Below are 71601 nucleotides of genomic sequence, written 5' to 3'. Positions count from 1 at the left end.
AATGGGCATCTCGACCTCGACACGGGAGGTAAATCCGTCGATCAAAAGGTATACCGGTCAATGATAGGTTCATTACTCTATTTATGTGCATCTCGACCGGACATTATGCTTTCCGTTTGCATGTGTGCAAGATTCCAATCCGACCCTAAGGAATCTCACCTTATGGCCGTAAAACGAATCTTGAGATATTTGGCTTATACTCCTAAGTTTGGGCTTTGGTACCCTCGGGGATCCACATTTGATTTGATTGGTTATTCGGATGCCGATTGGGCAGGGTGTAAAATCAATAGAAAGAGCACATCGGGGACTTACCAGTTCTTGGGAAGATCCTTGGTGTCTTGGGCTTCAAAGAAGCAAAATTCGGTTGCTCTTTCCACCGCCAAAGCCGAGTACATTGCCGCAGACCATTGTTGCGCGCAATTGCTTTGGATGAGGCAAACCCTGCGGGACTATGGTTACAAATTAACCAAAGTCCCTTTGCTATGTGATAATGAGAGTGCCATCAAGATGGCGGATAATCCCATCGAGCATAGCCGCACTAAACACATAGCCATTCGATATCATTTTCTTAGGGATCACCAACAAAAGGGAGATATCGAGATTTCTTACATTAACACTAAAGATCAATTAGCCGATATCTTTACCAAGCCTCTTGATGAACAAACTTTTAACAAACTTAGGCATGAGCTCAATATTCTTGATTCGCGCAATTTCTTTTGCTAAATTGCACACATAGCTCATTTGTATACCTTTGATCATGTCTCTTTCATATGCTATGACTAATGTGTTTTTTAAGTCTATTTCAAACCAAGTCATAGGTGTATTGAAAGGGAATTGGAGTCTTCGGCGAAGATAAAGGCTTCCACTCCGTAACTCATCCTTCGCCGTCGCTCCACGCACCTCTCCATCTTTTTGGGGAGAGTTCAAAGCAAAAGGACTTTGTCTTTGGTACAATCTTCACTCATTTATTTATGACCAAAGGGGAAGAAAGTGCTTCAAGGGCTCTAATGACTCCGTTTTTGGCGATTCATACCAAACGGGGGAGAAAATATTTGCCCAAAGCAAAAGGACCACACCACCACCTAATTTTAAATTTGGAGATTTTCAATTGGTAAATTTCAAATTGGTATCTTATTGTGTTCAAAAGGGGGAGAAGTAGTATTTCAAAAATGATATATCAAAACCCTCTTGAGCACTAAGAGGAGAATCTCATTTAGGGGAAGTTTTGTTTAGTCAAAGGAAAAGCATTTGAAACAGGGGGAGAAAATTTCAAATCTTGAAAATGCTTCGTAAAATCTTATTCATTTACCTTAGACTATTTGCAAAAGAACTTTGAAAAGGATTTACAAAAGAATTTGCAAAAACAAAATCAGTGGTGCAAGTGTGGTCCAAAATGTTAAAAATGAAGAAACAATCCATGCATATCTTGTAAGTATTTATATTGGCTCAATTCCAAGCAACATTTGCACTTACATTATGCAAACTAGTTCAATTATGCGCTTCCATATTTGCTTTGGTTTGTGTTGGCATCAATCACCAAAAAGGGGGAGATTGAAAGGGAATTAGGCTTACACCTAGTTCCTAAATAATTTTGGTGGTTGAATTGCCCAACACAAATAATTGGACTAACTAGTTTGCCCAAGTTTATAAGTTCTACAGGTACCAAAGGTTCACCATAAGTCAATAAAAGATCAAGAGAAAGGGTTCAAACAAAGGAGCATAGGGACAACCGAAGGCACCCTGGTCAGGCGCACCGGACTGTCCGGTGTGCCACCGGACAGTGTCCGGTGCACCAGAGGATTCCAACTCAAACTCATCACCTTCGGGAAAATACAGAGGCGCTCCGCTATAATTCACCGGACTGTCCGGTGTACACCGGACAGTGTCCGGTGCTCCAAGAGGACGCGGCTCTGGAACTTGGCAGCCTCGGGAATTCGTAACCGCTGCTCCGCTATAATTCACCGGACATGTCCGGTGTACACCGGACTGTCCGGTGTGACATCAAAGCAACGGCTACTTCGCGCCAACGGTTGCCTGCAACAGCAATTAATGCGCGCCAGTACGCGCAGACGTCAGGCACGCCCATACTGGCGCACCGGACACTCTACAGTACATGTCTGGTGCGCCACCGGACATCCAGGCGGGCCCAGAAGACAGAGCTCCAACGGTCAGAACCCAACGGCTTTGGTGACGTGGCTGGCGCACCGGACATGTCCGGTGTGCACCGGACTGTCCGGTGCATCATGCGACAGACAGCCCCACCAAACGGCTAGTTTGGTGGTTGGGGCTATAAATACCCCCAACCACCCACCATTCATTGCATCCAAGATTTTCACTTCTCAACCACTTACAAGAGCTAGGCATTCAATTCTAGACACACCAAAAAGATCAAATCCTCTCCAATTCCACACAAGGCTTTAGTGATTAGCGAGAGAGATTTGCCGTGTTCTTTTGAGCTCTTGCGCTTGGATTGCTTCTTTTCTTTCTCACTTGTTCTTGTGATCAAAACTCCATTGTAATCAAGGCAAGAGGCACCAATTGTGTGGTGGCCCTTGCGGGGAAGTTTTGTTCCCGGTTTTGATTTAAGAAGAGAAGCTCACTCGGTCCAAGGGACCGTTTGAGAGAGAGAAAGGGTTGAAAGAGACCCGGTCTTTGTGACCACCTCAACGGGGAGTAGGTTTGCGAGAACCGAACCTCGGTAAAACAAATCCGCGTGTCACACTCTTTATTCGCTTGCGATTTGTTTTATACCCTCTCGCGGACTCGTTTATATTTCTAACGCTAACCCGGCTTGTAGTTGTGATTATTTTTGAGAATTTCAGTTTCGCCCTATTCACCCCCCTCTAGGCGACTATCAGAGGCCGTAGGAAGTTAGCTACCCATGCTAACTTCCTAGATGCGGTCGTAGGTAGTTAGCGGCTCGCTTGACCGCACACACGGGTCAGCATGTGAAAGCTAACTTCCCACATTTTTTATAAAATACAATAGAAAGTTATGTTTATTTCCTAGAGCTACCAGTTGCCTCTCGGAAGTTATTTATTTCCTACGGTTTGTTATAAAAGCTGTAGAAAGTTAAAAAACCGTAGGAAGTGTATGTTTTTGGTGTAGTGATCCTTTGGGCTTGAAAATGGGCATACTAAAACATCTATGGATCAAAGTGAAAAAGTTATGTTTCTAGCACTTAGTCAATTATTTTAGGTACTAATCATGTTTGTCTAAGTACTAGGGACCATATGAAGACAATCCAAAAGGACTAAAAGAAAGTTGGCATGAAAAGGAAGAACTCGGGCTGGTCTGGGTAGCACGGGACCATCCGGTGCCACCCACCGTATAGTCCGGTGTGCACCGGACAATCCGGTGACCGTCCGGCCATACTGGCCACTCTTGGTCTTGGTCAGGCTTCCTTGGCTAAAAATCACAAGACAGTCCAAGTGGAGTGCCAGACAGTATGATGCGAAGACAGCCAACGGCTATCTGCCACATCAACCGCAGCCAACGGTCAGTTGGTGCACCGGACAGTCCGATGCCCTCCACCGGACAGTCTGGTGCCCACCTGAAACGGAAAGGACCAATCAAGGATCTGTTGACCGTTGCACTTTGCAGCGTCTGGTGTGCCACCGGACAGTCTGGTGCACTCACATACAGGGAAGGTTGGGAGCCTCCAAATGAAGCTTCACGGCTCCTAGGTCACTTGGGGCTATAAAAGGACCCCCTAGGCGCATGGAGTAGTCACCCTAGCATATTTTGAGCACACTACAACTCCGAACCTCTGCGACCATGTTGTTGATTAGTTAGAGATTTGAGTGTGTGCTTGAGCTGAGACTCTGTTATTTTGTTTCGTGCGCTCTCTCTTTTGCTTGTGTGTGTGTTGCTGCTGCGTTGTACTCTTGTGTGTTTTCTACTCGCCACCTTACTCTGGATTTGATTGTAATCATTTGTGTAAGGCGTGAGAGACTCCAATTTGTGGAGATTCCTCACAACGGGATATTGATATAAGGAAGACTATGGCACTCAAGTTTGATCTTTGTATCACTTGAGAGGGGTTGAGTGCAACCCTTAACCAAAGGAAGTCACCAAAACGTGGAGTAGGCATTGGTCGAACCACGATAAAAATCGTTGTGTCTCTTGTCCATTTTACTTCTTGCGATTACTGTCTTCTTGAGTTCTCTACTCACTTGCAATATTGCTCATAAGTTTACTACTCGTCTTAGAGGAGCAATAAAGTAAAAATTCCTCCCTTCTTTTTTCTCATCCTAACCTAGTTTTAGTTCTCACTAACACATATTATTAACCAAGTTTGTGTTGTTTAGAGTTAATTTCGCAGGATCACATATTCGCCCTCTTTAGGTGCTCTCAGTTAGCGATTGCCATCTCTTAGGCTGGAACTAGTATGGTAGTGGATATTATACTTTTTGTACTCGACGAATTATTGGTGTTTGACGGGATAATGCAATAATGGAGGTTGATTTAATCTTTTTTTCTTTTACGAACAAAAGCTATACAAAAAATTATGTTATATGTGTCTCGATACATCGTTCAAGGATTAAAAGAAGTATTTTACGTCAAAAACTCACGTTCTTTAGGCTAAACTAGTAAGATTTCCCTACGGTTTTTATTTATTAGACTTTATTTTAATAATACATAAAAATATATGTTTTTAAAGAAATACAAGGGGATTTTTTAAAATTGTTGTAGTATAGAACTAGTAAGATGTCCCTACGGTTTTTATTTATTACACACATAGACTTTGTTTTAATAATACACAAAAAAAATATATGTATTCTCTTGGTTAAATGTGCGTAAATGAGAGTCAATAAATAAGGTTTGAATTCTACTTATGTGTAATTTTACCTTATTTTTGCGCGTGACGCTGGTGCATGCATGCATGCCCGTTTGCAAATTGAGGTACAATTTAAATACTTTAAAAAATCTCTCCAACCGAGGTGCTGCTTTATGCATGCATTGCATCCCCACGACGCGCGCGATGCACCTGGTGTTGTGGACACGGACGGTCGGACGACGACTCGATCATCAGATGCTGGAGCACACACATGACACATCGCACGGCATCACACAGACTCGTGAACTTGTTAGCTACAGCTAGGAACGGAGAGAAAAGGAGAGGGGAGGAAGAAGACAGCATAGGGGAGCAATCGACTGGAATTGTATTATCTGTTTGTTTACATTCCGTTCACAGATCACACTTTACAATACATAAACCCTTCACTGCAGCAGCAAGGCACACACACGCGACAGCCGACCCCACACAGCAGAGACCGAGACACACACGCGACAGCTACGCCGACTCCGGAGTCCGGACCACTCACGGCAGTTGGTGCGTCGAACCCTTGCACCCGCCTCCCGACGCTGTGGCAAGTCAGGCGATGGTTCGTGTATCAGCTTCTGGCTGCACCTTCTCCAGTGAATCATCTGGTGTTGGCTTCTCTAGTGATTGATCACGAGCTGGCATAGTAACAGAACTCGTTTGCACGACGCTTTATTATACCAAAACAAAGACGTAAGTACGATCGGTCTCGACACGGACAGACGACCTGACACTGAGAATGAGCATCATCCTGACAGACTCGACAGTGTGCTAGCTCATTCACGACACTATCACTGTTACTGCTGGACCAAGAACAAACAAACCAAAACCACGTACATCAGTGGCTCAGTGGCACGCTAGCTGCTGGCTCTCTCCATGTCTGCGTGCATCATCATCCTCATTTCGACGCTGCTGCTGGGGGCCGGCCGGGTTCCGTCGAGGCACCTGCACACCGGCTCTCCCCTGATAAAAATGCAGAACGGGTGCTCGCATGGTGGTGCTGGTGCGCGCGGCGGCACTACGAGACTGTCATGCACTAGCTCGTCCTTGGCGCCGCGGCCGCTCTCCGTCGTCGTCCGGTCGGCGCGGGTGTAGGGGCAGAAGCAGATGTCGGACTCAGGGAAGCAGATTGGGTGCTCGCACCACCGGAGCTGCTTCTTGTCGTCCGCCGCCGCCGCCGAAGTAGTCACTCCTCTTTCGCCGTCGCTCGGAAGGCGGACGATGGCGCCGCCGGCCGGGGCGTCGGGTATGACGCGGACAGCGTCAGCGAAGGTGGCTTCAAGGGAGAGCACCAGTAGGACGACGATGACGCTAGACGCAATGCTTCTCTTCATGGAGGACATGGCGCGCGGGCGCGGCTAGCTAGACAAGAAGCTTCTTCGTATCGGTTGTGTTGTGTTGTGTGTGGTTGACTGGTTGTGATGTGCGCTCGGCAGACAAATAGCCTCTGCTACTTGTATTGGATATTTATAGCGCTTATTTCTGCATTATATTGTTCACAACCACTGCTGTTAGGGTGTGTTTCTTGAAGCGTACAAAGAGATACAAGAAAACGGCTATATTTTCTATAGTGTTTGGTTGAAAGCTATGCATGGCGATATCGAACCAATTTTTGGTGCGTGAAACACGATCCATGCATATATGGGGCCGGCCGGGCTGGCAATGAATATGATGGTCATAATAATAATTCGTGGACGCACCTGCTGGCATCCATTCATCACCGTCGTACGTGTAACATGAGACGAGGGGCGGCGAGCATGACTTTCATGTGTGCTCTCACGGGTGGTCGATCCGGACACACGACTACGTACACAATGCAAGCGGCAGCAATCAGACTCAGAGAGCTGCGAGCCTATCTACACAACCGTGTGTTCTGGAGAGTACTTAGACAATTACCATTTCCAATTGTAGGCGCATTTCCTAATCAAATACTGATGGTCTCCTACAAGCAAATTGTAGGCGCAACAATTATTTTTTATTTACTTTCTAGAGATGACGATTAGAGTTAGAAAGCTACAACTAGATCTAATCCTAAGAACAAGAAAGTAAATAAAATATAACTGTTGTTTAGTAATTTGATTGTTGTGCTCCAATTGTTCGTAGCCCCTTTATATCTAAAGAGGAGGTCTGGACCCTTTCCTAAACGAAAATCTAATAAAATCCCATAAAAAATCGAATGAGTCCCACGAGAAATTGGGACTCTAGCCTGAACTGTCCGGACTACCACGACGCGGACCGTTTGGGCTTCCCCGTCGGACTATCTAGGACTTCAATATTAGGTGTTCAACACTTGCCCCCATCCTACTGTTTGGTGGATTTTTGAGAGCCAAAAGCACCGAGCACGCCTCGTATACTTTGGAGACCAAGATATGCATATGTCAACACATCAACATATGAATATGTCAACATATACTACTCCAAAGCAAAACTCGAGATGTTAGAACATCGATTTTTCAAGCATCTTGCCAAACACTAGGATCATATTGTTTTAAGAAACGACCATTTAATGCTTTAGGTAACTTATCACCTTGCAAGGTCTCCATCATATTTGCATTACCAGAGATTACATGATGTGCAATTCTGTAAGTCCCTTCCCAACTTGGAGACCACTTACCAAACTTACGGTCCTTGGTATTTAATGGTAAAATTGTCTTCCATAGCAGATCTCCAACCTAAAATAACTTAGCCTTTATCTTCTTATTATAGGTCTTGTCAACCACAAGTTTGTCTTTCTCTTTCTCCTTCAAAGTTGTCAACCTTTCGTCGGTTACCTCATCAATATTATCCATCATTAGATAATGGTATACATCGATAGCTAAATCATTGTGCCTGGCAAACCTAATGACGTTTATTTAGACTTATCTCTCCACAAGCAAAATAACTTCCTAACCATGTACAAGCTCAAAAGGAGACACTTTAGTAGCACGATGCCCAAATATTATGTGAGCCCATAGAGCTTCAGACAAAACCTTATGCCCACACTTAGGATAATCAGTTACCTTCTTTTTTGATATGGCTAATCAATGTTTTATTACTTGACTCAGTCTGACCACTGTCCTGAGTGTAGTATGTAGATGACTTGAGTAACTTAATCTTATAAGATTTAGCATACTCATGTACCTCTTCGGACATAAAGGAAGTCATCTTATTTGTACTCAGAGTTTGTAGAATACTGAATCCATGATTAATATGCTCAATTATAAATTCAATTACCTTCTTGTGTCATATTTTTTTAAAGCAACAACTTCAATCCATTTGGTGAAGTAGTCTGTGGCGCCTAACCCAAACTGATGCCCCTTTGATGATGACGAATGAATTTCACCCACAAAATCTAGACATCATCCTATAAAGGGCCATGGCTTGATATTAGGATATAATTCAGTACAAGGTACCATTTGTAAATCCCCATACTTTTGACTCACTTGACACCCCTTGTAGTACTTAAAACAATCATAAATCATGTTAGGTCAATAAAACTTGGGCCTTCTCAAAAGCTACTTCATTTTTAGAGCCGATTTATGAGTACCACAAATGCCTTTGTGTACCTCATCCATGGCTAACATAGCATCATCAGGGCCCAAGCATGTAAGCATAATATCACTAGGAGTTTGGCGAAGAAGTTCATCATCAATGAGAACATATTTAAAAACCATCTATCAAATACTCCTATATGTTCTAATATTTGGATCATGCAAATACGTGATAAAAGGTATCCTCCAATTATCCCTATCAGCCATGTTGTGAATCAAATCACCTAAACCATCATTGCAATGGTTTTATCAACACATGTCGGCGTTTCGAGACCGGGGGGTCCCTGGGCCGACGAGTGAATGTCGCCGTGTGCCCCAGCCCAGATGGGTCGAGCGCGAGGGCGAGCGCGAAGGGGGGGAGAGCGAGGGGGCCGGAGACCGGCATGAGAGAGGTGGGAATCCCGCGGCCTTCGTGTTCGTCACGCGCCCAGGTCGGGTGCGCTTGCAGTAGGGGGTTACAAGCGTCCACGCGGGAGAGGGAGCGAGCGGCTTCAAGCGAGCGCCTGTCCCGTCCTCGTCCCCGCGGGGCCAACCCTCCCTAAGAGGGCCCTGGTCCTTCCTTTTATAGGCGTAAGGAGAGGATCCAGGTGTACAATGGGGGGTGTAGTAGAGTGCTACGTGTCTAGCGGAGGAGAGCTAGCGCCCTAAGTACATGCTGTTGTGGCAGCCGGAGAGATTTTGGCACCCAGCTGGTGTGATGTCGTGGCCGTCGGAGGAGCGATGGAGCCTGGCGGAGGGACAGCTGTCGGAGCGGTCGAGTCCTTGCTGACGTCCTCTTGCTTCCGTAAGGGGGCTGAGAGCCGCCGTCGTCACAGAGTATGCGAAAGGCCATCATTGCCTATCTGGCGGAGCGAGCCAGATGGGACGCCGGTCTTGTTCCCTGCGGCCCGAGTCAGCTCGGGGTAGGGTGATGATGGCGCCTCCTGTTGACGTGGCTGGCCTGCGCCCTAGGTTGGGCGATGTGGAAGCTCCTCCAAAGCCGAGGTCGAGTCTGTCTTCCGTGGCCGAGGTCGAGTCCGAGCCCCTGGGTCGGGCGAGGCGGAGTTCGTCGTCTCCTAGGGCTGAGCCCAAGTCCGAGCCCTAGGTCGGGCGGAGCGGAGTTCGCCGTCTTCCGGGGCTGAGCCCGAGTCCGAGCCTTGGGTCGGGCGGAGCGGAGTTCGTCGTCTTCTGGGCTGAGCCCGTGTCCGAGCCCTGGGTCGGGCGGAGCGGAGTTCGCCGTCTTCCGGGGCTGAGCCCGAGTCCGAGCCCTGGGTCGGGCGGAGCGGAGTTCGCCGTCTTCTGGGGCTGAGCCCGAGTCCGAGCCCTGGGTCGGGCGGAGCGGAGTTCGCCGTCTTCCGGGGCTGAGCCCGAGTCCGAGCCCTGGGTCGGGCGAAGCGGAGCTTCCTATGGTGCCTCCGGCAGGGCCTGACTGCCTGTCAGTCTCACTCTGTCAAGTGGCACCGCAGTCGGAGTGGCGCAGGCGGCGCTGTCCTTTTGTCAGGCCGGTCAGTGGAGCGGTGAAGTGACGGCGGTCACTTCGGCTCTGCCGGCCGGGGGGCGTGCGTCAGGATAAAGGTGTCAGGCCACCTTTGCATTAAATGCTCCTGCGATTTGGTCGGTCGATGCGGCGATTTAGTCAGGGTTGCTTCTTGGCGAAGGCAGGGCCTCGGGCGAGCCGGAAATATGTTCGCCGCTGGAGGGGGGCCTCGGGCGAGACGGAAATCCTCCGGGGTCGGCTGCCCTTGTCCGAGGCTAGGCTCGGGCGAGGCGTGATCGAGTCCTTCGAATGGACTGATCCCTGACTTAATCGCGCCCATCAGGCCTTTGCAGCTTTATGCTGATGGGGGTTACCAGCTGAGAATTAGGAGCCTTGAGGGTACCCCTAATTATGGTCCCCGACAGTAGCCCCCGAGCCTCGAAGGGAGTGTTAGCACTCGCTTGGAGGCTTTCGTCGCACTTTTTTGCAAGGGGACCAGCCTTTCTCGGTTGCGTTTTGTTCCGGTGGGTGTAGCCCCCGAGGCCTCGGAGGAGTGGTTTCACTCCTTCGAGGTCTTAATGCCTTGCGTAATGCTTCGGCTGGTCTGGTTGTTCCCTCATGCGAGCTGGCCGTAGCCCGGGTGTACGGTCGGGTCCCAAGTTCTCGGGCTGGTATGTTGACGCTGTCAACGGTTCGGCCGGAGCCGGGTTTGCGAGAGCAGCCCCCGAGCCTCTGCACAGGGCGAGAGGGCGATCAGGGACAGACTCGGCTTTTTTACATACGCCCCTGCGTCGCCTTTCCGCAAGGAGGAGGGGGGGAAAGCGCCATGTTGCCCTCGATGGGCGCCGAACATGGTGTCTCCGGTGAGCTGCAAGCGGGTAATCCGAGTGGACGTCCGTGCCCCGTTTGTTAGGGGTCGGCTAGGGGCCCGGAGGCACGCCCAAAAGTACCTGCGGGTGATCTGCCGGACCCGGTCCCCTGGCGACGGGGTCCGAGGGCTCGATGCCTCCCTCTGATGGGATTCCGTTACAAGATCGCTCCCGCTGGTCTCGGAAATGTCCTAGGGTACCTCGGGAGCGCAGCCCGAGCCTTGGTTATGTATCGAACGTACCCATGGTCATCCCTCGCTCGACGTCTGAGGCGGCTGTGAACCCTTCGGGGGCCAGCCTTCGAACCCCTGATCAGTAATGGGCGCGGAGCCCGAGTAGCCTGAGGCGGCCGTGGAACCCTTCCGAGGGGCCGGCCTTCGAACCTCTGACCAGTAGTGGGTGTAGGGCCCACGCGATCTGAGGCGGCTGTCGAACCCTTCCGGGGGGCCAGCCTTCGAACCTCTGATCAGTAGGGAGGCTCGGAGCCTGGTTCCTTCTCGGGGAAGGATCCTTTTCGGGGTATCCCCCTTTCTCGGTCCCTGTTGCAAGAGAGAGAAAGAGGAAAAAGGAAAAGGATACGAAATCGAACGACGTGGCGTACCTTTTTTGGCGCGGTTATTATGGCAAAGGCGAAGCGTCGCCTGCTTCTCCTGCCAGAGGCGCCGCCTGTCCCGCCGTGGAGTTAATGCGACGGGGCGAGTGGTTGGCGGGGCGGCCGTTGCGCATGCGCGAGCCGTTCGAGGAACGGAACACGGGCGCGTTGTCTTCACGCCGTGAGAGAGGGTTCTCTCGCTGCCCCCGGATGGGACGTGAGCTTGGCTGACGACGCGACTGCTGCTCCTGCCCGCCTGCCACCGCCATTACTGCCGGCCCATTTTTGGCCGCACTGACCGCCGCACCAGGCTGGCGCTGCTGGGTCGTGCGCTGGGTCGCCTCGAGTCGCGGTATTGGTTCCGCAGTTGAGGAGGCGCGGTGGTGCGCAAGTGGCGGTGCAGTTGCATGCACGAAGCATTCGGCGCGTCGGTTGCATGACGCGTGGGCCTGGGCCTCCATGCTGGGCGTGTTGGGAGTCGGAGAAGCGCGCCCACTTGGCGCGGTTGCATGCCGCCTGCATGGCTGCCCGCCCCTTTCGCCCTTTGGTCTGGGCCAAAGTGGAGGGTCACTTGTAACCGCTGGGCGGTTGTGCGCACCGCGCACGGCGGTTTGGCTTCTTCTGCTCTGAGCCGGTTTGCATGACGTGTGGGACCCAGCCCCCGCGCCGCAGGGGAGGACCTTGGAGTGTGTTGGAGAAGACTCAGCCCGCGACGGTTGGGGGCGCAAGTAGGGAGAGTCGCCTTTAAAAGGAGGGTGACCCCCTTTGGAAGGCAACCATGTCTTCGCGCTCCCTTATGCATAGTGTCTTTCCACCTTCCAAGCCCCCGGATGGGGGATACCCGCCGTCTTTCCGCCTCATCGTTGGAGGAACGCAACTCCGTGGGAGTTGGTACCTTTCAGCCATCGTTCGGCTTCAAGGATTTTCATCATGCAGCCCGACTGCACCCCTCCGCCGGCGGTCACCCAAGATGGTGACCTCCAGTTTGATGGTGGGGGAAAGCGAGTCGGGCTGCGGCCTCTGCCCCTCCCTCAGCCTCAAGGATTTTCATCACCAGGTCTGGGGAGGGGAGTGTGCCGAGTTGGGGTCGGCCCCTGCGTGGGCGGTGGCCCGCTCCTTCCCTCAGTGATCGGAGGGAAGGGCGGTCGTCGTCCGTGGCGCCGGCAGCTGCAGCGTGCCTGGCTCTCGGACGCGAGTGGCTTCGGAGCCGCTCGCGGCGCCGGCGTCTGCCACGGCAGCTGGAAGAGGTTCTTCCGCCGACGAGATAGCCAGGGCCGCCCACGGACCGACCTCCAACTCTACGGCCTTCTGCCCGTCCTTGCCTCACGAGTTTGGGCATGGGCGGGGGCTTCTTAGCAGCAGCATCCGCCCTGAGGTCAGCGCTGCCGCTGTTCGGCCCCCCGGAGCAGAAGTCGTCGTCATCGCCGCTGCTGGAGCGGGCGACGGCGCGCCGTTCGTCGGTCTTCTGTTGCTCCGCAGGCCCCCCCCATCGAGTGGGGTTGTTCGTACCTGCGGAGGTGGAACCGGAGTTCCATTTGTAATGGCACTTTGAATGCCAGTGTTTTTGTTCATTGTGGCTGTCGAGGCCTGAACATGTATGTAATTTTGGCACGGAGCCGTGTTTTTTCCTCATTTTCGAGCACTAAGACTCGCCTGTTGTTGTCTAAACTGCTTCACCAAGCGTGAGTCGCCCCGTGTAAAGGTGACGAGTGAGGTATCCGTATCCCGGAGGCATAGGAGTCCCTCGGCTCGGTCGGCCTTGTTGTCCGAGGCTTCTCTAGCTTAGTTAAAGGGACCCCTTGGCCGCTCTTCGATGAGCCGAGGCCAGGGGTAGCGGTATCAGCATGAACAGGGGCAGGGTTGGCTCGAAAAGGAAACCTGGTTGGCCGGAGCCTAGCCGGGTTGTCCGTTAGCGGGACCGATGCCGGAGTTGACCGGTCGAGGCCTCGGGTCGGGTTGACGTCCTTGGAGGACGGCTGGCCGAGGCCCCGGGGTGACCGGCCGAGCCGCCTGCTCGGGCCGAATTCCCGGAGAAGACCCTGGCAGCGATTGCCCGGGCGTGGCGATGACGTCGTCCTTTAGAGTGGAGATCCTCGGACCGCGTCGTCGTCCGAGGCCAGGTCGGACCTCACCGAAGGTGTCGTCGATGTCGAGGGTGCTGCTGCCCCCTTCCAGCGTCAAGACCCGAGCCTGCAGGATCGGATTGTCTTGTAGCGTGTGTCTCCTGCGGCCGCCGAGGCCAGAACACACCCTCGCTGTGTTGTAAAGCTGCGTCTCTTTTCCTCTTGTTACGAGTATCTGGACTTTTTTGTCGGTAGCAGGGATGTTTGTGCGAGCGAGAGTTGCTTCTCGCGGAAGGTGATGAGTGAGGTATCCGTATCCCGGAGGCGTAGGAGTTCCTCGGCTCGGTCGGCCTTGCCGCTTACGCGCACTCTTACCCGTCCATGGGGCTCTGTCACCGACTCAGTCAAGAAGGCTCGAAGGATCGCTTCGGCAGAAGAGCTTCCGAACGTGAAGACTTGTTCGGTCCGCGGAATCACTTATCCGAACGTGAGTTACTTATCGTAGAAGGTGATGAGTGAGGTATCCGTATCCTGGAGGCATAGGTGTCCCTCGGCTCGGTCAGCCTTGGCTGCTTACGTGTACTCCGTCGTTTTCAGGATCCACTTTTCGAAGTAGTCAAAAAGCACGAAAGACATTCTGGCAGAAGAGATCTTTCTTCGAGGAAAACTTCGACGCAGAGGGGGTTCCCCCCTTTTAGCCCCCGAGGGAGGGTCGGGCTTTGCCGAGGCGAGGCCGACCCTTCCTTGATGACTAAACTTTGCGTGGGTGCGAGGTATATGAGCAACTTGAAAACATCTTAAGGGTAGAAGCGACGTAGCTGTTGGATGTTCCAAGCGTTGCCGTAGACCTCGCCTTGACTGTTGGCCAGCTTGTACGTTCCGGGCTTCAGAACCTTGGCGATGACGAACGGTCCCTCCCAGGGGGGCGTGAGCTTGTGCCTCCCTCGGGCGTCTTGTCGCAGCCGAAGCACCAGGTCGCCCACCTGGAGGTCTCGGGACCGGACCCCTCGGGCATGGTAGCGTCGCAGGGACTGCTGGTACCGCGCCGAGTGTAGTAAGGCCTTGTCCCGAGCCTCCTCCAGCTGGTCCAGCGAGTCTTCTCGGCTAGCTTGGTTGCTTTGATCGCTGTAGGCCCTCGTCCTCGGGGAGCCGTATTCCAGGTCTGTGGGCAAGACGGCCTCGGCCCCGTAGACTAGGAAGAACGGCGTGAAGCCCGCGGCTCGGCTCGGCGTTGTCCTCAGGCTCCAGACCACCGAGGGGAGTTCCTTCATCCATCGCTTGTCGAACTTGTTGAGGTCGTTGTAGATCCGAGGCTTGAGCCCTTGTAGAATCATGCCGTTGGCACGCTCTACTGGCCCATTTGACATGGGATGAGCCACGGCGGCCCAGTCCACCCGGATGTGGTGATCCTCGCTGAAGTCCAAGAACTTTCTGCCGGTGAACTGGGTGCCGTTGTCAGTGATGATGGAGTTCGGGACTCCGAAGCGATGGATGATGTTGGTGAAGAACGCCACCGCCTGCTCGGACCTGATGCTGTTCAGAGGTCGGACCTCGATCCACTTGGAGAATTTGTCGATGGCGACCAGCAGGTGCGTGTAGCCCCCGGGTGCCTTCTGCAAGGGGCCGACGAGGTCCAGACCCCACACAGCGAAGGGCCAGGTGATGGGTATCGTCTGCAGAGCCTGAGCGGGCAGGTGGGTCTGCCTCGCATAGAATTGACACCCTTCGCAGGTGTGGACAATTCTAGTGGCGTCGGCCACCGCCGTCGGCCAGTAGAAGCCTTGTCGGAAAGCATTCCCGACAAGGGCTCGAGGCGCTGCGTGATGGCCGCAAGCCCCCGAGTGTATCTCTCGCAGGAGTTCCTGACCTTCGGCGACGGAGATGCATCGCTGGAGGATGCCTGAGGGGCTGCGGTGGTAGAGCTCCTTCTCATCGCCCAGCAAGACGAACGACTTGGCGCGCCGCGCCACCCGCCGAGCCTCGGCTCGGTCGAGGGGTAGCTCTCCTTGGTGGAGATATTGCAGGTACGGGGTCTGCCAGTCTCGATCAGGCGTGGCCCCGCTTCGCTCCTCCTCGATGCGCAGTGCCTCACCCTCGGGGGCCGAGGGTACCTTGGGCTGAACCGAGGGCGCCTCGGGCCAAGCTGAGGGTGCCTCGGGCTGGGCCGAGGGTACCTCGGACTGGGCCGAGGGCGCCTCAGGCTCGGGCGTGTCATCGATCTTGACGGAGGGTTGGTGCAGATCCCGGGAGAAGACGTCCGGGGGAACCGTTGTTCGCCCCGAGGCTATTTTAGCCAGCTCGTCCGCAGTCTCGTTGTAGCGCCGAGCGATGTGGTTAAGCTCGAGCCCGTAGAACTTGTCTTCCAAGCGCCGAACCTCATCGCAGTAGGACTCCATCTTCGGGTCGCGGCAGTGGGAGTTCTTCATGACTTGGTCGATGACGAGCTGCGAGTCACCGCGGGCGCCGAGGCGCCGGACCCCTAGCTCGATGGCGATCCGCAACCCGTTGACCAGAGCCTCATACTCAGCCACATTGTTGGACGCCGGAAAATGGAGGCGTAGCACGTAGCGTATGTGTTTCCCGAGGGGCGAGATGAAGAGTAGGCCTGCGCTGGCTCCCGTCTTCATCAACGACCCGTCGAAAAACATGGTCCAGAGCTCCGGTTGGATCGGAGCCGTCGGTAGATGGGTGTCGACCCATTCGGCCACGAAGTCCGCCAAGACCTGGGACTTGATGGCCTTCCGAGGGGCGAACGAGATTGTCTCGCCCATGATTTCCACCGCCCACTTTGCAATCCTACCCGAGGCCTCTCGGCACTGGATGATCTCCCCCAGGGGGAAGGATGACACCACAGTTACCGGATGAGACTCGAAGTAGTGTCGCAACTTCCGCCGTGTCAGGATCACTGCATACAGCAGCTTCTGAACTTGTGGGTAGCGGATCTTGGTTTCGGACAGTACCTCGCTGACGAAGTAAACTGGCCTCTGAACGGGCAATGCATGCCCCTCTTCTTGCCTCTCGACCACAATCGCGGCGCTAACCACCTGAGTGGTCGCGGCGACGTAGACCAAGAGGGCTTCTCCGGCAGCTGGAGGCACCAAGATAGGCGCCTTTGTGAGGAGCGCCTTCAGGTTTCCGAGAGCTTCTTCGGCCTCAGGGGTCCAAGTGAAGCACTTAGCCTTCCTTAAGAGGCGGTACAGGGGTAGACCTCTTTCGCCGAGGCGTGAGATGAAGCGGCTCAGAGCCGCGAGACATCCCATGACCCTCTGTACGCCTTTCAAGTCCTTGATGGGCCCCAGCCCTGGAGATGGCTGCGATCTTCTCCGGGTTGGCTTCGATGCCCCGCTCGGAGACGATGAACCCCAAGAGCATGCCTCGGGGCACCCCGAAGACACACTTCTCGGGATTGAGCTTGACGCCTTTCGCCTTGAGACATCGGAATGTCGCTTCAAGGTCGGAAAGGAGGTCGGAAGCTTTCCTCGTCTTGACTACGATGTCATCGACGTAGGCCTCGACCGTGCGGCCAATGTGTTGGCCGAACACATGGTTCATGCACCGCTGGTACATCGCGCCCGCATTCCTCAAGCCGAACGGCATGGTGACATAGCAGTACATGCCGAAGGGTGTGATGAAAGAAGTCGCGAGCTGGTCGGATTCTTTCATCCTGATTTGATGATACCCTGAGTAGGCATCGAGGAAAGACAGGGTTTCGCACCCAGCAGTGGAATCCACGATTTGATCGATGCGAGGCAGAGGGTAGGGAACCTTCGGACATGCTTTGTTGAGACCTGTGTAGTCTACACACATCCGCCATTTCCCCCCTTTCTTTCTCACAAGCACAGGGTTGGCAAGCCATTCGGGATGGAATACCTCTTTGATGAACCCTACCGCCATTAGCTTGTGGATCTCCTCGCCTATGGCTCTGCGCTTCTCCTCGTCGAATCGGCGCAGAGGCTGCTTGACGGGTCGGGCTCCGGCTCGAATGTCCAGCGAGTGCTCGGCGACATCCCTCGGTATGCCGGGCATGTCCGAGGGACTCCATGCGAAGACGTCGGCGTTCGCGCGGAGAAAGTCGACGAGCACTGCTTCCTATTTGGGATCGAGCCCGGAGCCGATCCGGATCTGCTTGGAGGCGTCGCCGATGGGGTCGAGGGGGGCGGCCTTAACCATCTCCACTGGCTCGAAGTTGCCGGCATGACGTTTCACGTCTGGCACCTCCTTAGAGAGGCTTCCCAGGTCGGCGATGAGGGCCTCGGACTCGGCGAGGGCCTCGGCGTACTCCGCGCACTCCATGTCGCATTCGAACGCGTGTTTGTACGTGGGGCCGACGGTGATGACCCCGTTGGGGCCCGGCATCTTGAGCTTCAGGTAGGTATAGTTGGGGACGGCCATGAACTTCGCGTAGCATGGCCTTCCCAGTACCGCGTGGTAGGTTCCTCGGAACCCGACCACCTCGAACGTCAGGGTCTCCCTTCGGAAGTTGGAGGGTGTTCCGAAGCAGACGGGAAGGTCGAGTCGTCCGAGGGGCTGGACGCGCTTCCCGGGAATGATCCCATGGAAGGGCGCAGCGCCTGCTCGGACGGAGGACAGATCGACACGCAGGAGCCCGAGGGTCTCGGCGTAGATGATGTTGAGGCCGCTGCCTCCGTCCATGAGGACCTTGGTGAGCCTGATGTCGCCGATGACGGGGTCGACGACGAGCGGGTATTTCCCCGGGCTCGGCACGTGGTCGGGGTGGTCGGCTTGGTCGAAGGTGATGGGCTTGTCGGACCAGTCTAGGTAGACTGGCGCCGCCACCTTCACCGAGCAGACCTCCCGGCGCTCTTGCTTGCGGTGCCGGGCCGAGGCATTCACCGCTTGCCCACCGTAGATCATGAAGCAGTCGCGGACCTCGAGGAACTCTCCTGCTTGGTGATCTTTCTTTTTGTCGTCGTCGCGGGCCCTGCCACCCTCCGCGGGTGGCCCGGCCCTGTGGAAGTGGCGCCGAAGCATGACGCACTCCTCAAGGGTGTGCTTGACGGGCCCCTGGTGATAGGGGCACGACTACTTGAGCATCTTGTCGAAGAGGTTGGCACCTCCGGGGGGTTTCCGAGGGTTCTTGTACTCGGCGGCGGCGACAAGGTCCGCGTCGGTGGCGTCGCGTTTCGCTTGCGACTTCTTCTTGCCTTTCTTCTTGGCGCCGCGCTGAGTCGACGCCTCGGGAGCATCTTCCGATGGGCGGCCCTGGGGCTGCTTGTCCTTTCGGAAGATGGCCTCGACCGCCTCCTGGCCGGAGGCGAACTTGGTGGCGATGTCCATCAGCTCGCTCGCCCTGGTGGGGGTCTTGCGACCCAGCTTGCTCACCAGGTCACGACAGGTGGTGCGGGCGAGGAACGCGCCGATGACATCCGAGTCGGTGATGTTGGGCAGCTCGGTGCACTGCTTCGAGAATCGCTGGATGTAGTCCCGGAGAGACTCTCCCGGCTGCTGTCGGTAGCTTCGGAGGTCCCAGGAATTCCCGGGGCGCACGTACGTCCCCTGGAAATTGCCGGCGAAAGCTTGGACTAGGTCATCCCAGTTGGAGATCTGCCCCGGAGGCAAGTGCTCCAACCAGGCGCGAGCGGTGTCGGAGAGGAACAAGGGGAGGTTGCGGATGATGAGGTTGTCATCGTCCGTTCCACCCAGTTGGCAGGCCAGACGGTAGTCCGCGAGCCACAGTTCCGGTCTCGTCTCCCCCGAGTACTTTGTGATAGTAGCCTGGGGTCGGAACCGGGTCGGGAACGGTGCCCGTCGGATGGCCCGGCTGAAGGCCTGCGGACCGGGTGGTTCGGGCGAGGGACTCCGATCCTCCCCGCTATCGTAGCATCCCCCACGCCTGGGGTGATAGCCTCGGCGCACCCTCTCGTCGAGGTGGGCCCAACGGTCGCGGTGATGGTGCTCGTTGCCGAGGCGGCCCGGGGCCGCAGGCGCGGTGTTGCGCGTGCGCCCGGTGTAGACCGAGGCTTCCCGCATGAATCGGGAAGTCGCGGCATGAGGTTCCGAGGGGTACCCCTGCCTTCGGGAGGCAGAGCTCTCGGCCCGTCGGACCGCGGCGCCTTCCAGGAGATTCTTGAGCTCCCCTGGATTCGCCGGCCCTCGGTGGTTGATGGCTCCGGCATTGCGCGGAGAAGCATCGCTGCTGCAGCCAGGTTCTGGCCGACCCCACTAGATGCGGGTGGTGGCCTGACCCTGACGTCGTCGGCGACGCGGTGCTGGAAGCCCTAGGGCAGATGACGTATTTCTCCGGCCGGGGGTTGGCCCGCCCATGCCTGCCCGACGTCCCGGCGGATCGGCTCAAGCGCTCCTGCTCCCTCGTCGAGCCTGGCCTGCACCCCGCGGATTTGCTCGAGCTGTGGGTCATGGCCCCCCGCCTGAACGGGGACCACAGCTAGCTCCCGTGGGATGTCAACGCGGGGCGCCAGCCTAGAGAGATCACCGTCCTCCGGCATGCCGAGATGATTGCCTTCGAAGGGACCCCCTAGATCGACGTGGAAACATTCGCGGCTTGGACCACAGTCCTCGTCGCCGAGGCTGCGGCTACCGTCGGAACAGTCGGAGAGGCAGTAGTCACATGCGGTCATGAAGTCCCGCATGGCACTGGGGTTGCCAAGTCCAGAGAAATCCCAGCAGATGCTGGGCTCGTCGTCTTCCTCGGACCCAGAGGGCCCGTAGGTCAAGACGTCCGTCAGCCGGTCCCAAGGCGACCGCATGCGAAACCCCAGAGGGTTTGGACTCGCCTCTACGAGAGCGCCCGCCAAAGCGGGGTTGCTAGGCGGGTTGAGGCTGAATCCAAATGACGTAGGATGGGAATCGGTCGGTACCTCTTGGTCGACGAGCGGCGATAAAGTCACGTCGGGAACTGATTGCACCGTCGTCTCAGGTATGAGGGTGACGTCCAGCAAGCTTTTCGCGAGCGCGCTGGTGTCGTCCGCTTGCTCGGGATTGGCGTGTCGCGGGGAGACGGCGCTCGTCTTTGTCTCAAGCGCGAAGCCGATACCCGGTGCGCCCCCCGTTGGGGTGCCGGCGCTGTCGACTCGCTCGACAGCCGGCGAGGCGCTGCCTCCTGCTTGGCCTTGGTTGCCCTGCCTTCCCCTCCGTCGGCGGGGAAGAGGGCGGGATGAGCTCGAAGGTTGTTCTTCCACCACGCGGGGAAGACGTCGTCGATTCCGCCGCCGGCGGGCGGGCTGTCGGCCGCCATTGTCGTTGTCGTGCGGCGGTGGAAGGAGTATCATGTCGTAGCTGCCGTCGAGGGACATGAACTCAAGACTCCCGAAACGGAGCACCGTCCCGGGTTGGAGAGGTTGCTGGAGACTGCCCATCTGGAGCTTGACGGGAAGTTGTTCGTCAACACGCAGCAGGCCCCTACCTGGCGCGCCAATTGTCGGCGTTGTCGAGACCGGGGGTCCCTGGGCCGACGAGTGAATGTCGCCGCGTGCCCCAGCCCAGATGGGTCGAGCGCGAGGGCGAGCGCGAAGGGGGGAGAGCGAGGCGGCCGGAGACCGGCGTGAGAGAGGTGGGAATCCCGCGGCCTTCGTGTTCGTCCCGCGCCCAGGTCGGGTGCGCTTGCAGTAGGGGGTTACAAGCGTCCACGCGAGAGAGGGAGCGAGCGGCTTCAAGCGAGCGCCTGTCCCGTCCTCGTCCCCGCGCGGCCAACCCTCCCTAAGAGGGCCCTGGTCCTTCCTTTTATAGGCGTAAGGAGAGGATCCAGGTGTACAATGGGGGGTGTAGCAGAGTGCTACGTGTCTAGCGGAGGAGAGCTAGCGCCCTAAGTACATGCCGTTGTGGCAGCCGGAGAGATTTTGGCACCCAGCTGGTGTGATGTCGTGGCCGTCGGAGGAGCGATGGAGCCTGGCGGAGGGACAGCTGTCGGAGCGGTCGAGTCCTTGCTGACGTCCTCTTGCTTCCGTAAGGGGGCTGAGAGCCGCCGTCGTCACAGAGTATGCGGGACGCCATCATTGCCTATCTGGTGGAGCGAGCCAGATGGGACACCGGTCTTGTTCCCTGCGGCCCGAGTCAGCTCGGGGTAGGGTGATGATGGCGCCTCCTGTTGACGTGGCTGGCCTGTGCCCTAGGTTGGGCGATGTGGAAGCTCCTCCGAAGCCGAGGTCGAGTCTGTCTTCCGTGGCCGAGGTCGAGTCCGAGCCCCTGGGTCGGGCGAGGCGGAGTTCGTCGTCTCCTAGGGCTGAGCCCAAGTCCGAGCCCTGGGTCGGGCGGAGCGGAGTTCGCCGTCTTCCGGGGCTGAGCCCGAGTCCGAGCCCTGGGTCGGGCGGAGCGGAGTTCGTCGTCTTCTGGGGCTGAGCCCGTGTCCGAGCCCTGGGTCGGGCGGAGCGGAGTTCGCCGTCTTTCGGGGCTGAGCCCGAGTCCGAGCCCTGGGTCGGCGGAGCGGAGTTCGCCGTCTTCTGGGGCTGAGCCCGAGTCCGAGCCCTGGGTCGGGCGGAGCGGAGTTCGCCGTCTTCCGGGGCTGAGCCCGAGTCCGAGCCCTGGGTCGGGCGAAGCGGAGCTTCCTATGGTGCCTCCGGCAGGGCCTGACTGCCTGTCAGTCTCACTCTGTCAAGTGGCACCGCAGTCGGAGTGGCGCAGGCGGCGCTGTCCTTTTGTCAGGCCGGTCAGTGGAGCAGTGAAGTGACGGCGGTCGCTTCGGCTCTGCCGGCCGGGGGGCGTGCGTTAGGATAAAGGTGTCAGGCCACCTTTGCATTAAATGCTCCTGCGATTTGGTCGGTCGGTGCGGCGATTTAGTCAGGGTTGCTTCTTGGCGAAGGCAGGGCCTCGGGCGAGCCGGAAATATGTTCGCCGCTAGAGGGGGGCCTCGGGCGAGACGGAAATCCTCCGGGGTCGGCTGCCCTTGTCCGAGGCTAGGCTCGGGCGAGGCGTGATCGAGTCCTTCGAATGGACTGATCCCTGACTTAATCGCGCCCATCAGGCCTTTGCAGCTTTATGCTGATGGGGGTTACCAGCTAAGAATTAGGAGCCTTGAGGGTACCCCTAATTATGGTCCCCGACAACACTAGACAACTCGTGACCTTCCTTGGATAGTTCGACGTATCCAGACTTGACAACTCGTGACCTTCCTTGGACAGCTCGTCGTATCCAGACTTTACACATTAATAGTCATGAGCATCGAATTTTTAGAAAGCCTCCTGTGCCAAGCTATTATCTCTGAAATTCTTAGTTCTAAATATATAATGGACATCACATTTGTCAAAAGAACAGATTGCGTCCCTACACCTTTCAAGATAGCTGTTTAAAGTACCATCCAAACACTAACACTCTCCCAAAATGTGCAGGACTACTAATTGAGAATAACCAAAGCCGTTTACATGCCTTACTCCCATATGTTTTAAGAGCTCCAAACAGAATAACAGAGCCTCGCATTTGGCTTGAGTATTAGTAAAACAAAACTCCAATCGGCTAGAGAATAGAAGGTGGCACCTCTTGGTGAAACAACACTAGGACAATGTCTTGTCCTTTGTTGTAAACTGATATGTCAAAATAGAGTGTCTAGAGAGTAATATAGAATACATTTAGCTCACAAGAATCATTAATCTAATGCTCTACAATAAAATCAGCTACTACCCACCGTTACATGGATTTCAAAGGCTCATAGGTCAAGTCATATTCTATAAGTGCATAGGCCATGTTACTCTTTACTTGGTTATTTGTTCAAGAAAATCAAATCAAGTACAAGTAGTAGTGCCAACAGTCTCATGCAAATAAATCCCAAATTGAGCGAAGGTGGCCACTTCGCGATATTGTGCCAATTCCAGTTTTGAACTACCGCAGACTTGTTTCATAGCTTTCAACTAAGCGGTGGACCCGGCACGACTGACGGATAAGCCAACGTTAATAGCTGGTCTAATTCCATGATAAAAGAGCTTTGTTTTCAAACAGATTTGTCCATCTATAATGGAGATCACATTGGTGGGGATATAGGCTGATACGTCTCCAACTTGTGTTTCAATCACGGGTAACGTTTTCTTCTCAGCGGACCCAATGAGTAACTACGCCATGTTACGAATAAAAGCGAGGGAAAATCGGATGAGCAACTTTTGCAGCTATATGAAATGCTCTTTGGAAAATCCAGATTCGAGGTCTTGAGGACGAAAAACACGAGAAAATGGACTTGCCTACTTTTGCACCGAAGAAACTCATAAGTAATCAAATTTCCGAGGACATGAACGGAAGTAAGCTATTTTTTGTAAAGCCCATTTACCAATCCTACCACTCATAATGTGGTTATGCAACATGCATTTACTTACATCAGTTTGGCAAGCAACAACACAATAGCTAGATAGTAGGTACTATCTAAGCTTGGTGCATACATAAAACAAGCATAAACGCAATTTCCCAATAAAAGCATACCTTGTTTTAGCGTCCACGCGACGATGACTCAGATATGCTATAACATACTCCTTTCCCTCGATCTCCTAAATCAAAACAACACCAATGACTTTATCTTTGACTGCTACATATATCCTGAAAGTAACTCCACCTTTCAGTTCCTTAACTAATGGGACCGAAGATAAATATTACTTAATTTGATCAAAAGTGTGCTACTATTCTACACCCAAGTAAAATCAGCATTGTTCTTAAGCTAAAGAATACGAGTAAAGACATCAATCTTCATGGCAATATTAGAAATAAACCTTCATAAATAATTTACTTTGCTAAGAAACTTCAGCATCTCAAGCTTACAAGTAGGAGCCCCCAAATTCTGAATATCTCTAAATTGGTCGGGATCTACTTCTATACCTTGTTCATAATGAAAGGGAAATGTGCCCTTGGGCCATTTCTAAGTATTTTGGTGATTTAGTGTCCAACACAAGTGCCAAAGTGTAAAATGGTGGACAAAGTACAAATCAAGGATAAAGGTATGTTTCTCAGACTTAGTACATTGTTTTATGGACTAATGTATTGTGTCTAAGTGCTGGAAACAGGAAAAATCCAATTGAAAATGTCTTGGCTCGAGCAGCCAAGAATCTGCTCAGTCTGGGAGCACCGGACTGTCCGGTGGTGCACCGGACAGTGTCCGGTGCGCCAGGCTGGTTCGAGCGAAGTGGCCGCTCTCGGGAATTCACCGGCGACGTACGGCTATAATTCACCGGACTGTCTGGTGTGCACCGGACTGTCCGGTGAGCCAACGGTCGGCCGGGCCAACGGTCGGCCGCGCGATCTGCGCGGGACACGTGGCCGAGCCAACGGCTAGAAGGGGGCACCGAACTGTCCGGTGTGCACCGGACATGTCCGGTGCGCCAACGGCTCTCTGTCTGCCAACGGTCGAATTCGCTGAAAAAGGAAAGAAATCGGGCACTGGACACTGTCCGGTGCGCCACGCGACGAAGGCAAGAATTGCCTTCCCAGATTGCTCTCAACGGCTCCTAGCTGCCTTGGGGCTATAAAAGGGACCCCTAGGCGCATGGAGGAGAACACCAAGCATCCTTTGAGCATTCTTGATCACTCACACTCCACTCTTGCGCACTTGTTCGACATTCTAGTGATTTGAGCACCGTTCTAGTGTGCTAGTCCTTTTTGAGCTCAAGTCTAGGTCTTGTGTGTGCGTATTTGCTGTGATCTTTGTGTCTTGTGTGAGTTGCTCATCCCTCCCTTACTCCGTGATTCTTTGTGAACATCAAAAGTGTAAGGGCGAGAGGCTCCAAGTTGTGGAGATTCCTCACGAACGGGATAAGAAAAGAAAAGCAAAACACCGTGGTATTCAAGTTGATCATTGGATCACTTGAGAGGAGTTGAGTGCAACTCTCGTCTGTTGGGACGCCACAACGTGGAGTAGGCAAGTGTTGTACTTGGCCAAACCACAGGATAAACCACTGTGTCATCTCTGTGTTGATCTCTTTGTGGTTATCGTATTGTGCAAGATCTTCTCTCTAGCCACTTGGTGATTATTGTGCTAACACTTAACCAAGTTTTGTGGCTTAAGTTTTAAGTCTTACAGGATCACCTATTCAGCCCCCCCCCTCTAGGTGCTCTCAATTGGTATCGGAGCCGTTCTCTTCAAGAAAGGGACTAACCACCCGAAGAGATGGATCCTAAGGGGAAGGGAATCGTGATCAACGACAAGGAGAAGGAGTCCTTCGTCAACGAGCCGAAGGATGACAAGCCTACTGACTCGGGCTCGGGCCACAGGCGCAAAGATGGGAAGAAGAAGAAGACAAGACGCATCAAGGAGATTGTCTACTACGACGACAGCGATGAGTCCACTTCTTCCCAAAAGGACAACGACGACAACGACTGCGAGAGAAGGAAACCGGTTAATTCAAACTTTTCTTTTGACTACTCTCGTATTCCGCATAGTACAAATGCTCATTTATTATCCATTCCACTTGGTAAACCTCCTCACTTTGATGGAGAAGACTACGGATTTTGGAGTCACAAAATGTGTAGTCATTTGTTCTCTCTCCATCCAAGCATATGGGAGATAGTTGAGAATGGAATGCATTTTGATAGTAGTGATAGTCCCATGTTTATCAATGAGCAAATTCATAAAAATGCACAAGCTACTACTGTTCTTCTAGCTTCCTTGTGCAGGGATGAATACCACAAAGTGAGCGGCTTGGATAACGCCAAGCAAATTTGGGACACCCTCAAGATCTCTCATGAGGGGAATGATGTCACAATGCTCACCAAGATGGAGTTGGTGGAAGGCGAACTCGGGAGATTCGCTATGATAAGGGGAGAAGAGCCAACTCAAATGTACAACCGGCTCAAGACCCTTGTCAACAAGATAAGAAGCTATGGAAGCACACGATGGACGGACCACGACGTCGTCCGCCTAATGCTAAGGTCTTTTACTGTCCTTGATCCTCATCTTGTGAACAATATTCGTGAGAATCCTAGGTACACCAAGATGACGCCCGAGGAGATACTTGGAAAGTTTGTGAGCGGGCGAATGATGATCAAGGAAGCAAGATACGTGGACGACGCATTGAATGGTCCAATCAATGAGCCTCAACCTCTTGCTCTCAAGGCAACAAGAAGCAAGGAGACGCTACCTAGCAAGGTGGCACAAATTGAGGCTGCCGGACTTAATGATGAAGAGATGGCTCTTATCATCAAGAGATTCAAGACGGCGCTAAAAGGTCGCAAGGGGCAGCCAAGCAAGACCAAGACAAAGGGGAAGCACTCATGCTTCAAATGTGGTAAGCTTGGTCATTTTATTGCTAACTGTCCCGACAATGATAGTGATCAGGATCAAGGGAACAAGAGGGAGAAGAAGAAGAACTATAAGAAGGCAAAGGGTGAGGCGCATCTAGGCAAGGAGTGGGATTTGGATTGCTCCTCTTCCGACTCCGACAATGAAGGACTCGCCGCCACCGCCTTCAACAAGTCATCTCTCTTCCCCAACGAGCGTCACACATGCCTTATGGCAAGGGAGAAGAAGGTATGTACTCGAAACACTACGTATGCTTCTTCAAGTGAGGACGAATCTAGTGATGAGGATGAAATAGATTATTCATGTTTATTTAAGGGCCTAGATAGAACCAAGGTAGATAAAATTAATGAATTGATTGATGCCTTGATTGATAAGAATAGGCTTTTAGAAAAGCAAGAGGATTTGTTGTATGAAGAACATGACAAATTTGTAGAAGCACAAAAATCTCATGCTCTAGAAGTTAAAAGAAATGAAATGCTTTCTTGTGAATTATCTTCTTGCCATGAGACAATTTCTAACTTAAGAAGCATTAATGATGATTTGAATGCTAAGTTAGAAATAGCTAGTAAATCAACATCTTGTGTAGAAAATGATGTTATTTGCAAGAGGTGTAAAGATATTGATATTGATGCTTGTAGTGAACACATAGCCTCTATTGCAAAAATAAATGATGAAGTTTCTAGTCTTAATGCCCAACTTAAGACTAGCAAAAGTGAATTTGACAAATTAAAATTTGCAAGGGATGCCTACACAATTGGTAGACACCCCTCAATTAAGGATGGTCTTGGCTTCAAGAGGGAAGTCAAGAACTTAACAAGCCATAAGGCTTCCATCTCCACAAAGGAGAAAGGGAAGGCCCCTATGGTGAGTAATGCTAAAAGAACCATGCCTTCATGTACCATGATAGAAAATTTTCTAGAAATGTTCATGATGATAGGAGTTGTAATGCTTATAATGCTTTTGACTCTCATGCCATGTTTGCTTCTAATTCTTCCTATATGCATGGTATAAATGTGTTTAGAAGAAATGTTGTTCATCATATGCCTAGGAGAAATGTTGTCAATATTCCTAGGAAAGTTAATGAACCTTCTACAATTTATCATGCTTGTGATGCTTCATTTGCAATTTGTAGAAAGGATAGAAAGGTGATTGCTAGGAAATTAGGGGCAAAATGCAAGGGAGATAAAACTTGAATTTGGGTCCCTAAGACAATTGTGACTAACCTTGTAGGACCCAACAAGAGTTGGGTACCTAAGTCCCAAGCCTAAATTTGCCTTGCAGGTTTATGCATCCGGGGGTTCAAGCTGGATTATCGACAGCGGATGCACAAACCATATGACGGGGGAGAAGAAGATGTTCACCTCCTACGTCAAAAACAAGGATTCCCAAGATTCAATAATATTCGGTGATGGGAACCAAGGCAAGGTAAAAGGGTTAGGTAAAATTGCAATCTCAAATGAACACTCTATCTCTAATGTGTTTTTAGTTGAGTCTCTGGGATATAATTTACTATCTGTTAGTCAATTATGCAACATGGGGTATAACTGTTTATTCACAAACATAGATGTGTCTGTCTTTAGAAGAAGTGATGGTTCATTAGCTTTTAAAGGTGTATTAGACGGCAAGCTTTACTTAGTTGATTTTGCAAAAGAAGAGGCCGGTCTAGATGCATGTTTAATTGCTAAGACTAGCATGGGCTGGCTGTGGCATCGCCGCTTAGCACATGTAGGGATGAAGAACCTTCAAAAGCTTCTAAAGGGAGAACACGTGATAGGTTTAACTAACGTGCAATTCGAAAAAGATAGACCTTGTGCAGCATGTCAAGCAGGTAAACAGGTGGGAGGAGCACATCACAGCAAGAATGTGATGACCACATCAAGGCCCCTGGAGCTGCTACATATGGACCTCTTCGGACCCGTCGCCTATCTAAGCATAGGAGGAAGTAAGTATGGTCTAGTTATTGTTGATGACTTTTCCCGCTTCACTTGGGTGTTCTTTTTGCAGGATAAGTCTGAAACCCAAGGGACCCTCAAGCGCTTCCAAAGGAGAGCTCAAAATGAGTTTGAGCTCAAGGTGAAGAAGATAAGGAGCGACAACGGGTTCGAGTTCAAGAACCTTCAAGTGGAGGAGTTTCTTGAGGAGGAAGGGATCAAGCACGAGTTCTCCGTCCCCTACACACCACAACAAAATGGTGTGGTAGAGAGGAAGAACAGGACACTCATCGATATGGCGAGGACGATGCTTGGAGAGTTCAAGACCCCCGAGTGCTTTTGGTCGGAAGCCATGAACACGGCTTGCCACGCCATCAACATGGTCTACCTTCATCGCCTCCTCAAGAAGACGTTGTATGAGCTGCTAACCGGTAACAAACCCAATGTATCGTACTTTCGTGTATTTGGGAGTAAATGCTACATTCTAGTGAAGAAGGGTAGGAATTCCAAATTTGCTCCCAAAGCTGTAGAAGGGTTTTTGTTAGGTTATGACTCAAATACAAAGGCGTATAGGGTCTTCAACAAATCATCGGGTTTGGTTGAAGTCTCTAGCGACGTTGTATTTTATGAGACTAATGGCTCTCCAAGAGAGCAAGTTGTTGATCTTGATGATGTAGATGAAGAAGATGTTCCGACGGCCGCTATACGAACCATGGTGATTGGTGATGTGCGACCACAGGAACAAAAGGAGCAAGATCAACCTTCTTCCTCAACAATGGTGCATCCCCCAACTCAAGATGATGAACAGGAGGAGTGTGATCAAGGGGGAGTACAAGATGATCAAGTAATGGAGGAAGAAGCACAACCGACACCTCCATCTCAAGTCCGAGCAATGATTCAAAGGGATCATCCCGTCGACCAGATTTTGGGTGATATTAGCAAGGGAGTAACTACTCGATCTCGATTAGTTAATTTTTGTGAGCATTACTCCTTTGTCTCTTCTATTGAGCCTTTTAGGGTAGAGGAGGCCTTGCTAGATCCGGACTGGGTGTTGGCCATGCAAGAGGAGCTCAACAACTTCAAGAGGAATGAAGTTTGGACACTGGTGCCTCGTCCTAAGCAAAATGTTGTGGGAACCAAGTGGGTGTTCCGCAACAAACAAGACGAGCACGAAGTGGTGACAAGGAACAAGGCTCGACTTGTGGCAAAAGGTTATGCCCAAGTCGCAGGTTTGGACTTTGAGGAGACTTTTGCTCCTGTGGCTAGGCTAGAGTCCATTCGTATTTTGCTAGCATATGCCGCTCACCATTCTTTCAGGTTGTTCCAAATGGATGTGAAGAGCGCCTTCCTCAACGGGCCAATCAAGGAGGAGGTGTACGTGGAGCAACCCCCTGGCTTCGAGGATGAACGATACCCCGACCACGTGTGTAAGCTCTCTAAGGCACTCTATGGACTTAAGCAAGCCCCAAGAGCATGGTATGAATGCCTTAGAGATTTCTTAATTGCTAATGCTTTCAAGGTTGGAAAAGCCGATCCAACTCTTTTCACTAAGACTTGTGACGGTGATCTTTTTGTATGCCAAATTTATGTCGATGACATAATATTTGGTTCTACTAATAAAAAGTCTTGTGAAGAGTTTAGCAGGGTGATGACGCAGAAATTCGAGATGTCGATGATGGGCGAGTTGAACTACTTCCTTGGGTTCCAAGTGAAGCAACTCAAGGACGGCACCTTCATCTCTCAAACGAAGTACACGCAAGACTTGCTGAAGCGGTTTGGGATGAAGGATGCCAAGCCCGCAAAGACTCCGATGGGGACCGACGGACACACTGATCTCAACAAAGGAGGTAAGTCCGTTGATCAAAAGGCATACCGGTCAATGATAGGGTCATTACTTTACTTATGTGCTAGTAGACCGGATATTATGCTTAGCGTATGCATGTGTGCTAGATTTCAATCCGATCCTAAGGAGTGTCACTTAGTGGCAGTGAAGCGAATCCTTAGATATTTAGTTGCTACGCCTTGCTTCGGGCTCTGGTATCTAAGGGGGTCTACCTTTGACTTGATTGGATATTCAGATTCCGACTATGCTGGATGTAAGGTCGATAGGAAGAGTACATCGGGGACGTGCCAATTCTTAGGAAGGTCCCTGGTGTCATGGAATTCTAAGAAACAAACCTCCGTTGCCCTATCCACCGCTGAGGCCGAGTACGTTACCGCAGGACAGTGTTGCGCGCAACTACTTTGGATGAGGCAAACCCTCAGGGACTTTGGCTACAATCTGAGCAAAGTCCCACTCCTATGTGATAATGAGAGTGCGATCCGCATGGCGGAAAATCCTGTTGAACACAGCCGCACAAAGCACATAGACATCCGGCATCACTTTTTGAGAGACCACCAGCAAAAGGGAGATATTGAAGTGTTTCATGTTAGCACCGAGAACCAGCTAGCCGATATCTTTACCAAGCCTCTAGATGAGAAGACCTTTTGCAGGTTGCGTAGTGAGCTAAATGTCTTAGATTCGCGGAACTTGGATTGATTTATGGCATACATGTGTTTATGCCTTTGATCATGTTTCTTATGCATTTTTGTTGCTTAATAATGGTGCTCAAGTTGTACAAACACTCCCTGGACCTCACAAGTCCATTGCAAAGTGATGCACATGTTTAGGGGGAGATGTGTTACAACTTGACCCTTTGAGACTAACCATGTGCTTGAGTTTGCTTGTTTTAGTCTCAAAGGAGGTTTGAAAGGGAAAAGGTGGACTTGGACCATGAAAGACTTCCACTGCACTCCGATGAGAGGGTAACTTATTCCAAGTTCATCTCATGTACTCTTATTGCCTTTGTATTCCTATTGAAGATTTTGGTGAGGCAATGGGGTTCTTGGGCCAAGATTAATCCCGTTTTGGTGCTTGATGCCAAAGGGGGAGAAAATAAAGGCCAAAGCGATAAATGGATCAGCTACCACTTGAGAGATTTTGAAAATAGTAGAATAGAGCTTTTGGTTTGTCAAAACTCTTTTATTGTCTCTCTTGTCAAAAGTTGGCTTCTTGTGGGGAGAAATGTTGATTATGGGAAAAAGGGGAGTTTTTGAAATCTTGAATCAATTTCTCTTGGAATGACTCTCTTTATGTCTTAACATGTGTGTTTGACTTAGAGTAGAAATTTGAGTTTGATTTGCAAAAACAAACCAAGTGGTGGCAAAGAGTGATCCATATATGTCAAATTTGAATCAAATCAATTTGAGTTCTTATTTGAATTGATTTTGTATTTGTTCTACTTGCTCTATATTGTGTTGGCATAAATCACCAAAAAGGGGGAGATTGAAAGGGAAATGTGCCCTTGGGCCATTTCTAAGTATTTTGGTGATTTAGTGTCCAACACAAGTGCCAAAGTGTAAAATGGTGGACAAAGTACAAATCAAGGATAAAGGTATGTTTCTCAGACTTAGTACATTGTTTTATGGACTAATGTATTGTGTCTAAGTGCTGGAAACAGGAAAAATCCAATTGAAAATGTCTTGGCTCGAGCAGCCAAGAATCTGCGCAGTCTGGGAGCACCGGACTGTCCGGTGGTGCACCGGACAGTGTCCGGTGCGCCAGGCTGGTTCGAGCGAAGTGGCCGCTCTCGGGAATTCACCGGCGACGTACGGCTATAATTCACCGGACTGTCCGGTGTGCACCGGACTGTCCGGTGTGCACCGGACTGTCCGGTGAGCCAACGGTCGGCCGGGCCAACGGTCGGCCGCGCGATCTGCGTGGGACACGTGGCCGAGCCAACGGCTAGAAGGGGGCACCGGACTGTCTGGTGTGCACCGGACATGTCCGGTGCGCCAACCGCTCTCTGTCCGCCAACGGTCGACTTCGCTGAAAAAGGAAAGAAATCGGGCACCGGACTGTCCGGTGCGCCACGCGACGAAGGCAAGAATTGCCTTCCCAGATTGCTCTCAACGGCTCCTAGCTGCCTTGGGGCTATAAAAGGGACCCCTAGGCGCATGGAGGAGAACACCAAGCATCCTTTGAGCATTCTTGATCACTCACACTCCACTCTTGCGCACTTGTTCGACATTCTAGTGATTTGAGCACCGTTCTAGTGTGCTAGTCCTTTTTGAGCTCAAGTCTAGGTCTTGTGTGTGCGTATTTGCTGTGATCTTTGTGTCTTGTGTGAGTTGCTCATCCTCCCTTACTCCGTGATTCTTTGTGAACATCAAAAGTGTAAGGGCGAGAGGCTCCAAGTTGTGGAGATTCCTCGCGAACGGGATAAGAAAAGAAAAGCAAAACACCGTGGTATTCAAGTTGATCATTGGATCACTTGAGAGGAGTTGAGTGCAACTCTCGTCTGTTGGGACGCCACAACGTGGAGTAGGCAAGTGTTGTACTTGGCCAAACCACAGGATAAACCACTGTGTCATCTCTGTGTTGATCTCTTTGTGGTTATCGTATTGTGCAAGATCTTCTCTCTAGCCACTTGGTGATTATTGTGCTAACACTTAACCAAGTTTTGTGGCTTAAGTTTTAAGTCTTACAGGATCACCTATTCACCCCCCCTCTAGGTGCTCTCACATAAATTATAAAGCCTAAAAACTTTCTGGACGATACTCCAAAGGCGCATTTGCGTGGATTCATTTTCAAATCATAGTGGTGCATTTTTTCAAAGGTCATGTGTAAATCGACTAGATGAGAATCAAATTCAATCGATTTGACCACTATATCATTAATGTAGACTTCACCAATGCTCTCTATATACTCATGAAAGATAAAATTCATAGCTCTTTGATAAGTAGTGTCTGCATTCTTTAGCCCAAGTCATAACACCCCACTCGAATAGACCAGTGAAGCTTAGACTAGACATACAAAAGCCATCTATATGTATCTTCTTTGGTCATAAATATTTGACTATATCCGACATTACCATCAAGAAAGCTAATAATTCTATTTCCATATGCATTATTAATTAATATGTCGGACATATACATATGATATTCATCTTTAGAAGTTGCTCCATTTAAATTGTAGAAATAAATACATACTCTAAGATCGTTGGAGTATTAGTTTCTTCACTGGCACAGTGTTTGAGACCCAATCAGCACACATGCAAGGTCTAATGAAACTAGCTTCCAAGAACCGATGAATTTTGTCCTTGATCCTTGGACACAAATTAGGACGAAGGGGCCTTGGCCTCTACATAAATGGTTGAGATCTAGGCTTATTTAGCAATCAATGTTCAACCAACCCTTAGATTAGACCTGGCATTTCAGTATAACTCCAAGCAAAACAATCAACATACTCATGTAACAATCTGATCACTTCGTTCCTAGAATTGGATTTCAAGTTCTTGTTTACGAAAGTTGGCCTTGGAGTACTACCATCACTTATATATCAACTTCCTCCAAAGGATCAACTGAAGTAAACCCCTATCCTATTTTGTCTAAATCTTTAAATGCTTCTATTACATTATAATCAGAAAAGGAAAATGTGTTTTGTCCATTGCTAGATTGTCTGACAAGTAAGCACGGACTATCCGAGCCTTTGGACTGTTTGGTTTGTCTGGCCAGACTATCTGGTAGGAGAGTAGATGCTCTCTGCTAGCTCTCGAATTGTCCGACCAAGAGGCTCGGACTGTCTGGTAGGGGAGCAGATGCCCTCTGCTAGCTCTCGGATTGTTCGGCCATGAGGCCCGGACAGTCTAATAGGGAAGTAGATGCTCTCTGTTGGCTCTCAGACTATTCGACTATGAGGCATGAATAGTCTAATAAGCGAGCAGATGCTTTCTACTGGCTTTCGAACTGTCTAGGTATGAGGCTCGGATTATCGAAAGAGGCATTGGTGCCTTAGGTACCTATCTGGCACGATACCTCTGAGTTTCTTTTGCTCTTTCCTTCTAGTGTATGCATAAAACTTCACTTATGATTTAGTCGATTTTCCAACGGCTCTAACACTATAGGAGTAAAACCAACCCCAGTGCATTTTATTCAATCGTAGACCTAAAGCATAGGGGCATCGACCATAACAATGCAAGCTGATGAATCTGCATGTACTGTCTCAACATCATCACTGACCTATTATATTAATACCTAATGTAAAGTAGAAGATACACATTGATTGGCATGTATCCAATATCTCCCTAGAACTAAGATATAGTTGCCCTATACCTTGGGGACGAAGAATGCAGTGGACGTGGTCTTCTTCCCAATCATTAGCTCAATAGATGTCACACCCTTGGCCTCAAACAGACTACTGCTCCCAACACCGCTAAGAGTCATGTTGGTCTTGATTAATTTACCATCTAGTTTACCCAACTTCTTCTATAAGGAGTATGGCATCAAGCTAAAGGTCATGCCACCATCAATCAACATTCTTAAAATCAGTGCCCCATCAATATGACCGCACACGAAGAATGGATTTTGATGATTGACTTATTCAGAGAAGATTTTGATAGGGTGGACTAGATGCTCGAGGATCTGTAGCCTAAGTTGGACCTAGATCATCATGATTCACCTACACCTGAGGTTCAGAAGTTCTTTTACCTCCTCGAAGCTTCAAAAGAGCCTCTGCATGGGCACAATGAGGTCACTTTTCTCTAATTCATGACTCGGCTAATGGCAATCAAGTCTAAGTTTGCATTCTCAATCAATTGTTACAAGGAGCTCAAGGATTTTATTAGTGAGGTTCTTCCAATGGGTCACAAGATGCCCAAAGACATGTACCAGTACAAGAAAGTGCTTGAAGGTCTCAGTATGGAGTATAAGAAGATTGACGTGTCCAGGACAATTGCATGCTCTTTTGGAAGGAACATGGCAGAGAATAGAATTGCTTAAAATGTGGCAAGTCAAGGTACGTCGAGGTTGTAAACAAATATGGGGAGAAGTTCATGACAAAGGTTGCACATAAGCAGCTTCGGTACATGCCTCTCACTCCTAGAGTGAGCGTTTGTTTCTCTCGAGAAAGTTTGCTATGGACATGGGGTGGCACAAAGATCATTCAGACATAAAAGATGGCTTAATGGTGCACACGTCATAAGGTGATGCATGGAAGTCCTTGACACCTTTGATCTAGAGTTTGCCAGGGAAGCAAGAAATGTTCTTATCGGCTTAGCGACTGATGGTTTCATGCCCCTCAATATGACTGTTGCATCCTACTCATGATGGCCTATCTTTGTCGTCCTATACAACATTCCACCTTCTATTTGCATGAAATATGAGTTTATGTTCTTATGTATTGTTATACATGGGCCCGAGCATCTTGGCATACACCTCAATGTGATGCTTCAACCATTGATTGAAGAGTTGAAGAAGCTATGGGAAGGAGTGGGAGCCTGTGAATGCTTTAAGAAGCATAAATTCAATCTCTAGGTTGGGTATTTGTTCTCAGTACATGATTTTATGGCTTACAATTTTTTTGCTGGGTGGAGCATGCATAGAAGATTAGCATGTCCTATTTATGGTAAAAGATACATAATTTTTTTTGTCTTGGTGCTGGTGGGAATATGTGTTACTTCAACTGCCATGGATGTTTTCTACCCTTGGATCAACACTTCAGAAGGCAAAGAAAAGAGTTTACGAAGGGCACCATTTGCAGAAGAACAACTTGACTCTTAAGGTAGTTCATCAGCATGCCAAACAAAAAAATTGTGGCCTTAAGTGCCAATGACACTGGCATAGAGACACTAGGTATGGCTGATGTGTAATTAAAAGGCTTCTTAAGATTATAATAATATTGTATAGTATGAAACCTATTTAACATAACCACTTCATGTTCCACCATCAATTTATCAAATTGTTCCATGGTAAGCATAAAACATGCATTACTTATGGGTGGTGTTACCTTGGGTTCAATGGTGGTCGAAGGAGCTACTAGATTAACTACCTTGAATTGCTTTGTTATCATTCCACGTCAATCTATTGAGCAATGCACAAGATTGTCTTGTAGGTTAGAAGTGTTCTTCTCCTTCACTAGCTTGTGAAGCTCCTCCAGGAATTGATCAATGGTTGTAAGGTGAATGATGTTATCGGGGTTGAATGGATCCTTGGGATCACCCCTTTCTTACCATGTTCTTGAAGCATGTTGATAGTAGATTGATCTATTTTCCCAAGTGACGTCGTCGAAAACTGTGTTGACACCGAATTGGATCACACGATAGCAAAGGGCTAGCACGTCCATGTCACACACGACCTATCACACAATGAATAAACCCCTAAACTAGCAAGATCAGCCAACAAGTCAAGAGAGCTAATATGAAGTCTAGTATTCGCGTGAAAAGTTCAAGAACCCATGTGAAGGCTTGTGATAAGATACATGCAGAGGTTAGGTTGTCGTAGGATTAGCCAAGTAACCTAGAATACCATTGAGTCTTGTCGAGAGATGCGCTAAACAACAATTTGAAAATGTTAGGTTAAAAGAGCTATATTTTTATTTTTGGTTGAACAAATATATCTTTGATTTAGATGTGTTGGTGTTATCTTAGTAGAGAATATATCTATGATGTAATTTGCTACTTTAAGTTTCTACTTATACATGTGAATATGTATGTGTTGTATGTATTATAGATATACAGAATTTTAAAAAGTTTTAAACCATCTATTTTTTAATTAGTTTCCATATTTTAATTGCGCGGTGTCGATTAGAGTGGCTGAGAAGGCATACCGGGCGAAGCCACAAGCCCAAAAGAAATACTGTCCGACCGAGCCCACGTGAACTTCTATGGGCCGGTCAGGAGTCACATTTGAGGCCCGAGCGGCCCCGATGTTGCGATTCGTCTCAAAAGCGCTTCGTGAACTCGCACGGTCGCACGGCACGGGGAGGAGCAAGAACACCCAGCCCACTGCCCACGCCGTGCTGGAAGTGGTCCGTGCTCCGGCAGCGGCGGCGGGAGGAAGAGGGAAGCGAGGGGATGGCGCAGCCGAGCAAGGAGCCGTGCAAGAAGGAGGCGTGCGACATCCAGGCCTGCCTCTCCAAGAACATGTTCGACTCCAGGAAGTACGCACTCCTTTGTTCCCCAAACCCGAAGAGTTCGATTGCTTCGTCAGTCTATGGGTAGTTGGTGATTTCGTTTCCGTTGATGGGATGGGGGCGTGGGGTATTTTTAGCTGAATGCGTGCGCTGTTCAGGTTTTAGGAACGGGTTGAACTGGAGAAGTAGAGAACCTTTTGGAGTCATTTGAGACCTAGTATTCTGAGATTGGTTATCCTTGGCACTACTTAAGACTCAATTGGGGTTATACAATTCATGAAGTTTAATTGAGATGACTAAGAAATGTTTTTTTAGCTTAGATTATATACTTCTCACTACTACTGTGATTTAATTGTGTGTTGTTTATTTAGGCACAACATAAGTTTGACCTATATAAACGTTAGGATCTTCAGTCGACATTGGGGACGTTTGGGTAACGAGGAGTGACCTTTTATCAAATACTCATCATTGTGTTTATCATCACTACAATAAAATCGGTGGCATTTTAATACTTCTGGTTTTGGATATTGTCAGGTGTTAACACACAAGCATACATGTGGTGAATGTCGATAGCCTGCATATAATTTTTTTAATCATGTTGACATGTTCTATATGGAAGTGAAGATAGGTATATGAGATTATACTCAGGCTGAAGTTTCTGCTTGTTTTATTTCTTCAGGTGTGTGAGAGTTATTCAGTTACTTCAGTCATGTTGTGAGCAGTGTGAGTACAAATCAACACACTGTGGTTCCTTGTCCGGATTACTCAAGAACATTTCTAAGTGAGGAACAATACCGACATACTTTACTGCAGCCATTGAATAAAAGTAAGTTTCCGATACATTTAGGAATTCTGTGGTTACTACAGTTTGTTTCTGTTTCTACATTTTCTCACTGGAAATTTTAAAACCGAGTTTCATTCTTGTGTTAAGGTTTCTAACTCCTAGTTTTATGCAAATAACATCATAATAGACTATGATGAATTTGAGTTATCTATTCTGGTAAAAGGTTATCATATTTTATCTTCATCCTGAGAGCACCCATTTTTATCACTGTTTGTGTATGGTTTACACTTAATATACTAAGTTCAGCACTATTAGCTATTCCGATCCAAGCATAATTCATTAATATTTCTTCTGCGAAACTTCGACAACATTATTTGTTTTGATATCCCTGAGCCTTGAAAACCACCAAAGCTTATTGGTTTATATGAGCGAATGGTCACACTGAAAGCTAAGATAGCTTGAAGGAGAATTTGACACTTCCTTTGACGAGATCCTATCTGTCAATTCATCTAGATGGTCAGATTTTGCAAGCAGAATCATGCGCTACCTGTTATTAGATAACTGCATTGTTAAGTTGACCATATACTGCCATGTGCAGCCAAGGGTAGCAGTAGCTGAGCGAATCCCACTTGCTCTTCTCTATGCATGATTGAGAAGAATATCAGGAAAAATGTTCTCTCTGTGAGGTCCAAATGCGGATGACTTCTTTTTGCTATACATAAAGTTCTGAAGTTTTGTGATGCTTTGTTATAAGCACCGATTTTCTGATTCATATAGAGGTTGATTTTGAAATACAGTTGACAGAGAATTGCTTTTACAGGTTTCTTTTAGGTTAGTTTAGTACTTTATGGGGCTCACGGCAATCTCTCTTACGGATCAAGGTATCGTATAATATGGCAGTTCATGTTCATGTTTCGTTGTTTTACTGGTCACCTTAACCTACCGTACCAGGTTCCAGTTTCGATGCTATTTAAGAATGTTTCTTCTTCAAACATGATTCGCGGGGCTTCAATAATGCAGACACCCCTCAACCTGCAGAATGATGCTCTGGTCGCTGAGTTGTATGGTACCGAGTGGAAACAGCAAAGTGGTTTGTTAATGATCGATTTTAATGCCTGTATACCTATGGTATCCTTCGTAGTTCGTGTGCTCTTCTACACATGTAACCCCATGTTCCCGTCTTGAACCGCAAAATAAGTGAACCCCATGCACATGGAGATATTTTGGTGACCCCAAAGTTGTGTATACCATTTCATTGCTTTACCCTACCATGTTCTGTGGCAAGAGAATCAAATCTGGATAAACATCTGGGATGATAATTTATCTCTTGGGCAAGAACTTGTGATGTAAGATATGATTCAAATAAACAACTTTGTGGGGTCATTTCAGTATCACAGTTGGCAAAAAAAAATGGCAGGTCCAGGTTTCTGGGAAATACCAGTTGAAGCAATTCAGTTTTTGTGTTGTACTGCCACGTACATGCGTTGTCTAAGCCAACAAACCTTTTGGCTTTTGCTTGTGAAATGAAACTTGTGTGTTCTGTGTGATGCAATACCTACCACTAGCAGGCAAGTGTATAAGCTGGTATGCATGCGATGGCTTGAAGCTGACACGCTCAGTACATTCTCTACAACTAATTCTTGTTGTCTACTTGGGACCAACCAGTTGGTTGGTGTGTCGTCTACCGCCACGGCTGCACTCCACATGTCCCTTCTTTATCATGTTGCTCATCTTCGATAGATGTCATGATTCAGTGAATTAAGCATTTATATTTGAGAAAGGGGACCGGTTTTATGAATAAAAAAAATGACAGGATTGTATATTTGTATACGCAAACCGCTTTAATTCTTCTTTAGACGGGCTAGCGACATCTAAACGGCCGAAAGCAGCAGCAGAAAAAGGTGTGACTAGGAGTCCATATTTTGAATTTGGGAAATGCGGATCCTCCCCCCTTTTTTTTGTCATTTTCGCAACTGTAGCAGAGTCAGATATTCTTAATTTGTGCACAGTTCACTACTTCACTCTAACAGTTGTGTCTTCACTTGAGCTGATGATGTTGAGTTGGAGTTGAGCAGATTACACAGCACGCTTTGCAAGGCGGCATTCTAACGAGTTGTGTAGCTTTGGAAAAAGCTAAGGAACTTGACAAAGGATGCAAAAATGTGACTGATTTTACAAATAATATTGTTCAATGCAGAATTCTGGTAGCTGCCCTCCCTGATTTCAGTAACATGTTGCAGCTCGTCAAAGTTTAAGCAAAACCCAAGGCATAACCAGACTCTCGACAGTGACTCAGGTACACAAGAGAAACTTGTAAGAGAAATAGAACATGAAACAGCAAGTTCTTGGTCCTGTGCTACCGAGACGAGAGAAGCATGCGTGTATTGATCACCTCCGTATATACACCTGACACATCATCATGCACTACTCATCAAAGGCTTGATTTTTTTTCAGCTGCGTCAGATGGGCGGCGCCTTCCGCGACGGGGCGGCGCCGGACTTGTGCGCCAGGAAGAGCTTCTTGAGCAGCCTGAGCATCATGAGGAGGCCCATCCTCCGCCGGCGGACGACGGCGTGCTTGCGCGTCTCCAAGGCGCCGTCGAGCCAGGGCTCCCTCGCGGCCGCCCACGACGGCGTCCCCCTGGTGAGCGGGCAGGGCTGCGCGGCCCGTGCGAGCTCCTCGTTGAAGTCCTCCCACAGCATGTCCATCTTGTCCTCCACCGCGAACCTCGCCGAGCCGTGGCGGCCACCCAGCTGCTGCTGGTCGCCGCCCGCGGCTTGCTGCTCCACGGCCGAGACGCTCCTCCGGTGGTCGTGCTCGTGCACTGCCGCCGTGCCAACAACGCCGCCGGGAACGAGCAGCCACGGCGACGCGGAGGCGGAGAAGTCGGCGTTGCATTGCTCGAGTGGGAAGCTGGGGAATGCGAACTCTTCCATTGCAAATCTCTTTCTCTCTCTCTAGGTCTGAGCTGTGAGCTCTGACTCTATTGTGGAAGCCTGTGTTGGAATGGAAGATGTATATGGGTGGTTGCAACTTGTTTATCTACCGCCTCTTGACATGGAAATGACTAGAAATAGAGGACCGGAGGAAAGGGATGTGGGTTAATCTAATTAATTGCTTCTGTAGTTGAAACTGAAGTGGTGGTCGGCAAATGGGGTTATTATAACATGGTGATGGCGGTTGGTAAGATGCTTGGCAAGGGAGGTTGCTGTGTCAAGTAATGCCAATCAGACAAGCACTAACCGCAAAAGAAAGGGGCCTACCTGTACGATGCTTAATAATTACATGGCCATTATATATATATATATATATAGAGAGAGCTAAAGTCTAGGAGCAGAAGATAATAACTGAATGAGCCTTAAGAATGTTCAGACACATAGCCTTGCCCAGCCTGAATTAACGTTACAGAAGCTCCTCTGAAGTCTGAACAAAAAAAAATTGAGGAAGAAGATAAGTTAGAAAACTAGATAGCGTAAGCTCTAAAGTCTAATCCTTTTTTTAAAATTTGGTAGTCCAAACTTGCGTTTTCTCATGTCGCTCCATCTTTCTACGTCGCTCATCTACTTAGAAGCTTGATGCCAGAAAAAATAGTCTAAGGTGCGGCTGCTGAATTAGCCAATCATTCAGGAACATATCTGGGTTTGCGAGGTCCTTAATAGGATCGGTGGTTGAAAAAAAAAGATTTGTTTATCTTATCACTTCGATTTTTATTTGCAGGAGATGTGGTTGGAGAAGCGAGGAGGAGGTCTTTTTGAATGGTGTTGGAGGGAGGAGAGGAGAAGAGCATGGAAGCAGGCGGACAGTGATTTTCAGCTAAAGGTCAGCGCTCGCCGCTCACTTGCCTGACAAAGGCTGCAGTGGGGGCGGACGGGTCAGCATCCGTAGTGGCACCAGTTTAAACGTTGGAATGTCTCAGAGCAAATTTTATTATTTTAAACTTTAATTTACAAACAATATAGGTTTTTCACGACTTACGCTATTACTGGTGGATATCGGATGAAAACAACTTACGCTATTACTGGTGGATTGTGTATATGATAATTTAGTAGACTACTATCTGTTACAGAGTGGGGCTTAAAAATATAGGATATATATAGAGGTGGTAATGGATAACTATCTAAATATTTCTTCATAGGATCCTTAATTAATTTTAACTTAAAAATAAATAGAAATAGAGTTTGGTTCTAATCGGATTTGATAATTAAATTTTATAATATAAAATATAGAGTCCAATAGCACCCCTAAATAAGTATGGAATTGGTGGGGATGCTTTTAGTAGTGGCTGTGGGACAGGTTGTTCTGGCTCGTGTCACTCCTCTTGTCGCCACGTGCAACTGTAATTCGGAACAATCACTCTTTCTGCTAGTAGTATTTGATAAAGAAATATTTCCTCTTTTTCAAAATAAAGTTTTTTATAGTTCACTTTTTCTGTTCATATTTATTAAAATAATAATAAATAACTATATATATAATACTTGATGAATATTTAATTAGTCTAAAACGAATTATATTTTGGGACGAAGAAAGTATATAATTACTGGGTATAGTACAGCTCAGCTGATTATATTCTTATGGCGGAATATTTTGTTAGATTATTCTAGAAATATGGCGATGTTATTCTTTCCTCACTTTTTCCCTTGATTTATCCTAGAAATTTAACAGGTCAATCCTTTCTCTTAGTTTATATTCATATGTACCTTTTTCATCCATGAATAAATCAACTTTTAGACATATCTTTTTATGTTATTTTTTTTAAAAAAAACAATACTTTATTACAAAAATAGTACGATTAGACACAATCATGCGGTATGAAATATGTTTTATACAATATTTTCCGTGTTATAAATGCCGGTGTTTTTTATATAGAAAACTAGTTAAATTCTAAATTTTGGTATAGGACAAATGTAGAAGTCGATTCATTTAGCGGCTGAAGGGTAAAAATTATGAATTTGATTCATTTAGCGTTCTGATCCTACTGCCGCTTATATATATGTTTCTGTTCGGTGATGAAGAGAGAAAACACGGTTTTTTTTTATGATCCCACTGCAACCTGTTAAGACCTTGTTCGGTTACATGGGATATAATCCCACCATAGATTTAATCTAGGTATGGATTAGGTGAATCTATATCTCACACCCAATCCCATGGTGGGATTAAATCCATCAACAAATCCATGTGACTTTCAAAGCTAGTTATTCTTTTGATCCATGGATTCTAATGTAAACTTGTGCAATATCTCATGGATTTGTTCCATACCTAATGGGCTATGGATAGAATCCATGTCTTCCATAGTTTAAAAAATTCCCAAACCTTTGGGTTATATTCCATGATGGGTTTAACCGAATAAAAAAAGTTAAGTAGTCATGTATTATTTTGGGGCATGGATTGAGGCATGGATTTAATTTCAATCCATGCTAATCCAGAGCGGGATTGGTGTAAACGAACAAAGCCTAACATGTTTTTTTCTCAGTTTAACATTTGTGTAAGCAAGGAGTAGTTAGGAGGCTGGAAAAAAAATATCTGGACATTGGGGAGAAAGCTGCACTGCACTGCACTGGGCAACTACATTGGACAAGTTGAAGCCTAGTGATAGCGAGGAAAGATTACATGGATGGACCTTAGCAGCGCATCGGGCTTCCATCGAGGCCCATGACTGCTCATCATGTACGGTGCACGAGAAAAAGCGCTGGTGGAGAGCATGAGCATACATGTCACATACACTATCTAGGAACTAGGATAGGACCCTAAGACCAACTCCAGCCGCCTCCGTATGCGGCTCCCCATCTCCTTTTTGCACTGCGCAGTATACTATTCATCAGTTCAGCGGACTCCGTATCCCTCTCCCTAAAAAGCACACCGTGTATTTACACTCCCCTTCCCCACGTCTTCTCTCTCCTCTCCGCACAAATATAAGAAATGGTGCAATTAAAAGCCTGTGATGGCGGAATCCAGCCGTCACAGTCTGCATGCATGCGAATAGGGAGTGTAAATACAGAGTCTGTTGGAACGCGCCGTGCAAAAGAACCACTCATCCGTGATCAAGCCTACCTAAAATACGGATGCAGAGTGTGTATTTGCTGGAGTTGGTCTAAGGGCCGCCACCGCCAAAGATGACATCGTTAGTTATTTAAAAGGAACATTAACCGGCTACATACATGACCTCAGACGATCTCCAGAAGATTATTCATCCACATTCCCATATTTAAACGCCACTCTATAAAAAGTATAGTCCACAGTGCAAAACTTGTGCAAAACAGTGTTTTTGATGACTATATAGGTGAACTGTTGGAGACGGTCTCATGCACTAACCATGCTTCTGTCTAACATGGCAAGTTTGAAGTCACTCTATAAACCTTCAAAGCCAATGGATGATCACTCTTGTCATCAGAGCTTTAAAGCCGGTGGCAGAGCTTGGTTAGGGCTTTAACTTTTAGCGGAATTTGGAAGTTTCTCCTGGAATTGATTGATCTATTTCAGCAAAATTTCCTGCTAAATCTTTGCGCTCCGTATAAAGCACAAGCTTTACAGTTACATAATTTTCATTCATATTTGGCGAGATACAGTAAATCACACAACTCAAAATGGGACAGCTCTTGCATGCAAAACATGAGAACAGAAAACGATGGAACTTTATTCCGCAGACCTGCCAAGTTCTTCTCCTCAAATGCCATTTTGAGCGGGGGGCCCATGGTTAACCATGGCTTCATCTTCCTTTGTCTGCAGCTGCTGCTACTGTTCTTGTTCTCCTTCCTTGATATCCCACCTGCCATCGTCACCACTGCCACATAGTCCCTTCTGACGCAACTCAAGGAGATATATCATGCAGGATATTGTGAGTCTAGTGAACTCTGAATCCGCCAACACCAGGTGGAACACTACATGCCTGTTTGGCTCGTTGCCTAATTTGCTATATTTTGCCTAACTTTTCTGCCTAAAATTAGTTCTTCAATTTGAACGACTAACCTTAGGCAAAGTGTGACATAATTAGCCACGAACCAAACAGGCCATACATACCTGAATCCATGCAACTGGGGAGAAATCGATTGCGCAGATTCCAGTTCTTCCTTCGCCGTGACTAGCATCACCCTGTCCAAACTATGGCCTATCTAGGGATGACAATGGGTGCGTGTAGTGTGGGTGGAGTAAACACCTACTCATGTTGGCACCCAGTATATCAAGCCACATCTACATCTGTAATACCTAACATGGATTTTTTTTACGCTCGTGCATACACCCGCTCGACACGGGCGAAGGTAGGTAGTCACCTGTTGAGGTGCCTCAAAGGACTGAGTCTCTCTCTCGACTCTCACAAGTGTGATCCACATATCAACCTTGAGCCCTTAGATCCACTAAGAATAGAGACAGAGTCTCCGCAAGTCACTCGGCATGATTCGAAGCCTCTTGCTACCTTTTACAACAGCGTATCACCAAAACAAGAATAAAGAAAACATGGCAACAACACCAAGACACTATCGGAATTGTGTTCTTTGCCATTTTACACTCGGCAAACATTTTATCGGCAAAATATTCTTTGCTGAGTACTTTTTTTGGACACTCGACAAAGAAAAGCACTCGTCAAATTAAGAATCGAAAAAACCCAAAAAACTGTAAAACATTTTTAAAATTATAGGAACAACTATCCAACCACTACCTACCTGTTACCATACACATCGCCCTAATCATTTTTCACTATTATTTTGAATCAAATTTACATGTTTTGTAAATGATGAGATTCGAACTCGCAACTTCTTTCTCGCGCATACCCTCCTCTACCACTACACTACTACATCAATTGTATCTACATTACGTTTTCATTCCTCATGTACTATAACCAACCGAGAGTAATTTGATTATTTAAGGCACTAAATGAATTCATTTGAAAATTTGACCAACTATAAAGTTGCATAACTTTTCGAGATCTACAAGTTTTATTTTGATAGTTTCTACATCCGAGGCTATTTACAAAATTTGAATTTTAAATTTGAAACATTCACACAAATTTTTCAATGATAAGATGATTTCAAATCAAAAAAATGTCAGTTACAAAGTTTCATTACATTACAAGATCTACAACTTTTATTTTGGCGGTTTTTCCATTCGAGATAGTTTAAAAAATTCAAAATTTAAATATAGTTTTGCATGACAAGATGATTTCAAACCAAAATATTGTCAACTACAAAATTTCATAACTCTTCAATACCTACAACATTCATGTTGGTGGTTTTTTCTTTCGAGGTCGTTTTCAAAATTCAAAATTTTTATTTTTTAAATTCTAGTTTTCGTTGGCAGTATGACTTCAAATGAAAAATTTGTCAACTACAAAATTCTATAACTTCTCAAGATCTACAAAGTTTATTTTGGTTGTTTGGTCATTTGTTCACCTTACATGATGGTTCTAACAATATGCACAAATTTTATAATAAACTGCGAGAAATATATGTTTTATGAATTTATTTTTATTTTGTCATATGAAGAAATATTCAAAATATAAATTGTACATCATGATGAGTTACATAAATTTGTAGTTGAAAACTTTTTCATTCGAATTAATTTACTGCTTTAAAATGTGATTTTTAAATTATCTTTGTCTAGTGATGAAAAAAGCACTCGGTAAAAAACTCTTTGTCGAATGTTTTATTGTTGACACTCGGCAAAGAAGTTCTTTGCCGAGTGTCAAAAAAACACTCGGCAAAGAAGCTCTTTGTCGAGTGTCAAAAATAAAACACTTGGCAAAGAGTTTTTCGCCGAGTGTTTTCTTTTACCGAGGGTTTTTTGCATGGCACTTGGCAAAGAGTTTTTTGCCGAGTGTCCGAAAAAAACACTCGACAAAATATTTGGCACTCGGCAAAGAGCTAAATTCCGGTAGCGAGAAAGAAGATCACTCAAGCACACTCTCTATAGAATCAATGCCTTGGCTCATATTGGGTGCTTAGATCTCTCGCAATGGTATGGATATGTTGCACAAGTGTATTTGAATGTTGCTCAACTCTAAAGGTGATCTTTTTACAAAAATGTGCTCTTTCTGGCTGGAGTTGAGCTATAATTTTTGTAAACCAATACTAGTGTTTATGGTTTTTATTAGCATTTCAGGCTAAGAAACCAGATATTTATGGTTTTTATTAGTGTTTGATGCTAGAAGAAATCAGAAATGACAGAGAGAAAGAAAAAAATACGTTCGGAACTAGGAGTGAAAACAGGTCGGCTATACCCGTCGGGTATCGGATACAGATAGTGCAAATACCCAATTTTTCGGATACGGATTCGGGTATTTTTATATTCGGGACGGATACGGGTAATACCCGGATACTGTAGCTTCGGATTCGGGTCGGATACGGAATGAGGACTACCCGATAAATACCCGGATATTCGGGTCGGATACGGGTACCCAGAATTCGGGTACCCATTTTTTCTTTTTCTGCATAATAATATAGTTATAAAATCATAGCTTTTACATATGAAATCGGATGAAGATAAAGTTTATATGAAAATTGTAGAGCTCAAAGAGATCTATAACTTTGTAGTACAATAATTTTTTGTTTAAACATATATGTAGGCCAAAATCATTAAAATTATGTCCAAATATATATCAAATTAATATACTTTATCATTTTTATGTGGGGGCTTAAGGTTATCTTTGAAAGGGAAATGTGCCTTTGGGCCATTTCTATAATGTTTTGGTGATTAAGTACCCAACACGTTTAATTAAGTTCTTATGTGCCAAATAAAGTGAGAAGTGCAAATCAAGACAAAAGGTATGTTTCTAGACTTAGTGAATTGTTTTATGTACTAACATGGTTATCCAAGTGCTAGAAACAGTGACTAAAGAAGAAGAGAGAAAAAGGGAAAAACTTGGCTCTGTGCAGCCAATCTTCTGCTCGGTCTGACACACCGGACTTTCCGGTGGTGCTGCGCCAGGCTGGTCCGCGGTGAACTCGCCGCGCTCGGGTTTCGACGGCGGCGTACAGCTATAATTCACTAGACTGTCCGGTGAGCAAACGGTCGCCAGCGCCAACGATCGGCCGCGAAATCTGCGGGCGACGCGTGACATCTCCAACGGTCGGCGAGGGGCACCGGACTGTCCGGTGTGCACCGGACAGTGTCCGGTGCGCCAACGGGCCCGGAGCTGCAACGGTCGTCTGTGCCCGATTTGGAAGGAAATCACGGTCGTCAAGAAGAGGGACAGGATCAAGGGGGAGCACAGGAAGAACAAGTGATGGAGGAAGAAGCACCACGTGCCCCTCCAACTCAAGTCCGAGCAACGATCCAACGACATCACCCCATTGACCAGATTCTGGGTGACATAAGCAAGGGAGTAACTACTTGCTCAAGATTAGCTAACTTTTGTGAGCATTACTCGTTTGTCTCTTCTATTGAGCCTTTCAGGGTAGAAGAGGCCTTGCAGGATCCGGATTGGGTGTTGGCCATGTAGGAAGAGCTCAACAACTTCATGAGAAATGAAGTTTGGAGCCTGGTGCCACGTCCAAAGCAAAATGTTGTGGGAACCAAGTGGGTGTTCCGCAACAAGCAAGACGAGCATGGGGTGGTGACAAGAAACAAGGCTCGACTTGTGGCAAAAGGTTATGCCCAAGTCGCAGGTTTGGATTTTGGGGAGAATTTTGCTCCTGTGGCTAGGCTAGAGTCAATTCGAATATTGTTAGCCTATGCTGCTCACCACTCGTTCAGGTTATTTCAAATGGATGTGAAGAGCGCTTTCCTCAATGGACCAATAAAGGAGGAGGTATACGTGGAACAACCCCTGGCTTTGAGGATGACAGGTATCCCGACCACGTGTATAAGTTCTCTAAGGCGCTCTATGGACTTAAGCAAGCCCCAAGAGTATGGTATGAATGCCTTAGAGATTTCTTAATTGCTAATGCCTTCAAGGTTGGGAAAGCCGATCCCACTCTCTTTACAAAGACTTGTGATGGTGATCTTTTTGTGTGTCAAATTTATGTCGATGACATAATATTTGGTTCTACTAATCAAAAGTCTTGTGAGGAGTTTAGTAGAGTGATGACACAAAAGTTCGAGATGTCGATGATGGGCGAGTTGACCTACTTCCTTGGGTTCCAAGTGAAGCAACTCAAGGGTGGCACCTTCATCTCCCAAACAAAGTACACACAAGATCTTCTCAAGAGGTTTGGGATGAAGGACGTCAAGCCCGCGAAGACACCTATGGGAACCGACGGGCATGTCGACTTCAACAAAGGAGGTAAGTCCGTTGATCAAAAGGCATACCGGTCTATGATAGGTTCATTGCTTTATTTATGTGCTAGTAGACCGGACATTATGCTTAGTGTATGCATGTGTGCTAGATATCAATCCGACCCCAAGGAATGTCACCTTGTGGCCGTTAAGCGAATTCTTAGATATTTAGTTTCTACGCCTTGCTTCGGGATCTGGTATCCAAAGGGGTCTACCTTTGACTTGATTGGATACTCAGACTATGATTATGTCGGGTGCAAGGTTGATAGGAAGAGCACATCGGGGACGTGCCAATTTCTAGGAAGGTCCCTGGTGTCCTGGAGTTCTAAGAAACAAACATCCGTTGCCCTATCCACCGGTGAGGCCGAGTATGTTGCCGCAGGACAGTGTTGCGTGCAACTACTTTGGATGAGACAAACCCTCCGGGACTTTGGCTACAATCTGAGCAAAGTCCCACTCCTATGTGACAATGAGAGTGCTATCCGCATGGCGGATAATCCTGTTGAACACAGCCGCACTAAGCACATAGACATCTGGCATCACTTCCTGAGAGACCACCAGCAAAAGGGAGATATCGAGGTGTACAATATTAACACCGAGAACCAGCTAGCTGATATCTTTTCCAAGCCGTTGGATGAGAAAACATTTTGCAGGTTGCGTAGTGAGCAAAATGTCTTAGATTCGCGTAACTTGGATTGATCTATAGCATACATGTGTTCTATGCCTTTGATCATGTTACTTTATGCATTTTGTGTTATCTATTTGTGGTGCTCAAGTTGTACAAGATCTCCCCGGACCTCACAAGTCCATATGCAAATGGTGCACATATTTAGGGGGAGATGTGCTACAACTTGACCCTTTGAGACTAACATGTTTGTTTGAGTACATTTGATGTAGTCTCAAAGGTGCATTGAAAGGGAACAATGAACTTGGACGATGAAAAGACTTCCACTGCACTCCGATATAAGTGTACTTACTTCCAAGTTCATATTTGCAATTTCATTGCCTTTTTGCTCTTAAATTGACATTTTTGGTGAGGCAATGGGGTTTACAGGGCCAAAAATGATCCCATTTTGGTACTTAATGCCAAAGGGGGAGAAAATAAGGCCAAAGCAAATGGAGCAGCCAACCACTACTTGAGAATTTTGAAAATAGTAGAGTTAGAATTTGATTTTGTCAAAATTCTCTAATTGCAAAATTTAGTCTCTTACGGGGGAGTTTTTGGCACTTGATCAATTTTTCTCTTGGAATATCTCTCTTTGTGCCCAAACAAGCGTGTTTGACTTAGAGATAGGAAAATTAATTTGATTTGCAAAAACAAACCAAGTGGTGGCAAAGAGCGATCCAAATATGCCAAATTATAGTCAAAACAATTTGGTCCTCAATTGCATTGATGTTGCACTTCTTTTGGTTGCTTTTGGTTGTGTTGGCATAAATCACCAAAAAGGGGGAGATTGAAATGGAAATGTGCCTTTGGGCCATTTCTATAATGTTTTGGTGATTGTCGGTGTTTTGGGTCGGACTGCGCACCCGGGGTTGCCCTTCGGGGTGCTTTTTTGGAGTTGGACGGTGTTACCGACTGTAGCTCGATGGTTTGTGCCGGATGCACGAGAGATAGTAGACAATCTTGTACAGGTTCGGGCCGCTTTGAGATGCGTAACACCCTACGTCCTGGCATGGATACTTTGTGTGGTGGGTTACAAGGGAGTTCTCAAGTATCAGGGATGCTAGAGAGCTAGAGATCGGCGCACCGGATGCTAGAGTTCTGATGCCTGCTGGTGATGTTGAGTTGATCCATGGTGATGTTCTTCAGATTGCCCCAGTTGATACTCCTTCGTCGAGCCACCACCTGGTTTCTCATGATTTGGGGTTTCCTTCATTCTTCTCCAATCTTCAGGTAATTTGGCTTTTCCCGATCTGGCTATACTCCAGGCAAATTATTGTCTTTGCACTCATTTGTTTTCAATATCAGGCTTTGGTCGACGAGATGCTGGTCAGTTGAGATCACAAGGTGCCTCTGTCCCAGAAAGAGCTCTGTCTCTGACGCATTGGAATCTGATGCTTCTTCAGAGGCAGATATCTGATTTGAAGATGACAAATGTTGGTTAGTGCCTTTGTTTCCTCCTTGGCTACTTGATTAATCTGCTTTTAACTGAGTATTATTCTTCAACCGTTTTTTTGCTAGATATGGCCCGGCGGTACTCTAAGCTCGAGGAGAAGTATTCTCAAGGTCAGATGGACCTGGCTCAGGTTTCTGCTTCTTTAGATGATGCCAACTCATTGAATTCCTCCCTCAGCGCTCAGCTTGATTCTGAAAGGGTGGCCAATGAAGTAAGCTTACTTGACTTTCTCTGCTGTGTTTTTACTGCTTACTGGGTGCTTGAGAGCTGATTCTTGTATGTAGGAAGAAAAATGTGTACTTGCAGCTTCTCCCGATAACCTTGATAGGTTGTATCGCGATGCCAACAGTTCTTTGACTATCTTGGAGAGGAGCCATCGTTTTACCATGGCAGATTTGGATAATCACTGTCACGAGCTGCAAGTGTCCCAGGATGAGATCCTTTGTCTTAGGCAATTGGTGTCGAGCAAAGATTCTGTCATCAAGGATCTGCGCCTCCAAAAGATCAGTCGTCCAGGAGCTAGAAGCTGCTCGACTAGCTACCAAGGTTGCTGAAGACACTTCCACCACTCTAAAGGCTCAGCGCGACAAGGCTATGGATAAAGCCATTCGCACGGGGCGGATCTTGATGAGAAGGGCGGGCGTGATTGTTCCTGATGACATAGTTGCTGATGTCAACGCTGCTCCTGACTCCTCAAGTCGCTGTTCTTCATCAGTTGCTCCTGAGAAAAACATTACCAAGTAGAAACATTGAATACATTTATGAATTATGTGTATGTGATCAATGTGCTCGAATATTCTGTTAGAAAGTGTTCTTGGTACTGAGTGATATTTTTATTTTCCTGTTGTTTGAATTCAATAGTTGTTACGATTGCAGAAGTAAGTGCAGTGTGACGGTTTTGAAACTTCTTTCTATTTCGCGAGGCATAGAGATCGCCCTAAGATGAATGATCGTAAGCATGCTTATGCTGGATCGAGTAGACGTGAGCATGTCGCACCGCCTTAAGTCACTACCGACTTAAGTCGATTGCTCTGTTAGTGGGGTATAGTGGTCACCCTGAGTTAAGTAAGCGTGAGCATGTTGCACCGTCTTAAGTCATCGCCGACTTAAGTCGATTGCTCTGTTAGTAGGGTATAGTGGTCACCCTGAGTTAAGTAAGCGTGAGCATGTCGCATCGCCTTAAGTCATCACCGATTTAAGATGATTGCTCCGTTAGTAGGGTATAGTGGTCACCCTGAGTTAAGTAAGTGTGAGCATGTCGCACCGCCTTAAGTCATTTGCCGACTTAAGCCGATTGCTCCGTTAGTAGGGTATAGTGGTCACCCTGAGTCGAGTAAGCATGCAGATTGACAATAAATAGTTCGAGTGCCTTTGAGAATGAAGTCTTTTTATTGATGATGTATTTCCCAATTACAGAATATAATGCTACCCCGATAGCTTTTGAAATCTAGCTAGGGGTAAAACTTCCTGAGATGCTCTATATTCCATGAATTCCCTATTTCTGTGCCATCCATTTGAGTAAGTCGATATGATCTAGGTCGAGTAACTTCTGCTACTATGAATGGCCCTTCCCATAGTGGCGACAATTTGTGTCGTCCTTCCCCTGTTAGACTTCGGCGAAGGACCAAGTCCCCCACTGCGAAAGATCGATGTCGTATGGCCTTATCATGATAGCGCCTCAGGGTTTGCTGGTACCAAGCTGACTGAATTACTGTATTCAATCGTTCTTCTTCCAATATAATAATATCCTCTAGTCTAGTGGCTTCTGCTTCGGCTATGTTTTCAAAATTTAGCCTTGGTGCCCAAAACTTGAGGTCGGCAGGTAGCACTGCCTCTGAGCCATTGTAACATCCTAAAATTTCAACCTGAGGTTTGGAACCCTAATCTCCTAACCCCCCTTTCTTTTTATCTCTCCTTAAATTCCACCCCATAGGTCATCTCATCATATGCATACATTTGATTATTAGAAGCACCTCACATAGATTAATATTTTTCTAGCACCCAAGATTATTTGGCTATTTATTTGTTCAAGAGAAAAGGAGATAAAAGAATTAGAAATAGAAAATATAAATAAGAAATAGAAAAGAAAAAGGAGAAAGGAAACCCCCCCTCGGTTGGACCACTTCCGGCCCAAGCCGCCTCCCTCGCCCCCCTCTCTCTCCCGCGGCCCAAGCAGCCAACCATCGCACGCCCGCGCCCACCCCTGACACCCCGGCCCCACCCATCAGCCGCGCTCCCCTCCCTCGCGATCGACTCTCTCTGGCAGGCGGGCCCCGCCTGTCATCTCCCTCCCCTCGCCCGCGACTAGGCCATCGGCGCGTTCACCGCCGGCCACCGTATGCCCCATCTCCTCGCCATTAACGCGCTCACCAGCTCGGTTGGCGCCATGCGCCCCCGCTCACTGTGCCTGAGCCGTCCCTTCACCCCCGCCTGCTCGAGTCGTCCCGTCGCCATTTTGCGCCATCACCACCGTCATGGCGAGCTCGCCGGTGCTCACCGCTCCTCCTCCCTTCCCCCTCCCCGGCCACCTATAAAAGGACTGCCCCGAGCCCCTTGTTCCACCACACCAGGCCTCAGCCACTCCACCGCCATGACCCCCTACTCCCGCTCATGCTTTGCCACCATCCCGTCCACTCGGAACCGGACCACCGGTGAAGAACCGCCGTCGGGTTCACCGGCGACCGGTTCTTCCCCGCCGCGGACCGCCTCCCCCTCTAACGCCGTCTCCCCCTTCCCTCTCTGGCGCGTGGGCCCACGCCCACGGCGTCCGCCGCGCTGTCACCACTCCTCGTGGGCCGTCTGGGCCCAATTGGCCGCGACGTCGCGCGCCCGCACCCGACCAGGCCAAAATCCCCCGCCTGGCCTAGTTAGCTTGGAATCCTTTTACTTTTTCCTTTTCCCATTTTCATATATATATTTATATGCTGATATTTTATGCACCAAAAATAGTTTAAGTAAATTATAGGGCACAAAAATAATAATGTATAATAATTGGCACACCCCACCAAGTCACCATGATTGATGTATTGTTCCTTATCTGTGTTTGTTAGCGGAAGAGGGATCCGATCCTCTGGAATTTATAGCTCCATAAGAAGGGCAGGAACCCGACCCCTCTGAGATAAATCTTTTGTGCCAGGAAAGCTTCGACGAAGGCAAGTCCATCCTTCCCTTGATGCATAATTTACCTATTCTCTCTACCACTACCTAAGCCGGGATTAAGGGATGGAATGATTGCATTGTGAGCAGAGAGATAGCCCGCATTAACAAACATCTTTTGAGCACAAAATATGGGATGGGAAAAAGGGGCAATGGTTTTGACCAAACTATGTTTTCAAAAAGTGTGCGATGAAGGGTATTCACCCTCATCACCTGGTGAGTGGGATGATCAGGGATTCCCTGGTTTAGGGGAGGGCCTAAGGTGATGGCTCAGTTGGTTTAGGTGTGAGCAGAAGGATTGTGCCCTCGTATAAGGACCGGTTTGTCATCCTTCACTACCTGTACTCATGAAAAGTACAACCACTCGAGGCTGTGTGGGCAGTCACTCAATCTGAACTCGTACGGTCCAACCCCAGGGTTATGAAGGCTGGGGAGCACCGGGAGGATAAGGAGGGGGAATGTTTTGTTCGGTTTGGACATGGCGGCGGCCTGACTCCTTCCTGTATAACCGTTAAGGTTAGGACGTGCGAGGAAGGAAAGAGATTCGAATTCGGATCTCATTGGCCATGAGATCGCAGAGCTGGACTAGTGGGTAAAGTGTACCCCTCTGCGCAGAGTTCAAACCTATTCGAATAGTCTGTGTCCACTGGAATGGACGAGTCTGGCGTGGTATGAAAATTAGTGTTTTACAACCTCCGTGAACAGGGAAATGTGTGAGTGTGTCTTTGGAAGAGAAAATGATGCCACAGGAGCGGGAAGCTCAGTGGTGGTTAAGTAACGTGTTATTTCTATTTCTTCGGGAAAACCCTAAAAAAGTACTGCCTTTCTCTAAGAAAAAGAAGAGTGACTTCAACTCCACCATATAAAGCATGTATGATATAGGCCCCTTTCTCTTTACGGGAGCGGGGTGGGCTTGCAGAATACCTAGTGTATTCACCCAGATTTATTTATGTTTTTCAGCAGCTGAAGACTTCTTTTCTGGTATGCTTGATTGAGGGGGCTGTGTCTGCACCCAGTTCTGCCTGTGGCTTGGGCTAGTTTATCTTATACTGCAGTTTGTATTTCTGGCTCTCTCAAGCTTGTACTCTGGTATTGTAATAACATTTATTCAAACTCTATACTATTTGAAGTAAGGAATGTGGTTACTAGCCTCCTGAGACTAGTAATTGTATCACATTTGAGTCCCAAAGGATCGGGGCACTTTAGGTGGTATCAGAGCCATAGGACTAGCCGTAGATCGCAGCCATGACCTTAAAAGTTGCCTTAACAAGAAAACACCTCTTACCTCTAAGAAAAACCTTCTCTCCTTTCCCCGATATTAACGAGCCCTTCATTTATTCTACTAGATGGAAGGTTCTTGGGTCATTAGGACATCCTACTGCTCAGAGGAGGAAGGATTCCCCCATCTCTTACGGAGTTGCGCGCTACGCATCGGGATCCGCAAGAAGCCAGAATATGTCTGGAAAGAATATCGCGAAAACGGAGTTGAGAAATGCTCTATGGCAGTCTACCTGGGAGAAAGCCGAAGTTAACCAAACCACCCTCCCTTCCAAGTCACCTTCATCGGACACCGCTTCCCAGACACTTGCCAAAATATTGCCCGAACAGCCCTTCGACAGCTATGCCAAAACTACAACAGAGAGGTCTTTGAAACCCCCCTTCGTTACTTCCCACCTAGCAACAAAAATACCCCCACCTGGAGGAAAGACTTCAGGCCCTATCAGGTAGAGATCCTACCGAAGATGACCCCACCATCGTCTACATGGCCGGATATCTCCACACTCTCGATAACCACTACGATGACCTTTCCTCCCACTGTACCCACCTAAGCTCCCGGGTGGAAAGCTTAGAGCAGCAGGTCAAGGAACTTAAAAAGGAGAAGGCATCCCTCCAAGAGTGTCTCGACATAGCAGAAGGCGAGGAGGCCAACACTCGTGAAGCCTATCGAACCCTAAAGATGGATTACGATAAGAAGCTAAAGAAGCTCGCGCCCACAAAGAAAATCCAAAAGAATACCAAGAGCCAAGGATGCCATACTGAGTGGAAGAAGAAATCCCCTCCACCACCACCTCCCTCCAGGATAGAGAATTTGTCTGACGTCGAGGATATGTCCCTAGCTAGCCTTGATGACCTTCTCAAGGAATTTGGGGACACTTTAGAAAAGGAGTTCAGAAGTACCTCAGAGAGCGCTCGCGTGTAGTGCGACTTGTAGTAGCTATATGCTTGTAATGAACTGGTGTAATGAATAAAATAACTTGGTTGAAGAAAAAATTGGCATATGCATAATAGTAACTCTCTCCCCCTGGCAGATGGCTTCGGATAATACCACGCCTACCGCCTCCGGGATTGGAGAAGGGTTTCCCCTAAGAGCTTAAGGAGAAGCCGGTGGAGAAGGGAGTGAGACCCACCTCCCCGCACCTCCGAAGCTACCCTTATATTTAGCCCAAGTTCAAGCCAACCAAACCCGACTCATTGAGGTCCTCACTAGAAGTCTGGAGAATCACCGCCCGAATGGTGGAAGACCACAAGACAGGATGGGAGATTTTCTGAGGCTCAAGCCTCCCACATTCGCTGGATCTAGCAATCCCCTCGATGCTGATGACTGGCTGCGCACAATTAAAAGGAAGTTAGAAGCCATCGGATGCCCGGAGAATCAACGTGTTCAATTGGCTGCTCATCAACTTTCCGGGATGGCCCTAGCCTGGTGGGATACTTTCAACGTTGCCATCAGAGATGCTATGTTGGAGACTCGTTCTCAAGTGCTATGAATTAAGAACAAAGCAACATAAAATGTTAAATGTCAACGTCCTTCGTCCATGAAACATTATTCCCTTGAGGATAATGGGTCTTGGACAAAAGGTTGATGAGAGTTAAATTACGAAGTTTAGATCTTCGTACTAAGATTTCAATAGATATTGCAAGATGACATAAAATAAAAGGTACAAAAGAGATAGACAAGTCATAGACGAATTATATTATATTTTCTTAATATATCCCATCATTGAATACAATAATACCTTTGCCTTGACAAAAGGTTGAATTCCAGAATATGCGGTTGCAGTTACCAGAATCCGTGAACAGTAAGGGAATACTGTTCACTATTTATAGGCACAGGGCGCAGCCTGTGAGGGATTACAAGTATGCCCCTTATAAAAGTTTACAACATTGACTCAGACCTTTATGGACTAAAAGGTCATTCTATCTTTAAGTCGGTTTGTAATACCGAAGCTTCATGAAGAGGGACCTTCGGCCATCTTATACAAACAGCTTCAGCCGAAGGCCGCTTCTTCCTAGAAGACCTTCGGCGACGAAGCACAGTCCCAACAGTAGCCCCTTTCGCGGTGCTAGATCGTTTTTCGTAACGAGCTTGATCCGTGAAAAAAGTCTCTTAAGCTTCGGAGCGCCGAAGGTCTAAAAAACACCTTCCCTGAGCTCGTTGTCGAGAAACGATTCAATTTCTCAGCGTGTAGCGGCCCCACCTTTCAGAGTTACTGTTCGGTCTCTGCGGTCCACCACGCAGCGAGTGCGAGCGGGTGTCCGCCTGGTGTAAAAATCCTGGCGCTTCGCCTTCTTACCTGCAGCACTATATAAACAGACGAGTAGGTGTGAAGTTACCACAGCATTCATTGCTATTTGCACTGTTTTGCTGCCAAAATTTTTAACCGTCGCCGAAGCTTGTCTGTCGGAATTGAACGAAGCTCCTGTTTGAAACCTGCTTCGGAGGAAGAAAGTATTAAAGTTCCACAAGTTCATAATTAAATGGCCAGAGTGCGCTCTACCGCCAGGGTTGAACGTGAGGGGGACGAAATTGAAGCTTCGGAGACTGTCCCCATTTCCGAAGCCATGCAACGATCCGGGCTAGTGACTTCGGAAATGATTCCTAGTGAAGATGCAGAACAAGCAATCGCTGAAGCAGAGGAAGAAGATATTGAGGAAACTGATCCCGAAGATGATTATCGCATTGCTATGCCAAGCAAACCCAGCCATTTGGACTTCGGGAAATCTACTGTTTCGAAGGCTGATCTGTCCAAGATGGTAAAATCGGGCTTTTTTACTGAAAATCAGAAGAAGCTATTGCGCTTCGGGGGAGAAGAGACTACCCCAAAGCCGGAGAAGGATGAAATTGTTATTTTCAAAAGCTTTCTAAAAGCTGGATTAAGATTCCCCCTACATGGGATTATTGCAGAGGTACTGAAGAGGTTCGGTATTTATTTTCACCAGCTGACCCCTAACGCTATCGTCAGACTTATTGTTTATATCTGGGCACTCCGAAGCCAAGCAGTGGAACCATTTGCGGACAGCTTTTGCCGGGTTCACGAGTTGCATTATCAAACGAAGGCTAGAAAGGATGGATTGCACGACAATTTTGGTTGCTATAACTTCGCCTATCGGAGATCTACAAAGTTTCCTGTAATTAGCTACCGAAGCAAATGGGCAGCAGGCTGGAAATCAGAGTGGTTCTATGTTAAGGTTGATGACGACAAGGAAAAACTTGTGCAAAGTCCACTCGAATTAATCTTCGGAGAAACCCGACCTCGCTGCAATATGACACCCGAAGGTCCAACGCAACAAGCAATGAATGAATTCAGAATTATTGCAGAGCATATCAGCACAAGGGACCTGGTTCAAGAGTTTTTGGCTTTCAAAGTTTTTCCCAGTTTAAAAGAATGGGAAATGCCGAAGCTACAGGGGGGAAAGAAAGAAGGTGAACTTGTACGTTTACCTTACTACTTCAAGTTTAAGAAATACTTTAAAACACCTTGCCAAGAGTGGCTGGAAACGATTGAAGCGATGTGCAATGAAATACTTGGCAATTATTCTAAAAAAGAAGATCAGTTGATGACCGCAGCCTTCGGCACCCGTCCGAAGCGAAGACTAAACCGAGTGCTGGACGCCCTGGGTTTCGAATACCCTGATTACGAAAATCTGAACAAAGGTGCCGGAGGCCAAAAAAGGAAGAGGATAACTGAAGCCTTAAATGAAGATGAAAAAGAACTATCAAAGAAGAAAATTCCGAAGAGGAAGAAAGCATCTTCTCCGAAGCATAAAATATCCGACGAAGAAACCCCCGCATCACCCTCTGTCGCTGACGTTGAGGAAATTCTGAAGGTAATGACTGAATCCTTACCTGCGAAGCTAAGTCCACTGAGGCCCCGACTGACAAAGTTTTTTCAGAAGGACAAGGAGCCCGAAAAATCGAAGAAAGTAATCAAAGCGAAAAGACAAAGAATTATCACTGTGACAGAAGTAATTGACAAGACACCGCCAAGAGCTTCAGCTCAGAAAACACCAGCGGCTGCGGAAGGGACAGATATTGAAATTGTACCTTCGGAGGTCGCAGCTGCCGAAGCTGCCGCAGCTGAAGATTTGAACCTGGAGAGTACAATCGCACACATTGACAAAATACTGCTAGACATGGCTGCAGAAGAAGCTTCCACCACCGCCGAAGAGGCCGCGACCACAGCGTCGGAGAAAGGGAAAGAAATTGCTGATGAAGCTTCAGAGAACGAAGCGTTCATATTCCAAAATTTAGTTGGAGAAAAACTGTCAAAAGCTGAAAGAGAAGAGCTTAGAGAATATGCAAAATCCTGCGGATACAAACCTGGAGCACTCCTCTTCGGAGGCATTGATGACGAAAAATTAGATTGTATTCGAGATCAAACTGGGGCCAAAGTTATCGGTACTCTGTCAAAGAGTATCGGTTTTCCGAAGCTAGAAACAGACATCAGCCGCTACCGACGACAGCATATCGTTGGTAGCTTATTTTATTCCAATTTCAAGGTGAACTATTTTTCCCTTAACTTTTATTGTTTCTAATAACGAGAACATGTCTGACGAAGGTTGTTTCCGTGCAGAGTATGCTATTGAGCAAAGCCTTGAAAATGCAACAAGATTTTGAAGACAAGAAACACGAAGTTATAATTGAAAATTTGGAAAGCAAAATAAAGGAGCAATCAGATGTTATCGAGAAAAAGAACTTTGAGCTCCAGGCAACCGAAGGTTCATTGGCGGAAGCTGAAGCAAAAATAACAGAACTGAACACGAAGCTTCTCCGCCAGTCTGAACAGTTCGAACGAGAAAAGCAAGATCTTAATGCAAAACTTGAAGCCGAAGCTCAACAAAATTCGGATTTGAGAAAACTATTGACAAGCCTTCAAGAAAAATGTCTGGAATTTAGCAACAAATGCATTCATCGATTAAGAAAAATTTTTCACTCAGTTGGAGCCAGCAGTGAAAAATTCGTCCCCTCAGCTGAAGATTTACCGAAGACCTTCGAACATATTGAGGGTGAGATTGACGAGCTCGACGAAGTCATAGCTGGGCACGGTGACTTCTGTGCCTGGGTGGCTTCTCGAGGCACTGCTGCAGCCTTCCTGAAAGCTGGCTGCGATCATGGAAAAATTGTCAATAGGCCAAATTTCACTTTATCACCATCAATTCTGGATGACATTCCTGATCTCGCCCGAAGTATCTCTAATAGATTTGTAAAAATGATATGGACAAAAGGTGGGCGAGAAAAGGCTGGAGACGAAGCTCGTAGCCACCTTGAACCAGTAAGAAACCATACCTTGTGCTTACCTTTTCTTGCAAGCTCGATTTTGACTTACAACGACCTTATTCATGTAGGATGACGAAGCCGAAGCCGATGATTAAAAAATGACGCCGAAGCTGAAGCTCCTTGGAGATTAAACAGTAGACTGTAGATAGTACTTGAGAAACTTTTGAGATAACTTTTTGTAAATGTAACTAAAACTTGTCTTTAATGAATTCTGTTCATACCTTGTTATATATCCTTATCCTTCCATTGATGTATGAGAAATGCTTTGATGTGGACGAAATTTTCTTTTTTGAGCCGAAGGCGAAAAAACACCTTCCCTTCTTTTCGTACGCAACGAAGCATAGAAAACAACATTTTCCTTCTTTCCGAAGCTCTCCTTTGTAGGATTACGGGGAGGCTACACTAGCGCAAAAACAAAATTTTCAACCCCATAATACCAAGAACTACTGCGGTTATAGGTCATGGGATTACCACTAGACGCGCAGAGCAGCGGAAGACGTCTCGATGTAGACGAACGCGTCGAGCAGTGCCGTGCAGTCGCCGGCGTCCTTCACGTCCTCGCACGGTTCATCCAAGTGCTCCAGATGCAGCACCTCCGAGGTATCCACACGTACAGGGAGGAAGCGCCGCGTACCGAACTGCTAGGTTCGCGACGGCGGCTTGGCGAGGGCGAGAGGTGAGCGGCGGCTGCTGGTTTGCAGGTGGCGAATTAGGTTATCTGATAACCGCGCCCCCGCCCCTCATTATATAGGCGTTATGGTGGGCTTCTGACGCCGAGGCCCATCATTAACCCTAAAGCCCAGTCTAATTTCGGATCTAATCCGAATTAGGCTTCCTTCCCCTTAAGTGTGTGACCCTATAGGTTCACGTACAAATAGACATAGCCCGAGTACTCTTACTTGGCCCAATAATTGACAGCGGCCTCTAGCAAGACATGTCAACTCCTATGTGTACGTAAAGATCATATCAGACGAACCATTGCGACATTACGTACATGCTGTTCCCTTTGTCTCACGATATTTGGTCTGGCTCTAAGCTGACCTCTCTTTCTCGATACTGTGAATTGGAATCCTTTTAATGGTTAACTCTTAACCCTAGCACGGCCATGCATTTCTTGATCCAATCACTCGAGGGGCCCAGAGATATCTCTCCCACAAAGAGAGGGACAAATTCCATCTTGACTGACCATGCCTCATAGCATGCTTCCTGACAAACCCAAAACTACCTTTATAACTACCCAGTTACGGGATAGCGTTTGATAGTCCCTAAGTAAGTCAATTCACATCTCGAGAACATGCGACAATCTCAGGTCTAAGGATACATTATTCATGTTGCAAGAAGAGAACTATATTACAATATCTCACGTTGGGTCGGTCCAGCCTCATGTCATACATGCGCCCACATTATTAGTTTAACATCTCCATGTTCATGACTTGTGAAATGTAGTCATCAACTAATACATGTGCTAGTCATCGACTCTGACTAGGGACATCATTTAGAATAACCATATAAGTAAAGAATCTCACAAACAATTCACATAATTGCTAATCAATACAAGGTGCCTTCCATGGATATTCAATTAAGCAATATATATATCATGGATACAAAGAAATATGTTCATCTCTATGATTATCTCTAGGGCATATTTCTAACAGTCTCCCACTTGCACTAGAGTTAATCTAGAAAATATCTAATACCCATAGATCTCACGTGTGCCTCATGCTTAGGTTGTGGAAGAGGTTTTGTCAAAGGATCAGCAACATTCAAATCCGTATGTATTTTGCATATCTTTATCTCACCCTGCCTAATGAATTCCCGTATGAGGTGAAACTTCCGCAGTACGTGTTTGTTTTTCTGGTGGTTCCTAGGCTCCTTAGCTTGCGCAATAGCCCCATTGTTGTCACAATAGAGGTTCAATGGGCTAGATGCATTAGGAAACACACCAAGCTCGATGAGGAACTTTCTTATCCAAACACCTTCCTTCGCAGATTCAGAAGCTGCAATGTACTCGACTTCTGTTGTAGAATCAGTCACAGTCTCCTGTTTGGAACTCTTCCAACTAACAGCACCACCATTTATTGTGAACACAAAACCTGATTGCGATTTTAACTCGTCTGGGTCAGTTTGGAAGCTAGCATCGGTGTAACCAGTTACAACGAGCTCCTCCTTACCCCCATATACCAGGAACATATCTTTAGTCCTTCTTAAGTACTTAAGAATGCCTTTTACCGCTGTCCAGTGATCCTCACCTGGATCAGCCTGGTATCTACTCGTAGCACTTATAGCGTATGAAACATCTGGGCGTGTACTTATCATGGCATACATGATTGATCCAATCGCTGAGGCGTATGGTACCTTACTCATGCGCTCCCGCTCATTAGCCGTCGCAGGACATTGCATCTGGCTAAGGTGTTTACCATGTGACATAGGTATGAAACCTTTCTTGGACTGTTCCATGTTGAACCGTTTCAAAACCTTGTCAATGTACGTATCTTGACTTAATCCTATAAGCCTCTTCGACCTATCTCTATAGATCCTTATGCCCAAAATATATGCTGCTTCCCCTAAGTCCTTCATAGAAAAACTCTTTTTCAGTGAAGCCTTGACGGACTCCAGCATAGGAATGTCATTCCCAATCAATAATATGTCATCCACATACAAGATCAGAAATACAACAGCGCTCCCACTTTCCTTCTTGTAAACACAAGCTTCTTCTTCATTCTGATGAAAACCAAGCCCTTTGATCACTTCATCAAAACGAATGTTCCAACTCCGAGATGCTTGCTTCAACCCATAAATGGATTTCTGAAGTTTGCATATCTTTCCAGCATTGATCGGATCGACAAAACCCTCGGGCTGTATCATATACACGTCCTCATCTAGGTTTCCATTAAGGAAAGCTGTTTTGACATCCATCTGCCAAATCTCATAATCGAAATATGCGACAATAGCTAGAATGATCCGAATAGATTTAAGCATCGCTACTGGCGAGAATGTCTCGTCATAGTCAACTCCTTGAACTTGTCGAAAACCCTTTGCAACAAGTCGAGCCTTATAGATGTGAACATTTCCATCCATGTCTTTCTTCTTCTTATAGATCCATTTGCATTCTATAGGTCTAACACCATCAGGCGGGTCAACCAAGTTCCAAACTTGATTTTCTCCCATGGAATCTATCTCGAATCTCATGGCGACATGCCATTTCTCGGAATCTGGGTCCATCATCGCTTCTGAATATGTTGCTGGTTCGTCGTTGTCTAACAACAACACTTCCCCATTGCCCAACAATAGCACTTCTCCTCGTGCCTCGCGAAGCCTTGCTGACCTTCGTGGTTGTGGTGGTGTTTCTCTTGCCATAGACGTCTCAACTTGTTCTGCTACATTAGCATCACTTGTTGAATCTTGTCCCACTGGCTCATCCTGAACTTCTTCAAGATACACCTTTTGTTTACTTTTCTCTCTTTTGAGAAACTCTTTCTCTAAGAATACACCGTTCCGGGCGACAAACACTTTTCCCTCTGACCGGTGGTAAAAGTAATATCCTAAAGTTTCCTTTGGATATCCCACGAACATGCACTTGTCCGATTTTGGAGTGAGTTTATCCGACTGTAGTCGCTTGACGTAAACCTCACAACCCCAAATCTTCAGAAAAGACAAACTGGGAGTCTTCCGAGTCCATATCTCATATGGTGTCTTAACTACGGACTTAGATGGTACCCTATTTAGTGTGAAAGCTGCTGTTTCTAGAGCGTATCCCCAAAACGACAAAGGTAGGTCCGACTGGCTCATCATTGATCGAACCATATCCAATAAAGTCCGATTACGTCGCTCAGACACGCCATTCCTCTGAGGCGTTCCAGGCGGCGTAAGCTGTGGAACAATTCCACAACTCTTTAGATGATTGCTAAACTCATGACTCAAATATTCACCACCACGATCTGATCGCAGTGCTTTAATTTTCTTGCCACGCTGATTTTCTACTTCATTCTGAAACTCTTTGAACTTTTCTAAGGATTCAGACTTGTGTTTCATTAAGTAGACATACCCATATCTACTAAAATCATCAGTGAAGGTTATGAAGTATTGGAATCCTCCCCTAGCTGTCGTACTCATTGGTCCGCACACATCAGTATGTATGAGTTCCAATAAATCTAATGTCCTTTCCGGTAAACCCGTGAAAGGCGCCTTGGTCATCTTACCAAGTAAGCAAGCTTCACATGTCTCGTATGATTCAAAATCAAACGAAGTTAAAAGCCCATCAGAATGAAGCGTCTTCATGCGATTCTCACTTATATGACCCAAACGACAGTGCCACATGTAGGTAGGACTTAAATCATTAGGCCGAGGCCTTTTAGCACTAATATTACAGATAGGTGCATCATCAAGATTTAAAATGAATAACCCATTCATAATGGATGCAAAAGCCACAAACATGCCATTCTTAGAGATCACACAACCATTGTTTTAACTCGCAAATGAATAACCATCCTTCATCAAACATGAAGGAGACATAATGTTTCGACTCATACTAGGAACTAGATAACAATTATTTAACTCCAAAATAAATCCTGATGGGAGGTGGAGTTGCATTGTCCCGACGGTCAACGCAGCAACTCTTGCATTATTGCCTACCCGGAAATCAACTTCTCCTCTTTTCACGCTTCTACTTCTTATCATTCCCTGCATCGAATTGCAAATATGGGCAACCGATCCGGTATCAAATACCCAAGAATTAATATAAGAATCAGCAAGAAAAATTTCTGTAATGTGAATAGCAAGTGTACCTGCTGCGGCTGTACCCTTACCGCCGCGATCCTTAATAGAGGCCAAGTACTGCTTGCAATTCCTTTTCCAGTGACCAAGTTCTTTGCAATAAAAGCACTCTGCATCTGCAGCTGGTCCAGCCTTGGGCTTTTGATTGGGCTTGGATACTGTATCCTTTCCCTTGCCCTTCTTCTTTTGAGACTTACCCTTCTTCTTAAAGTTGGGTTTGTTTTGGACCGCCATCACATGGCCGCTGCTGCCAGCACTTTTCTTTATGTCCCCCTCTGCAGTTTTCAGCATGCCACATAGTTCATTGAGTCCCCTCTCCGCCCCATGCATATGGTAGTTCGTGATGAAGTTTCCATAGCTGGGCGGAAGAGATGCCAAAATGAAGTCAGTGGCCAACTCTTGGCTTATTGGGAAGCCTAGCTTCTCCAACCTCTGACTGTAACCAACCATTTTGATTACGTGTGGCCCAACTGCTGCGCCTTCTGCTAGCTTGCATTCCAGAAAGGCTTTGGACACATTGAACCTTTCAGTCCTAGCCTGAGTCTGGAACATATCCTTGAGCGCCACGATCATATCGTGCACCTCATGGTTTGTCTCAAACTGCATCTGCAGCTCAGGCTCCATGCAAGCAAGCATTAGGCAACTCACTTCAAGATTAGTATCCATTGCTTTCTTGTAAGCGGTTTTAGCTGCAGCAGTTGCATTTTCACCAGGATCCTCTGGCAGTGGGGTGTCTAGAACGTCTTCCTTTTTTTCAGCCCTAAGAACAATTCTCAGGTTACGGATCCAATCCGTATAGTTTGTTCCATTTAACTTATCCTTTTCAAGAATTGATCGCAAAGTAAATGTTGGTGTGCTAGGTGCCATTTATCTACAACAAAATAATGCAAAATACTAAGACAAAAATATCCATGACAGAGTAAATCATATTAAACATTTAATAGTCTACTCCCACTAAAATCAATATCCCTCGATTGATACTTAGTGATTCAGAACCCACAACTAACAAGTCTACTAGTGAGCTTTAGCATCACCGCTAGAAGACAAGGTAGATCGGTAAGCAACTCCTTGCTAATCATATCATATATATGACTCCTGTTGTTGGGTGACATCTCTATGTCTCGGCTCCCAACCTTATGCCTCAAAGTCCTTAACCATTAAGCTGACTTTGTTTAAGTTAACCAACCCTTTCTGCAGTTCGTATCCGATACAAACCTATCTAGTCAAGGAAAACTGGTGGCACCCTAATTTCATAGACCCACCACCAATTGTACAAGACTTATGATAGTGCAAGGTTTGGAGAGGCATTAAAGCTTAAACATTTATGAGGGATCGTCCTACTTATAACATCGCACGCAAGGACATATATGCAATATAAACAAGTAGACCAATAAGAATGGCATTCACACAACAGTTGTGATTCGGTATGGCTTGTTTTCACATGGTGATCTCCATCTCCAATAATCTGTCCATCACGATGATCTCCATCTCCATGATATAGGTATGCCATCCTCCAGGTGATGAATCCTTCAAGACCTATCAAACGTATGCTGGTAAACAAATTACATATACGCTTTGGATCATCACATGTTGACACGCAGGTCATTACATTAAATTTGGACAATACATGTGGCTCCAGCCGTATTGCCCTGGTCACGACACGCAGGTCATGAATAATTAATTAACATGCATCACATACACATAATAGCCATACCGATCACATGTCCTGCAAAAACAGGTTAGACAAACACGTTTCTATACGTTCGCCACTACAGCAGATAGCCACGGATTCCATGCATCGTATGTATGGAAATTCCACTGGAAATCTCATGCGGTTGATCAAATCAACCCAAATCCGAGACTTTCGACCCGAAGAAGATTACACTCATGACGTCGATCTGTTGCGTCAATCTGCTGGTTGTGTACGCAGTTAGCCCCGATGGTGATTCCAGCCGGTAGGGGCAAGTCGCGCATACAACAGAGAAGGACGAACTGATCTCTCCAGTCATATCCGATGTAATCTACTTCAACCCTTTATTACCAATTGATCTAATCAAACCGTGCATCAAGTAGATCCATCACATGAACCTAGATCCAGACCTAAAACTTACACATAACCTGCTTTGATACCACTGTAGGATTACGGGGAGGCTACACTAGCGCAAAAACAAAATTTTCAACCCCATAATACCAAGAACTACTGCGGTTATAGGTCATGGGATTACCACTAGACGCGCAGAGCAGCGGAAGACGTCTCGATGTAGACGAACGCGTCGAGCAGTGCCGTGCAGTCGCCGGCGTCCTTCACGTCCTCGCACGGTTCGTCCAAGTGCTCCAGATGCAGCACCTCCGAGGTATCCACACGTACAGGGAGGAAGCGCCGCGCACCGAACTGCTAGGTTCGCGACGGCGGCTTGGCGAGGGCGAGAGGTGAGCGGCGGCTGCTGGTTTGCAGGTGGCGAATTAGGTTATCTGATAACCGTGCCCCCGCCCCTCATTATATAGGCGTTATGGTGGGCTTCTGACGCCGAGGCCCATCATTAACCCTAAAGCCCAGTCTAATTTCGGATCTAATCCGAATTAGGCTTCCTTCCCCTTAAGTGTGTGACCCTATAGGTTCACGTACAAATAGACATAGCCCGAGTACTCTTACTTGGCCCAATAATTGACAGCGGCCTCTAGCAAGACATGTCAACTCCTATGTGTACGTAAAGATCATATCAGACGAACCATTGCGACATTACGTACATGCTGTTCCCTTTGTCTCACGATATTTGGTCTGGCTCTAAGCTGACCTCTCTTTCTCGATACTGTGAATTGGAATCCTTTTAATGGTTAACTCTTAACCCTAGCACGGCCATGCATTTCTTGATCCAATCACTCGAGGGGCCCAGAGATATCTCTCCCACAAAGAGAGGGACAAATTCCATCTTGACTGACCATGCCTCATAGCATGCTTCCTGACAAACCCAAAACTACCTTTATAACTACCCAGTTACGGGATAGCGTTTGATAGTCCCTAAGTAAGTCAATTCACATCTCGAGAACATGCGACAATCTCAGGTCTAAGGATACATTATTCATGTTGCAAGAAGAGAACTATATTACAATATCTCACGTTGGGTCGGTCCAGCCTCATGTCATACATGCGCCCACATTATTAGTTTAACATCTCCATGTTCATGACTTGTGAAATGTAGTCATCAACTAATACATGTGCTAGTCATCGACTCTGACTAGGGACATCATTTAGAATAACCATATAAGTAAAGAATCTCACAAACAATTCACATAATTGCTAATCAATACAAGGTGCCTTCCATGGATATTCAATTAAGCAATATATATATCATGGATACAAAGAAATATGCTCATCTCTATGATTATCTCTAGGGCATATTTCTAACATCCTTTTTATACACGAAGCTCTTTCTTCCCCTCCTTTTTTTTTCTCTTTTTTTTTTATTTGCCGAAGCAACCGCTTATACCATGAAGATGATTATCCTACATATGCCTGGATGAATGTTTATGAATGCAAATGTTATGATGTAATGCGATGTGCAAATGAATGGCCAAACAATCACACCTCAAGCCATACTCATAGCCATTATTTCCTTAATCACACCTCAGCTCTGCATCCCCTTAGGAACGACTTTGGAGCTTCTTCGCCTTTACTTTTGGCGGAATCAGCGTTGACTTTTCGCTGTAAGCTCTGCATTCCCTTAGGAACGACTTTGGAGCTTCTTCGCCTTTACTTTTGGCGGAATCAGCGTTGACTTTTCGCTGTAAGCTCTGCATTCCCTTAGGAACGACTTTGGAGCTTCTTCGCCTTTACTTTTTGGCACTCGATAGTGCGTTCTCAGTTTTTACATTTACATTCCTTGGGGGGTTTTGCTCTTATAGAACTAAAAAAGAAAATTACATGTGATGGCCCCATTAAAAACCTTTCTCCCCCTTCAGAAAGGAAAAGGGTGCCATGAAAGAAAAATAAAAAATATGAAAAATTACATCGAATTATACATAATATCACCGAAGCTCATCCGCATTCCAAGATCTAGGAATGTCGTTGCCGTCCATATCCTTCAATCTGTATGAACCGGGTCTTGACGAAGATGCTACTAAGAAAGGTCCATCCCATTTCAACTGTAACTTGCCCACTGTTTCTGGGTTGGCCACTCTCCGAAGCACCAAGTGTCCTGGCTCAATATTCTTTAGCCGAACCTTTCTATCTCGCCATTTAATTGTTTCGGCTTGATATTTGTTGATGTTTTCCACGGCTTGCAACCTGATCCCTTCTAAAGCATCTTTTTCCACAGAATAATCAGCTTCGGAACCTGATGCTGCCGAAGCTATTACCCTTATTGATCCGGTTTTAGCTTCTTCTGGAGTTATTGCTTCGTCACCGAATAATAACTTGAATGGGGTAAAGCCTGTAGACCTTGATGTTGTTGTATTATGGCTCCACACCACTTTGGTTAACTGATCTGGCCACTTTCCCCTTGGTTGATTGAAGATTGACTTCATTATTCCTGTCATTATAATGCCATTGGCTCTTTCAACGAGTCCATTTGACTCCGGATGTCTGACTGATGCAAAATGGATCTTCGTACCAATTTGATCACAGAAATCCCTAAAAGCTTCGGAGTCAAACTGTGTTCCATTATCCACAGTGATAGCCTTTGGTACCCCGAAACGACAAACAATATTCTGCCAGAAAAACTTTTGGACGGTGGCCGAAGTTATTGTAGCTAAAGGCTTTGCCTCAATCCATTTAGAAAAATATTCCACAGCCACTACAACATATCTTAGGTTCCCTTGGGCCGGTGGTAACGGACCTAACAAGTCAAGGCCCCACCTTTGCAATGGCCAAATGGGTTGTATGAGCTGTGTTAAAGACGAAGGTTGTTTTTGATCTCGTGCACATTTCTGACAACCTTCGCACTTTTGGACTAATTCCGCTGCATCCGAAGCTGCCTTCGGCCAATAAAATCCTTGGCGGAAAATTTTTCTAAGTAACGGCCTAGATCCAATGTGAGATCCACACAGGCCTGTATGTATTTCTTTCATCAACTCTATACCTTCGGTTCTGGATAAACACTTGAGTAGCGGAGCACAAACTCCATGCTTGTACAACTCTCCTTCTATCATGACATATGGACGAGCTCTTGCCTCTATCCTCCTGTTATAGGCTTCGTCATCTGAAAGGAATTTACCCTGAAGATAAGAGATGATCTCAGTCCTCCAATCTTCGCTATAAACAGGGGATATATTGAGGACTGCTCTTTCAAGAAGTTCCACCGAAGGTGCTTTTATTGTTTCGAAGAAGACATCCGAAGGTAAGGGCAGCCCCTGTGCTGCTGACTTAGCTAGCAAATCAGCATGCTCATTTTGTCCCCGAGGGATATTTTTGACAGAAAATCCCTCAAAGGAAGCTTCAACTCTCCGAACCATGTCCAGATACTTTTCAAGCTTCGGATCTTTAGCCTTGCAACTCTTGTCGATATGACCCGAAACAACTTGGGAATCAGTTTTAAGAACAGCCCTTCTGATTCCCATTGCTTTTAGCTTCCGAAGACCCAGAAGCAGGGCTTCGTACTCGGCAATG

At 47.2% G+C, this 71601-nt stretch overlaps 3 protein-coding genes across 7 annotated transcripts; 1 reads left to right on the top strand and 2 right to left on the bottom strand.

Annotated features, from left to right (window-relative positions):
* Nucleotides 1–5144: 5144 nt before the first annotated feature.
* LOC100276191 (uncharacterized) lies at nucleotides 5145–6267 on the bottom strand. The gene has a single exon (NM_001150036.3). The coding sequence runs from the start codon at nucleotides 6166–6168 to the stop codon at nucleotides 5683–5685; it is 486 nt and encodes a 161-aa protein (NP_001143508.2). The 5' UTR covers nucleotides 6169–6267; the 3' UTR covers nucleotides 5145–5682.
* A 30905-nt stretch (nucleotides 6268–37172) lies between these two features.
* LOC100280255 (Cox19 family protein (CHCH motif)) lies at nucleotides 37173–39585 on the top strand. 5 transcript variants are annotated; one of them, XR_002267846.3, is made up of 4 exons: nucleotides 37173–37426; nucleotides 38079–38225; nucleotides 39004–39064; nucleotides 39204–39574. XR_002267846.3 is itself a non-coding variant. In XM_020549687.3 (3 exons), exons 1-2 carry the CDS (start codon nucleotides 37341–37343, stop codon nucleotides 38182–38184), a joined length of 192 nt encoding a protein of 63 aa, XP_020405276.1. In that variant the 5' UTR covers nucleotides 37203–37340; the 3' UTR covers nucleotides 38185–38225; nucleotides 39004–39574. The 5 variants fall into 5 exon arrangements, 2 of the variants coding, with proteins under 2 accessions (XP_020405276.1, NP_001314929.1); XR_002267847.2 differs by having other exon boundaries at nucleotides 37205–37426; nucleotides 39222–39574; XR_002267845.3 differs by having other exon boundaries at nucleotides 37205–37426; nucleotides 39135–39574.
* A 751-nt stretch (nucleotides 39586–40336) lies between these two features.
* Nucleotides 40337–41317, bottom strand: LOC100303973 (uncharacterized). Its single transcript, NM_001165520.2, has one exon. The coding sequence runs from the start codon at nucleotides 41117–41119 to the stop codon at nucleotides 40643–40645; it is 477 nt and encodes a 158-aa protein (NP_001158992.2). The 5' UTR covers nucleotides 41120–41317; the 3' UTR covers nucleotides 40337–40642.
* Between the last annotated feature and the right edge of the window lie 30284 nt (nucleotides 41318–71601).

The sequence above is a fragment of the Zea mays genome, chromosome 3 (genome assembly GCF_902167145.1).
Source record: "Zea mays cultivar B73 chromosome 3, Zm-B73-REFERENCE-NAM-5.0, whole genome shotgun sequence".
NCBI classification, from domain to species: Eukaryota; Viridiplantae; Streptophyta; class Magnoliopsida; order Poales; family Poaceae; genus Zea; species Zea mays.
Note: the sequence above shows the minus strand (reverse complement) of the source record. Positions and strands in the feature narration are given on the sequence as shown.

What these genes read in the sequence shown, in the direction of transcription:
- LOC100276191 (NM_001150036.3), bottom strand. Translation starts at nt 6,168, where the DNA reads ATGTCCTCCATGAAGAGAAGCATTGCGTCTAGCGTCATCGTCGTCCTA.
- LOC100280255 (NM_001328000.1), top strand. Translation starts at nt 37,341, where the DNA reads ATGGCGCAGCCGAGCAAGGAGCCGTGCAAGAAGGAGGCGTGCGACATC. An exon ending in AACATGTTCGACTCCAGGAA is followed by an intron (nt 37,427 to 38,078) that starts GTACGCACTCCT and finishes TTATTTCTTCAG; the next exon opens with GTGTGTGAGAGTTATTCAGT.
- LOC100303973 (NM_001165520.2), bottom strand. Translation starts at nt 41,119, where the DNA reads ATGGAAGAGTTCGCATTCCCCAGCTTCCCACTCGAGCAATGCAACGCC.